This window comes from Dermacentor silvarum, chromosome 9, assembly GCF_013339745.2.
Source record: "Dermacentor silvarum isolate Dsil-2018 chromosome 9, BIME_Dsil_1.4, whole genome shotgun sequence".
Classification (NCBI taxonomy): Eukaryota; Metazoa; Arthropoda; class Arachnida; order Ixodida; family Ixodidae; genus Dermacentor; species Dermacentor silvarum.
Window position 1 is genome coordinate 128143345 of NC_051162.1, and position 72089 is coordinate 128215433.

Sequence of the window (72089 nt, forward strand, 5' to 3'; positions counted from 1 at the left end):
CAGGGGCGAAATCGAATGCCGACGAAGGGAAGGGGAACGCCTAGTTTCTGACCGGCGATCAGTGTCAAGACCTCGCGGTGAGAATGGAGGCGTGGCGGCGTATTGTGGCGCCTAGCTGGGCGATTCAAAGGTGGTATGCGTAGTTGGAGCGCAGCGGCGACAGAAGCGCGCCACATGGCCAGCAATGCTGCAGGCGAAGCAGATAGGCCGGTTGTCTTGAGTGCGCCACGTCTCGGTTGGACGAAAAAACTGCCGTTACGGTCAGGCAGCTGGAAATGAAGCCGGATGCATGGGCGATGAAAAGGACGCTGTCGGCACAGGTGGCCGTGCAACCACGGCTGCGTAACTGAACGGCAGCGATGTAGGGTGAGTGGTAAAGTCGGTATAGGACAGCGGCGCACGAATTAAGGATGTTAGTTTTATCAGCCGTGTAAACTTGTAAACATTCGCCTACTAATCAAACGCACAAGCAAACGTGACCTGATCGCACTCGATGACTGCGCACACTCGCTGTCAAAACGCTAGTGATGAAGCATGGCAGCAGCACCGAGCGAATTGAGCTTCGTGCTCCCTCTCGCTACAACGCGAACTCAGCGGCGAGAACACAGCACACCGAAGCTATCAGCACTCAGCGTGCTCTGTCCCCATCGCAGGTCGCATTCGAGGTAGGGCACAAGCGGCTGCGCGCGGCCACGCCATACGTAGCCACCGCCAATATAGAAGTCCCCCCTCCCTTTGCGCACGACGGAAGACGGCGCGCTTCCTCCCCGCTTTCCTCTCTTGCTCGCGCAAGATTGAGCCACCATCGTCGGCTCACCCTCGCACGCTTTCACTCGCACATACAGCATACGGTGCGGGAGAAGACGATGTTACTCCCTTGGACATTACACGGAACATCACGGCGACGCCGATGGCGACTACGGCGGCAGAAATTTGCTTGGAGTGTCGGTATAATTTAATTGCCATCTTAATAAAAGCAATGCCTTCTGCACGGAGGAAACCTAGTTATGTTTTCAGAGGCCAGCACGATTTGCCTCCAGTACCCGCAAACTTATTGATAAAATAATTAGTAATGATTACCTTCCAAACTATATTAATTATTTACAAATAATTCCAAACTTATTACTTCCATGGTCATGATGTCAATGCAGGGATTGCAGATCACATTTTAAAATGTCACTTTCACTCCTTTGCGACGAATTACCGTTTCGTTGCTCCCTTTTCCGTGCCTAAAACAAAGCAAATGATGTCTTAAAAAAGCCACCGTGGGCTGACGCTTAATCGCCATGGCGGCTTTCCTTTAAGCTATTGCGAAATCTACGTAAGCGGTTACGCTTGACACCCACATTTAAAGACTATGTTTTTAGATTAGCTCTAGAAATATTATTTCACAGCTAGGCCATAAACTTAGCAATACGTACAAAAGTTGGTTAATTATTCTGTGCTAATCGCTATATTACTGATAACACAATACTGGAGACTTCTTTAGGAGGCTGCTAACATTATTCGGTTGGTATCATCTGCAGAGAATGGTTGAATTTTTTGTAATATTGTCCATGAATATTGTCCATGCTTTGTAATATTTTCCATTCGGACATCCTATGGATTCTATGCCTTCGAAACAACAAATTTCAGTAACCCCTGCTCTCTTCTCCTTTTTTGTCGTCTCCTCCCGTCTCCGCCAGTTCTTAATATATTTTATATGGATACACATTTCAAACAGCCCAATTTAACCGAGCTCTGTTTAGGAACAACGCACTGTCCACTTTTTTCACAGAGACCTGTTGTAAAAGTAATGCCCTAACTGAAGCGGCAACCGCTACACTCGCATCTGACAATTTTCTGATTATTTTTTGATGTACCAGGCTTCTCGAAAACTTGCAGCTATTTTACCTACAGGTAACCAGAAAAAGTACAGCAAGGAATTAGGCGAGTTTAGTTGTTCGCTTAGTTAGGTATAAGGCATACAAGCGCCAGCCGCTGGGAGAACGTTGCAAATGCAGCTTGCAAAGCGCTTAGCTGGAAATTAAATTGAGACGCATCCTGCGATCTGTGCAGTCGAATAGATGCTACATTTTCACGGTGAAAATGTCAAACCCACGAGGCGGCGCAGTTCCTTTTTCTTTTTTAGTATCCTTTTCTGTTAATGTTCACTCAGCTAATTGCATCTAATATGTTTTTTTACCTATGTGTGAAATTTCTCAGCCTCATGCAACGTGCTGTAAAGCATCCCTGACACAACCGAGTGGACACTCTTCCTCCGTCTTCATGCATAAGTGCACGTCATAGTTACCTTATGGAGACCACATGTCTGTAGCTAAGTTTAAATGTTCAGTTGCATCAACGCCGCCTCTATGGGGCTTCATTCCCCACTGAAAGAGTTGACGGACGGGTAAAGCAACGTGTTTTCTAGACATTCAACACCAACAGCTGAAACTCATCTTTCTCCTTGACAGGAGGGAGATGGGTTAGATGATTTTCACATCTAGCCCTGCTTTGTTAAAAGGTCTCAAGACATACAAGCCTATTGATTTATCTAGCCCTACTCGTGTACATAACGGTACCACAGTTTCTCGTGAAATACAAGGAGACTCAAACTAAGCATTCTTTTTTGAAGTGCACCATGTATATAATGAGGTTTACAGAGGCGCACACGCACAGTGCTTCAGCTTGCCGTAGTGTGCATAGCGAGCGAGGACCCATGCAGAATGCTAGCCCTCATCGTGTTCCTGCGATTGGCGACATGTTCTTACGCCGGTAGGTGTAAAGTTGCGTAGTTCAATTATCTCACTTATAATTCTGGGGTTCTACGTGCCGAAATCAGGATATGATTATGCAGCACGCGATAGTGGAAGACTCGAATAATTTAGACCACCAGAATTTCTTTAACGTGCGCCAAACGTTAAGTAAAGGAGCATCTTTGCACTTCGTACTCCTAGAAATGCGGCCGTGGCTGCCGGAAATCCAACTGTTGCTGTTCTAGCCCTATTTAATGAAACGACTTGTACTACTCCGTTCTCTAAAACTTTGCAAATAAACAAGCGCTTGTTTTTCTCTGTTTGATCTCAAAGAGTTTACGGAGCCAACACTAGTCATGTAAGAGTGCACTTGGATAGCACTGAAGTTTCTCGATGACAGCTAGTGGCATTGTAGGGTGACAATAACACATGTGACAGGCGTTTGTTCATGAAAGTGTTCCTTATTTACCTTTCTCATTGTATATTGAGGGACGCTGTGGTTCTTGTTCCTACCGTTGCTTTATCGCTTTTAATTCGATTAGATAACTCTAGGCACTTTCGGGTCCGTCCGTCCGTCCGTCCGTCCGTCCGTCCGTCCGTCCGTCCGTCCGTCCGTCCGTCCGTCCGTCCGTCCGTCTGTTCTGTCTGTTCTGTCTGTTCTGTTCTGTCTCCAGCGGGGAAAGAAAAAAAGAGAACCAGAAAGCTCGCCTTCTCGCACAACATTCGCCGCAAACGTTTCCCAGTAAAGATTACGGTTGCGTAGGCTGCAGTTGCTGGGGAAGCGGCAACTGTGTGGCCGGTCTATATTGTATAGCACCGCGTTTAGCGGCTCTGCCAGTCGGTACGGTGATACGTGCGATGCCTCAACATATCGGGACGTGACAACACACATAGAGCTGTGCTCATATTTTGCATGACGGAGTAGCGTAAACGCCGGTGATTTTTTTTTTTTTTTTCATGGCAATTTCGGTCAATGGGTAGGTATCACTTGTTATTTGCCGCTCGTCGATGAACTTTTTTGACGCCAACGTGCGCCACTGCATATTTGCCACTTGGTATGTTACAAACTTCAATGACAAAAAAATCTTTAAAATGTATCATGTGCTCGGCGCAATCAATTAAACCCCTCACTGCAACTGCGACCTCCATTCGGGCTTCCTCGGCGTGAAGCTTCGCTTCTCTGTCGCCTTTGGTTAGGAGTTGCCTTCACAAAGACATTAATGGAGTGACCCACACTGCAGCACGCGAGGTCTGCGGCACCGAACAAACTATCGACCAGCTGCTGTGCCACTGTCCACGATATGCCTCAAAATGACACAAAGTTGCTAACGCGCTACAAAAACTGAACAATCGGCCGCTTTCCGTGCAGGTGCTGCTGGAACACCGACCCCATCGCTCGTAGGCCCATAAAGCGGTGAAGGCACTGTTGTGCTTCTGAAGGCCGATGAGCTTGTGTGAACGTGTTTCACTAATAGTGCAATACCGCGCGCGTCAGCGAATTCACCGCTGATTTCCTTCTTTCCTTCTCTCCTCTCTCTCCCTGTTATATTTGTGTTCCCCTTTCCCATTGCCCCGGTGTAGGGTAGCCAAGAGGACATTATCCTGGTTAACCTCCGTGCTTTCTGTCTTTTTCTTCCTCCTCGTCCTATATATTCAGATGAACTTATTTGAGTATTTATTCGTCGGGTGCCACGCGTCGACTTTCACTCGTTTACTTGCTATACAAAAAATGGTGAATCAACCAAGGGCCTACAATAAAAGAACACAAGATCGGTGTATAACATGGCGATTCAAATGATTTTACGAATAAATGTCAATAACATATCTCTATTGTGTCGCTTTCTGCCTATTTCTCGTGTTCATTCCTTACTCCTTTCGTGCGATATTCATACCGTATTTCAGCTCAATTACGCCCACCTTGTCGCCTTTAGCATCTACACTTACTTGACGCTTTCTCTCTTGATTCAAAAGGCCAGGTAGGCTGATCCCGGCGATAGCTCCATCTATGTTACCACATGGCTAATTTTGGGCTATATTGGTGCTTATGACGCCCGTACTTTTATTTCTACGAACTCTGCAACTAATTCTCAATGTGTGGGCGCCGCCGAAGCTGCCTTCCAGATACCATTGCCTCACACAAGCTCTGCTTATTCCTAGCAATCTTGCTCCATTTTATAAGAGCCTTGCCGTACGGCGGCTTTGCCTCAACATGTCTATATCTTATCTACGATGGCGCAACCTCACAGAGCTATGACGCAGTGTGGTAAATTTTCAACTATATTGGCACTAATTACGCCCGTACCGTTAATTTTTATATTCTGCGAATCGCTTTTTGTCTTGTTGATGCCACTCTGAAGGCGTGAAAGAGCGTTTTTCATTTTTCGAGAATGGTTACTACATACCCATATTTCAGACACGTCAAACCCGGGCGAAGTCCGCCCAGAAGACTGTGCATGCGCTGCGGCAACAGCTGATTGCGGCGCTGCTGAGGGCCACGTTCAACGCGCCCAACTATACAGGGGGAAAACCTTCGGCAATTCTGGCGCCGCTGGCCGAACGTATCCGAATTCGCTGGCCACTCTCTGCCTGGCACTCTGAAAATGCCAGACTATAAATTGCCGCTGAGGGATTTGTAACGGCAACATGCCACTTCGCCAAAAGGCATCTGTTCACACTGAAGACAGGAAACGCAATCGCGCCGATGGCGACGCACGTTGAGCACGCGCCAACCCCGCCCAAGCTTGCGAGGCCCGTTTCGCCCAAATGCATGATTCGTAAAGTGCTCGCCAGGAGCCGCACGATGTCGAGCTGCGTTTGGGGGCCCAAGCCGAAAAGAGTCGCCCAACACAGATGCGTGACTGCTCGAGATCTCTGAAGAATTGAACGAGTGACTTCGACGGTCGCAGGACAGAGACTCGATGCGCATCGTCGTAATTGTGCGTGGCATAAAATACGAGTAAGATACCAACTAACACACAGGAAAAAGAGTCAGAAGAGAGAAATGTACTCAACACTTACCTCCGTATTCATAAATGCATCGTAACTTGAAGCCTCGAATCGTTTGAACAAAAATGCGGGACCTTGCCTTCTATAGCGCCAACACTTGGTGGAGGCTTTCTTTTTGCTTATGAATTTTTTATTGTTCATGCGAAGATATCCGCAAATTACATACAGCGAAAAATAACTATCAGATTTGAAGTACTTAAAATTCATTCTCAGTTTTATTTTGTATTACGCAGTATGTTTCAGTGACAAATCCTTAGTTTTGTATCTAGATATTTCTTTAGTTGTATTTCGTTGCCTTACACCTAGGCGTTTTGTATGTTTTTCTATTTTGCAGGGCTGTGATTCAGATATATTGTATTTAATTGTGTCTTTTTAGTATTCAAGGTGTTTTAAGTTTCAAAGTAATATTTTGTTTCATTTTCATTACAGATAGTTATCCAAAGTATTTGTAACTCTGTATTATCTGTACGCTCTCATTTAACAGTGTGTATACGTTATTGTGTTACTGTTATCGTAATAGTCTTCTGTCAAGTGTTACTTTTCTTTTTTTTAACGATGTGCCGTTAGCGCTCAGAAATTTGTCACTCGGCTGCGAAATTGTACAATTGTTATAAAACAGCTTTTTCGCTCTCCTTACATCTGTATCTCAACAAAATAAAAGTAAAGTTTGATTTGATTTGATTTAATTGCCATTGTTGAGCAGTGTACACCCTGGAGGCGGTGCCCTACCTTCAAATTATTCTGTATCCTACATGTTTATTTTCCTGTTTCACATTGTGTACGCTGGCATTCCCTTGCTCAGAACACTATGAGCACTGAAGAAAACAGTAACACCGGAGATAATATTGTTAGTGTACTCTAAGGTGCCCAAATATGCAAAATGTGTTTTTCATACTTAAATCAAATCAACTTTATTCCAACATTCTGGATGCTGAGGGCCGTGGTCAAAAAGCCGCTGCACGGGCTTGACTAGGACCACGACCCAGTAAAAATGGCAGGGACAGGAAAGTAAGAAATTCCGCATAAAAACCAAACAATATTCTCAGATATATTGTGAGTACAGACCCACAACTGTGAGTACAACTGTGAGTACAGACCCACAATTGGGAGTGCAACTTACACATGTGTCACACATTATAAGCGTAAATCTTTATCTATTCTTGCGACAGATTCATCTAAACATTTGGTGCTGTCGAAAAGCCGGCAAGAACTGTTGCCAGCGTGTCATTACGTCCAACCTAACAACCGATAGATTCGTTTTACAGGCAGCATATTCGCGTACTTGCTACGTTAGCTTAGTGGCATTGGCGTTGCACTGCTAAACTCAAGGTCGCCGGTTTGATTCCGGCTTCGTCGATCGAATTTCGAAGGAGCGCTCTTTGTACTTAGATTTATGTGCATGTTAAGAACCCCAGGTGGTCAAAATTATTCTGGAGTCCCTCGCTACGGCGTGCCTCACAATCAGATTGTCGTTTCAGCACGCAAAAGCCTCCGAATTATTAAACGTATTCAATTTTTGTTCTAATCATCAAACTACAACTTGTTAGAAGACTCACTGGTGCTTGCATGACTTTATTCAAACAGACAAGGAATTATTTGTCTACCCTGCTATACTGCAAGAGCGGACGACTACGAAAAATTTGGTAATGCGGCTCACTGAAGAGATCACACTTAATCTCAAGAAAAGCTCCATTCTCGCGGAGACACTCTTGTTTGTTATCAGCGACAAAGACAGCACCCGTCTGGAGGCAGTAAGTGCGAAGTGTTTTTACTGGATGTGTTTAATATTAGGATGACACCTTTATGACGTATACGATGCAATGAGATAAAAACGTTTTAGTGAATACTGCAACATAATCGAAGGATATATTTATTAGGTGATTAACTGACACGATCCAATGAGGATGTAAATCAGTTCTACAAATATTGAGTGCATGCTTCAGCATATGAGCATTCATGGCCATCTATTAGCTTTTATTCCCCTTACCGCCTTTCCCCAGCACAGGGTAGCCAGCCGGTATGGGAACCTATTCCTACAATGGTTCATTGGTGTCGCTCCTATATGGACAAATCAATGGTCCCCCTTTGGTTTGGTTGTGCCGAAAAGCAGTGAGCTGGCGATAGCATTAGCTTTTAGTATTAACGCACTTCAAATTGTTTCAAACAAGGGGGTTGTTTTCTTTAGCACCTGAGCACTTCGCAAAAGGGGAAGGGGTTAATTTCTTCTGATAGCGTCATAGATTATTAACGAATTACTTCATATAAACTTAGAAAAAGGTATTTCGTCTAAATACATTGTTCTTAGCCTACGCTCAACTACAGATAGAGGAAGTCCGCACAGCTTTTCTGATGAGCGCGCGATCATGTGCAGCTTAATAGCATACCAAATCAGCAGAAACATTTTAAGGCTCAGGAACACAATAAGTTCAAATGAATAAGTATGTCAGTAGAGGGACAGTGTTTACGTACCTGATTCCGAAATATACTATAGGATTGAAACTAAAATTATTATATTGAACGGTTGTTAGTTTTTATCGGTGGATTGCATAGAGAGCATGGATACCTGATTGATCATTGAATATTTAAGCTATTAGTATGCATGCACAATTTTACCCTGCTAATCTGTAGCACTGCTGCGTGCTTTCAGCATGTTGGTATGATAAACTAGGATATAATTTTAGCGCTAGCAGACAACGACAAAAGGGAGACGTGAGCACCACGATACGCATCGTGATGAGCACCGTGGTGTATACGTCTCCCTTTTGTCTTTTCTGCTAACGCCTAAAATGTTATCCATGTGATAATTTGCAGAAATCATTCGTCTTAATTTTGTTTCATTTTTTTGTGCGTGTGTGCTTGTTTCGATATACATGTCAATCTTTTCTAAATAAGCAGCAGCTGTCAAATAAAGCTTCGTTTGTCGTTCTGATCATGGCTTTCGTGCTCGAAAAGTACACACTCTTGGTATTAGTATAGCGTAAGTAAATATCGAATAAATCTTTTGAAAGTCAGCATGCAACCCTGCAAAGGGATTGTTTCTGTACTTATTAACAATGGTGAACTCACGATGAGAAAAACATGTTTTTCTAGGTAAACACAATCAAGTATTGAGGAGCGTTTATACCAGGACACTAACCACCAATCCTCTGTGATGGTACACCACAGAGATGGCACAGTGCAAGTCGTAAGTTTTCTCTGTAAGTCTATTCGTCCGCAGAGAGCAGAGTAGCGAAAGGCAGCGCTGTATATTCAACGCAAGCACTGGGCATTCTTATGCAGCAGGCGATCCCTGCACGTAATCAGCACTGCTGCTTTCATGCAAGAGTTTTAGGGGACAACATGAAAGCAGAAATTCCGCTTCATATTTCCCTTTATTGCAGCCCTCTTCCGCCATTCACTGCTTTCATAAAGTTATCGCTGCTATTTTTTTACAGCTCTCGCAAAAGATGCGCTTGCAGTACTTGGACCCTTGTTATTTAGCGTGATGGGATGAAATCAAAATCAGGTTATACGCTTGTCGCTAAAGCTGGAATGGCTACTACATTCTCGAAAGTCAGGATGGCTGAAAGTTGATGAAGTTGATGAGGATTCATGTTATTAAAAGTCTGGCGTGCAAACAGGGGCACAAATTTGTGACTGCGTTTGAGTAACATGATTCTCGAACCAACTCGAGCGCAGCTGACTTCTCTTGATTCACGATGACAAATTTTCACAGTATGTGAAGCAGTGGGTTGTACTTCGACGATTACTGACCGTACCCCACTCTATCGCAACATTACTTTTCACTCCCCACAAGTGCTCCCAATAAACCGCTCGATTCTCGTTAATCACCGCTGCTCCCTATCATTACCACCCAGTAGAAATATCGCACTCAAACTGTGGAATCAATCACACTTAATAAAAGAAAGTGGCATTTCTGCCTTCGAATCTGCATTAAAGGTTCAAAGTTTGCCATAGGTCTTGTTTTGCAGAGCGCAGACCTCTGTGTTATTTATATACAAGAATGTCTTTAAAAGAATGTTGCTGGCCTAATTCATTTAGACTTGGAGATTCGAACGAACACACTTTGCACGAGGACCATAGATATGGTGCCTGTTCTGTGTGTATATTTGTTTCGTATTTGTGCAAAGTGTGCGCGTATTTATATTCGCGAATATATTGCTCCTAACATGCAGGCGTCACTCTCAACAAGGCAGGTTTTCTTTTTTTCTACCAGACAGCTTTTGGCTAAATTATTTGTTCCTTTCTTTTGGTACATTGCTTAAAGGTCCGCGGGTGGCCTTTCAAAGCATCACTCTCTGAAAATAAGCAACCAAGCTCACACATTTTCTATGTTTTGCTGAGGACTATCACCTACTTTTTTGTCATAGGAAGGGATCCTCAACAGCCACCTGAGAATTAAGCCTCTACCAGAAGGTGAACGTTCCCTGGAAGGTCAAATACTGCATAAAATATATGAAGTACAAGAGACAAAAGAGAATTTCAAAGATTCAGGTAAGCAATTTTTTAACTTTTCTGGGTGAATAATACTAAGTAGGTCAAAAAAAGAAAATTTTCCCACCCAAACAAAAACATTTAAGTGTCCACACCCTTTCCATTCGTTTCACCACACTCCACTATAATGGCTCGTTTATCTTTTACACAAATGCGTGTGCAAAACACAGTAGAATGTAAAAGCTTCGCCGGGAGATCGCAGTACAACTACAGCCTTAAATGTAACCTTCTCCAAGCAGCGTTGAATAATACCATAAAACCACCGCCACGACAAGCCTATGCGGTGGCGGTGGTGGATTGTAGCAGACCACGGTTACAGATAATAGAACGCTGTAATGTGTCTTAATTGCAAAGACTCTCAATCGCATATTGTGATCCAAGTAATAGAGATAAGGACCCATTTCATGCTTTGAAGACAAGGAAATACGCGTACAACTGGGCCATCGTATGTGTGGTGATCGTTATATTGCATTCGTTGGAAATGTACAAAAAGAAAATGAGATCCGTGTCGCCTGTGTGCTTTCCTTACATATATATATTGCCCACTTGCTTTCAACCAAAAAGTTCACGTAGACGTGACGCCTGCGCCAGAAAGGATGTTCCACATCCGCTGCCATCGCTGTGAGTTGTGGCCCTGGCTAATACTCCCAGGGTTAGTTCTAGTAGATAAACATAAATACCCTTGAAAGTTTATAGGAAAGTTCAGTATATATAGATGTGTGTGTGTGCGTGTGCGTGCGTGCGTGGGCTTGCGTGGGCGTGCGTGGGTGTGCGTGGGTGTGCGTGGGCATGCATGGGCGTGCGTGGGCGTGCGTGGGCGTGCGTGGGCGTGCGTGGGCGTGCGTGGGCGTGCGTGGGCGTGCGTGGGCGTGCGTGGGCGTGCGTGGGCGTGCGTGGGCGTGCGTGGGCGTGCGCGTGCGAGCGCGCCCTCCGACTGTTGAAACGTTGTTCTCTAACCTAGACTTAATGTTTGTGTTACCCTCTAATACATAGTTTCTATGTTTTTTTTTCCTCTTGTGCTGTACAATTGTTAGTGGTGATGTTTTCAACTTTTCTATCCAACAGTGTTCTGCTCTTGCTGCGTACTTTCGCTCATTCAATGCTTCTCTTGACTAATGAAGTATAATACAGTAAATAATTCAACAGATAAACGCCAATTCTGTAGATGTCGCCCTTTTGAGTACGGTCATTTTCATCCAAATCTACTACGCCCCTCTTGACCCAAAGCTAGGACACCCAATACCTTAGGATCTAATATTATAGGAAACGTACTTCCAAACAGTTTGTATGTGGCTAATTCTTGCAACGAACGAGAAGAAGGGGAACCGAGGGGCCCGAATTTTATTAATCATATCATAAGAAGCCAACAAACAATGACACCAAGGACAACATAGGGGAAATTACTTGACCTTACTAAATGAATTAAAGAAATGGATAATTAATGGAAGTAAAAATGGATGAAAAAACACTGTCCGCAGGTGGGGAACGACCCCAAGTCTTCGCATTACGCGTGCGATGCTCTTGCCATTGAGCTACCGCGGAGCCGTTTTCCCATCCATTTTCTGGGGTATTGATTTTCTAGGCTTTGTTGGCTTCTTATGATTTGATTAATAAAAATCGGGCATTTTCTGGGGTATGCATTTTGTGGGGTTTGTTGGATTCTTATGATACGATTAATAAAAATCGGACCCCTCGATCCCCTTTCTTCTCGTTCATTACATAACGAGGGCTCGTTTCCGGCAACATTGATGCCTTCAGGTAGCATATGTGGGTTTATTGACCGGTTGCCATCACTCAAAAAGATCACGTGCTCGTGACGCTTGCGGCAGAAAGGATGTTCCACATCCGCCGCCTAGGTTTGTGAGTGGTGGCGCGGGCTAACACTCTCAGGGTTAGTTCTAGTTGTAAAACATAAATGCCCCAGAAAGTGGATGGGAAAACTGCTCCGCGTAGCTCAATCGTAAGAGCATCGCACGCGTAATTCGAAGACGTGGGATCGTTCCCCACCTGCGGACAGTTGTTTTTTCATCCATTTTCATTTCCATTATTTCATTATTTTTTAAATTCATTTAGTAAGTACAAGTAATTTTCCCTATGTTGTCCTTGGTGTCATGTAGGGTAGCAAACCGGTTGCGCTAAACTGGTTAACCTCCCTGCCTTTCCTTCTCCACTCTTGCTTTCCATCCTTTGTTTGTCGGCCTTCTTATGATATAATTCTTGCAATGTTATTCAGCAACAAGAAGGCAGCACCAGGCCAACTGTTACTGCTGTTCCTTTGATGATGCCAATTACTCATATTTCAATTACACTTTCAGCTACACAGCCATTTCTCTGGCGCAATAATAATTCGATTGAGAGAAGGCGGATGAAAGCCATCACCAACCTAAACTATAAAGCGACACTTGTTCAACGCGTTGTCCAACGACAACGGCTTTGTCGCTTTTATTTTTTGTAGCCTTATCCTACTAGGCCACAAATGACTCATTAATGACTCACTAAGATGCAACTTACTCACCGACTTCTCACTAATTTCGCAGCAGTAATCAACGTGTGAGTTCACAGCGCGCCCTGATCAGAGCACTCCGCTCTGGTTTCAGACGGCGCTTTGCTGTAGATTCCAGAGACAGCTACACGTCGAGGAGAACATTTGCCAATGTTTAATTAGCGCACTCTCGCGTCTCACTGAATCAGCCTGTAAGCCAGACTATATGGCTGACAATACGTAATATGTCATGGCGGGCAATTTATGTTCATTGCTATGACAGAGAAACAGACCTTTTACACATGTGAAATGAAGGAGTTACTTGTTTTGTCATGTGGTTGGTCCTTTTCTTTATTACGTATGTGTACGAATTTCTAAGGCGAAACGGTATAGCTATTAACGATAAATTTGGCCTTTTACTGCTAGCTCCATCTCAGTTACCTCAATTTGTTTTTCAGAGAAGCACAGACGCCAGTACCAGCGGTAAAGAGTATGAAGGTCAGTATACCTGCTTACCATATGGCGGCAATTACAGCGCTTCCTCAATAAAGTATAAATAAGTAGCAAGTGCAGTGTAAATTTCGTTTTCAAATAATGAACAATCATGCATTCACTCAGTCACATGTAATTGGCAAGTGTGAGCACCTAAAAGAAACATAAGGTGACTCTTACACACAGAAGGTTGTCACAAAGTATGCTGAGTAAGATTACACGTTTTAACTACTAGATGTTGCAGACAACGTTCTTTCGAGCACTACTAATGCTATCCAACAATACCGCAATGACTTTTATACCCCTGAATCGAGCGTATTTCCGGCCGACTGTTCGTATCTTTTTCGCTGATATAATAATTAGATACGCAATAATTGGTTAATATGTGCTTTGTGATATAAAGAGAAGAAATTAGAGGCGCGCTCAGGTAAACTTGAAATTGTTCAGTTATTTACCCTACACGCTATGATCTATGTGCGTTAAATAAACAAATCACATGACAACTCTGCAAAAATTATTATTACATTGCTTGCGTCCAATCGTTTTTTTGTTTTTTTTAGCTTACATGAACAAAAAGAAAAGAACCCCCTTTGACAAGTTTGTTTTAGAGGTTCACGTACTGTCCGACCAGGCTCATAATAAAGATTTCAACAACAACGAAGAGCTAATCTCTTACTTGGCAATCATGGGCAACGCTGTGAGTATTCTGTTTCAAACTGTGCGGCCTAATAATTGTCACCATTCACTGGTTAGCACCCTATCCATGATTCTCGGTGCATGCGAAGTGCCACATATAACTCTAATCAACACGTTCTGCTGCAATCGCAATGATACGTATTTCGCAGCTGTCAATCTTAATCGAGGGAGGGCTGCAGTGACCACGTATGTCACCGTGTCAACAACAAAGGGACCGTATACTCAACTGGGCCGGTATTTTGTAGCGATGCCTTTAATGTCATAATGCCTTTTCGCGCTTATCGCGCTTTATCACTGGTCAGAGCGACGGTCCGCTCGCGTTATCACTTTAGTGCGTGCCGGTAGCACTTAGAAGATCATCTAAGACAGCAATTCGACTGTAGGGCGATAATAACCGCGCTTGGTGATAAGGAAGCCATATTATCACTATGAGACCAGCTTATTCTTGCGATACAATTTTAAAACTCTCAAGCATGGCTTTAGTAGAAATGCCACATCACTCTCGAGCACACGTCAGTCAGATATGCCACAGCATGTTTAGAAGGGCATATAACAGCGCTATAGGCGGGACGAAGCAGAGACACAGCGCTGTGTCGGTCGTCTTCACATTGCCCTTTCTATGTTCGATTCTCTGCTGAACACGCACCAACCAGCGCAGTTCAACCCACTCACGCAGGCCATAAAATGTTCTGAGCAGGGAGATGCCATAGAACAGAATTGGAAAACAGGAAAAGAGGCCAAGAGGAAGGCTGAGACTAAGGGAAGGCATCCTTTGCTGGCATCCCCTATGTACTCAGAACCATGTACCAACTCGCCCAACAAGCTACCCTTATAAGGCATAAAATTTGTGCTCTTCTGAGACCAAACAAAATCCTGTTTACATAACACTTCTTGAAGTCAGTTCTTATTGTCAACCAGTCTATTACGATTAAAAGCACTTGCTGGGTCATATTGACAGGGGTACATGCAGGCGTAAGAACCTTCATATATATGGATAGAGAGTTCACTTCTCCAGTTCATTCAAATTAACACATCTCTTCTTTTTATAAACCCATATGTACAGGTTAATTGTCACGTGGCGTTTCTTCGGCTTCACTATTTATCCTGGATTGTCGCGTCGTTTGGGGGGCATTTGAAATGTACGACACGTTTTATTTTTTTTGTCATTGGTTACAATACAGTTGCAGGTCTAAAAATTCTAATTTTCTCGAAAACAAGTGGTATCAAAACATCACATGCTTCACATTTGGTGTTGCCTTCAAGTATCTTTGTTTCATCAGCTTATTTGAGAGTATCATTCCTGCATTGCCGTTGAAAATGATGAAAGCTATTATCCAGAGGTTTCGACACAACTCCTGAAAAGGGTATAAGATATGCGAGAAATAGTATGCACCAAAGCTGGTATATCTTAAATGCACGAAATGAAAGGGAACTGCGGCAACAACTTTCTTCACATCGCAGGCTGCATAAACAAAGATACCCTTACGAACTAGCGCAAAATCAAAGGCCTGGTAAACTGATACAAGAGTCTAGTAGAGGAAGTATCGCTGCAATTAAAAGGAGGAGCTCCAACTATGCATCGACGAAACGGGAGGAAGAAAGAGGGTATTGCCTCACACGGGCAGTTCTACTGATGCCTATACTACAGAGAAAAGAAGCAGTGATAAACCGGAACCAAGGCAATGGATTTTGACCAAGAAAGAGAATGGAAAAGCATGCTCATTTAAATCAGACTGTTACTTGCGACTACATCCGTGCCCCCCCCCCCCCCCCAAAAAAAAAAAGAAAAAATGTTAGCATCTTAAGTTTCTCAAATATTGTTTGGATCATGTTCAGTCGCAAAATATGTTATTTCATATAAAATCCCTTTAATTTTTTTAGAATAAGTTCTTGTGTAAACCGTACTTTTCTTTACTAATATCACTCTATCTTTGTATTTGGCGTCTTCTATGCTAAGGAGATAAAAATAAAAAATTCTCGAATGGCAGCCCCATCACGGGCCGTATTCACAAGAACTTCTTACGCTAAAATTGTTCGTAAGAGAAAATTCTAGCCAATCCTGGTGGTGTACATATTAGCAAAGGCGGCCGACCAATGGCAAGCAGCAACTAGGAATGAAAAGCTTTGTGAATTCGGCCACACATTCTTCAGCGCATAGGTAAAGCCAGCGCTTCCCCTTACTTCACTGCAATCAAATAGTTGTGTCAGCTAGAGTTCGCTCACAGATTAACTTTGCGCTGGTAATGTAAAAGCTAGACTACTCAGTAAATGAAAGCTGGTTATTTCGGGCTAAAATATTACCTTTGGCTGGGCAGTTATATATAATCTTCAGATACGTTCAGGTTTTACACCAAAACAGTGACACAACGATACGCGTCGAGCAGCAGTATCTTCACGGCATAATCAGCCATCCTAAATCCACAGAAAAGTGAGAAGAAAACGCTTCCGATTCTCCACTACTTGGTGGCGTCCTCGAAATCCTATAGGAAGATGGCGAGGGTCCGGCTTCGTTTCCACAATATCACCTTCACTCCAGAAAGTTTTGAATCCGAAGCATTTTTCCCCTAGTCAGAGCTAGAGTCATACGCGAGGCCATCCAAAGTCAAACAGTTTGGCGTGTACCCAAACTATGCGCCCGCTCGCTTGTCGATATTGGCTCGCAGCCTTCTTTCTTCGCGCGCACGCACGCCCACCCTCACGCGCCCGCTAGCACACCGCTACTGGCTTGGCGTCTCCTCGCTCCGATCGCCGGTACGGGTGCGCACGCCACAAATAGACGTGGCTTGGTTGCGCTAGATGCGCTATGTTTCGAGTAGGCCTCTACTCGGAGATACAGCAATGGGTTCTCTAAAGCGTCAAGCGGAAGAGTGCAAAGGCTCTTCAGAGGCTATAGAGGTATGCGACGCGTACCGTAGCGGCGAAACAGGAGGCAAAGCGACGGTCGAAGAGGTACACCCGGTCGTGGAGAGCGAGCAAGAAGGAAAGGAACGCGCGGCCCAAGAACAGCGGCACATCAAGTGAACTGCCGCTGAACAGGCCGCCAAAAACAAGCGGCGCCATTTGGGGGACGTGTAATTGCAGGGCGCAGACGCGCACTTTCAAGAGCACTTTGTCGAAGACGAACATGGTGCGGCGTGTAGCGCCTGCGACCGCCTCTGGTTCCGATCGTACGCAGTCAGGCTGTCGCGGCCCCCGCATGTGGCGGTCCTCGAGCGTTTCCCCAGGAGGGCGTTAAGTTCGTTCGGGCTTTGCGCCACATGCAGCGGGAAAATGCTTCGCAGTGACATAATATAATCATCGAGGGTGGTTTCTGCCGTATGTTAGGACTTACGGCGAGCGTCGGCGTTGTCCCTCGTAACCAAGCGAACGAGCACACTGAAGGATGAAAGCGAACGCTGAGCGCATCGGGAGATGAATGCGACGATAGCGAAGGTAGCGCGAGGAGGAAATTGGAGGAGGACGGTAAAGCGGAACCACGAGGCGGAGGCCGCCGGAAGAGGGTATGGCGATAGCGTGAGAAGAAGCGCCTAGTGCCGCACTAGACGAGCTTCGCGGCAACGATGGCGACGAGAAAGCATCAGAGTAGCGTGCGTCAGACATGTGGAAAGAAAGCGCTGTATGAGCGGAGGTCTGCCTACGGCGGTTCCTGTGAATCGCGCCCACGGGTCACTCATGCCCTGCCTCTCGCGATCTTCCAATTACCGAGGCATTAGCGCCACACTTCGCTCCATGTGCAACTTGCCGCACGCGACCGATTGCCCGCGCCAGCCAATATATCACGAAATGAGAACACGTGTAGAGTTGCGCTCAAATTTCGCATTAGGGAGTCGTAATCATCGGTGATCTTTTATTGCGATAGCAATTATATGGACCCTTCAAGCGGATTTCTGCCGTCGCCGTCGCCGTCACCGTGATGTTCCGTATTAAGTCCAAGGGCGATAAAATCGTCGCCTCGCCCCGTATGCGCAAGTGAAAGCGCGCGGTGGACGCGCGCTATCACGGAGAGCGAACGCACGGCGGAAAAAAACGCGACTTCTGTCGCGCGAAAGGCCGTGGGGGTATGGGAGCGAGGGAGGCGGGGCGACGCTGTTCTTCGGCACCATATGCGTATCTTGCAACCGGGCGCAAGGGGAACTCGCCACTCATTCTCCCACGCGAAAGGAGGAAAGCGGGAAGGCAGCGCGGGAGGGAGCGGGGCAGCTTCTACTCTGCCAACAACTGCGCTTGTACTTTGCCTGGCTGCGGCGGTCGCTCGCACAGTCTCTTAAAAGCGATCTCCACACGGCTCTGACCTCTGTATGCGCTGTGCACTCCCCGCTCAGTTTCCGTTGATGCGGCAGACCGCACGAACCTTCGCTCGCTGCGGCGGCTGCGCTTGCTACGAGCGTTTTGACAGTGGTTGTCTGCGGTTATTGAGTGTGATCTATTCATGTTTGCTTGTGCACACTGACACCACGCTTGTTAATTCAGTTAGTAAGCTAATGTGTCCAAGTTTATGCAGTCGATAAAACTACTATCCCTACTTCGAATAGCTCTCTACTAATTTGCTATCGCAATTGATGCCTTCGCTTTTCGGGCGAAACTGCGATATTTTTAGTGGTAATCTTTTTGCTGAGTCATTGTTATTTTTGCTGAGTCATGCTCATGACTATGACTTCTACCACCATCCTTTAGTGTTTCCTTCACGTAGTACCCACGTCAGAACCCATTTCAGTGATTTCTGAGTGTTAATGTTTTTTTGAAATATATGTTGTACTATTTCAACTTCATCTACTAAATTTCTTTTTTTAGCCTTTCAGTCCCCCCTTCCCCCCTATTAGCGCTGGCTTTAGTGCCAACCACCAGCACTCGAGACGTATCATTATTTAGCTAGCAAGCAAGAAACATTACCACCCTCCCGATGCGAATTATTTCATGTGGAGTGTCATTTAAGTTTGTGTCTTTAATATTGTGCACCTTCACTGTTTCGTAGTTTGGATGAAACTGCACCTTCTTTTAACTGATGACTGTGTGACCATCTGACTGATCAAGCTCAACGTTGAAAAGCAGCACAGTGGCTATGAGAAAAGCTGTAGCAGATAACTTTGAAATAATTATTACCATCTAAGTTATCGAACTGTGCTAAATGAATGTGTTTTTCTTAACTACAAAGTTCTATCCTTACCCGCATTGTGGAGAACGGGAATTTCGCCTCAAAGGAACGCTTTATTTCCGGTCAGGAATCGAGCCCTCGATCGCGTGCTCAGCACCGTAATGCATATCCGATAAGGCGCGGCAACGAGCCTTCTAACATTTAGACCACGTGCAAAAGCTACATCCTTTAGAACGCACATCTGCTATACATTTCCATACTATTTGTTGCAGTACTAATGAGCTGGTATTTAATTCTAGGTGAACCTAAGGTACCTAGATATGAAGGATCCAGCAATAAGAATGAGGCTTGTCGGAATAACCAGAAGTAAGGTAAGTACATTCGGACAATTTTTGCTCGTTTAAGGAAGCAAGTGGCGGAGAAGAAAAATATTAGTGCGAGTTGCCATAGTTTGAGTCCAGCTGCCTCTATGGTGGCGGTACTGTATGAGGAGACTGGACGCGCTAACAGGATTTGCATGCTGATTTGCATGCATTACCAAGGTCAGTATCACACGATTAGTACGCTTGTCAGCTTAGAAGGGACACCAACACTTGCGACATACTTGACAAGTGTAACTTTGCATGTATATCATCAGATATTTGGCCCCTGTGTTCCATTGAGAGAGGAACAGAATGATTTCGGCAAGTGTGCGGTGATACAGATGGCTGGAACAAATGCAGTATTTCTCGCAATAGCTGCCAACCTCTGGAAACCTGCAGCCGGTAAGGCTGACAACTTATATGTTCTGCTTCGATAGATTTCTTTGTACGAGGGCAATTTGTCGTACTTAAATTCGCGCGAACCGTAAAGCGTTGTACCTATAGTAGTCGAATAGATTCTCGAAAGAAATTTGATTTGGGGGCAATTTTCGATTGCAGTTGAAGCTTTCCTTTCAGGTTAAGGACATATCTGAACAAATTTGTTAGCTGATTCAATGGAAACATTGCATTGATGGAGGCTCTAGGGCACTATAACTGAAAACTAACCAAGCAAGGAAAAGCGTGCTTGGGCAGAGTAAGGCCAGCTACTCTCTCGCTCGGCCTGCAACAAGCAAGCTAATCCAGAATCAAGAATCACTGTTTCTCAAGCCGCCAAAATAAACATCCCATACTGACAAACTAAAGTAAATTATTTGTTTACCTCGCTCATGCGAGACTACAAAGGAGCTCACTGAACTCAACCAGAACGACGCTACAGGCGCTTGAGAGAAATAGACAGTGACAGGACTTTTCACCTCCCCGCAAAAGCCAAGTGAAGTCAAGCAAGTATGCTAAACCAAAATCGTGTGGACGACCGTCTTTATTCGACGCTACGCGCAGATCATCGAGCGAATAAAAAACCTGAATTGTGAACGCTACCAAGTGTCTGAGACACTACTACATTACTTTTGCAACTGCCCTTAGTTCGCAGCGGAAGACGATGTGTTCTATTCTGGCAGCCATAAAAAAAAGTTGTAGTTTCGCCCAATAGGTGAAGCATCCATTGCGATAGCAAATTAGTGGACAGCTATACAAAGTAAGGACAGTAGTTTTATCAACCGTATAAACTTGTAAGCATAAGCATACTAACTAAATTAACAAGCATGCTGTCACGCGCACACAAGCAAACGTGAACGCATCTCACCCGATGATTGCGGAAACCTGGCGTCAAAACGCTGGAGTTCGTCAGCGCAGCAGCAAGCGAATTGAGCTTCGTACCGGCGCTCGCATCAGCGTGATCTTAGCCGCGAAAATACAGGGAGGGCGGACTGTGCCCCACCGCAAATATCTTTCAAGATACAGCCGCGCGGGCGGAGGACACGTAATCCTGGAAGGACACGTAATCTGTAAGACACGTAATCTCCCCCTCCCCCAGCATCAAGGTTCACGGGATGTACTTTCAGCAAAACAGAACCAACACCATCGTTATAAACAGACTAAAGTCGACGGTCGAGCAGGCCACGCACATGCTCCGAAGAATAATATCAAAAACAAGTGGCATGGGGGAGGAGGACGCGCTGCGCCTCGTTGTCTCTAGAGTCACTTACTCCGTAGAGTACGCACTCTTGGCTTCCACCGACATCATGAAAATCGACACCTTCTTGCGCAAAGCCTAGAAGCGGGCTCTGGGCTTACCAATCAGTAAATCTACTGACAAGCTGCTGAAGCTAGGGCTCCTCAGTACCACCGAAGAACTCATAGAGGCTCACCTGACCAATCAACGGGTACGACTTTCCACCACGACGACGGGACGAACTATTCTCAGTAGACTGGTCACTAATGCGCCGCTGCAGCATCAATCCCCTAACGACGGCCTTGCTACCCAAGTGCGTACGGAGCCAGATCCTGGTTCAGCCACTACCAAGAAACATGCACCCTATCCATAACGCAGGAAGAAGGGCTGCAAGGGCTAAAGCCATCACCAAACATTACGGCAACCATCCACTAGTCGCTTACACCGACGCGGCCCTGTATTGCGGCAGGAGAACCTCCACATCCACCGTAATCGTAAGTCAAGAGCCACTGACAAGCGTTTCCATCCGCAATGACAACCCCGTCGTCGCCGAGGAAGTGGCCATCGCCTTGGCGATCGCACAGACGACTGCGGACACCGTCATAACAGACTCCCAACAAGCGTGCCGCAATTTCTCTTACGGCAGAATTCACCGAACCTCCTGGCAAATACTCCAGAGGGACCCCCCCAAGAGACGTGGAAAGATTGTGTGGGCGCCAGCGCATCATGACATCCCAGGCAACGAGATGGCGCATCTCATGGCTCGAGGTTTCACAAACCGAGCCCCTGGCACAACGGAGGAGCCCTGGCGACCACACCCTCTATTCTCTTATCAGGAAATTACTACGCACTATAGGTTGCAACGAAGAATATTTCCGACCCCGCATAAAAAACTAACCAAAGGTAATGACCGAATTCTTAGACCACTGCAAACCAACACCTTCCCCCACCCATCTAGATACTACCACTTCACCCTCTACACGTCCTCTCCAGTTTGCCACTTTTGTGGAGCACAGGGCACCCTCTACCACATGGTAGGGGGCTGTACAGAATCACCCATTAGAGAATCACCCAATTCATGCCACAACACCTGAGCTTTGGGTGAGTGTCCTAGCCAACTCCACCCTCGCAAGCCAGCGCCAGCTGGTTGCAAGGGCCTTGGACGTGGCAAAAGCCTTTGATTTCCTGGAAAGGGGAGACCACCCCAAAGACAACTCTTAAAATAATCTCTTAATAAATATATTTATTCTCTCTCTCTCTCGCAATGGCACACGGTAACAATTACCTCCCAGGCAAAATGTCTGCGTGTAACACCGTACGTAGCGCATGCAAGAAAGTGAAGTAAAAAGCTTGCCGCCACAGGTTGGGATGATGCATCGACATCATACGAAAGCCAACCACCTGCGGGAGAAAGGAAGGGGCGAAAATGAGGAGCAGGTAAAGCAGGGAAAGGGTGAGAAGAAGCGGAGGAGGAAATGCGGGGGAAGAGAGAGGCGTGCAATGCGTTTGGCTGAACAAACGATGAGGCCAAGTGGACGCACCGTCCTGCTCCACACAATCACCTCCGCAGCGGATCTAGGGCAGCATTCCACTGTCCGTTGCTGCCTCGACCGTTGTGCACACCGTGGATTTTCATACATTCAAACTAGAGGCAACATCTAGCTCTAGTGTCTATGGGAGCTGAAAGCGAGGCCGTTCATGGGAATCATGATTAGTGCATGGATTTGCCTAAACCTCGTCCTCCTGGCTTTAAACGGCTCCGCAACTTTGTAAACTTATCATTTACAACAAAGTACTGTGATGTAATTCATTAAGCGGATGTTATTAATATTGTTGAACGGCAGGATTAGAACATAAGACCTCTAGTTAAGAAGCCCGATAATGAAACCATTACACCATGAACCCATGCACCACCAAGTGTCATACTAGAACACCCTTATAAATTTCTGGCGGGCAAGCCAGGGCGTTGAGACGCTTGGCGCGTTTTCGATTCGGTCACCTTGACAGGCTGAACCGTTGCACTTAGTAGCAATCATGCGAGTCCGCAGAGTCTTCTGCATTTGGAAAAGTATAGTTTGCTTTGAAATTCAAGACAATGAAGGCAGATAAAACATCATACACCAAGCCACAAGAACGTCTGTGTCCACAAGCACGAACACCAGACCGATCCATGTGTACTAACCGTCATTCCCATGGTGGCGGAACTATCGCAGCGCCAGAGTTCTCTCTAGTAATTATCGTGGGAAGCTCTACTGTTGCGCACAAACACTAGCGTTCCTGCCCGTGCACCTGTGCGCATGCAGGGGTCTGAGCGCATTGAGCAGTCAGCTTCAAGCAACCAACGCCGGCGGTTTTTTCATGCGGTCTCATCTCCTGTACCGTCGATGACCGACGCCTGCAACACCACTGGCGGCTCTTGTCAACCCGCCCAAGAATCAACACACCCTATACTGAATAAAGCTGACGGAAGAATGGCGACGCGGTAGATTATAGTTTGCAAAGCACTGCACGCGTTATGCGAATGATGTGGGTTCGGTTATGACTTGCGGCAAGTTATCGTTTGGTCTGCTTTCATTTTCCTTTTCTTTACTATTTTTGCATTTAATATGAACATAACTATTTGCATCCCCTATGCTTTATGTGGTCTCACGGTCTGCTTTTTTGTGTGGTTGTAACGGACAGACAATTGAGCCCCTTGTATTCAAGTTACAAAATGTGGAAAGTTTTCGCAAGCTGGCTACGAGGCCGCTTTTTCGCTATTAGCGTCGCGTAGAAGATGATACGCAACAGCTGTTATATGCGGGTGTTTTATGTCCTAGTTGATCGAAACCTCCCACCAAAAAAAAAAAAATCATGAGACATATCATCTCTGCCAGGAAGCTAATACGTTTTCCTTCTAAACCTCCAATCCTGTGCGTTTTATGCAGCATGAATCTTTCGCTGTACACAATCAAAAAACTCTGGACGCTGACAAGACATTGGATTCACTCGTGGAGTACTACAGGAAAGGAAACATACCTGGAAATCCTGACGTCTTGTACTATATAACAGGGTAAGTGAATAGGAAGGAATATTTTTTGCATTCGCGTAAAGAAAATGCCAGATTATGTTGAGCTTGAGCTGAGTTTTGCATTTTATGTGACCACGATCATTAGTTTGGGATTGTCCTACCGGCCACTGAACTAAGATGAACAGTTGGGCAAGTTAGTCTGCAGCTATTTTGGAAAGGCACAGCACGAAACTGACATACGAAAGCGGTGAAACACTGAGACACAGGTGCTAACTGTCAGCAAAGGCTTGTTCGAAAAAGAATAAATACATATGCTACATAAAAATACATTGGAAATAAAAACAAAAATAAGCACTACTCGTTGATTGCGCATACAAGGACACATCCAGAGCAGGCACGGCTCATTAGGAATGAAATCTACCAATGAAGGCCACACCTGAAACGATGCCTTGCTTATATGCACAGGCGTCACCATTTCTATTCGGGTATACGGCTTTCACTAAATCCTAAATGTGCCATATGACGTAAGAGCACCATCGTCTACTGAAACTGCAGCACTTCCCGGTTATCCACCATTAACACGTCAACGCCTCCTAAGGTTTCAAAGTTGTGATAAGATTGGATCCAACCGTAAAGGCGACCGCATTAAAGGAACATTGCGATGGTTTTTGCTCCATCTTATACGCTGTCTGCATTATTCAGTAACTATTAGATTTAATCATTATTTTCCCATAACAATCGCTCCTTGTATAATTCCGCTTATTCACTCCGCAGGTTCTGTTACAATTATCTGTAGGCCCTGCATTTACCAAGGCCAAGATAGTCGTTCTCCAGATTTTCCTTTTTTTTTTTTTTTTTTTGGGGGGGGGGGGGGGTGGAGGGGTAAGAACATGCATACTTGTTGACGTCATGCATACACTCATCGCCACAAAATGAGCAACGCAAGTCACTGCTTGCAATGAACACTGCTCTCTAACAACTAACTGTTTAGGAGCGCACCTCGTTCATGGTTCTCAATAATACAAATCACTCGCAGCCAAGACCTCTCCGGCGTTGAAGACGGAAAGCTGGACACAACTTTCACAGGTCAGTGTGGACAATCATGCGAGATTGGGTGCGGGGCATCTCTTGAAATATATTTGTCATTACTTTCACTGGCCGACACTGGCAGATCGGGCTACACATACCTATACTTACTGAAGTCTGCGTGAATAAGGCACCCTAATAAATGTGACACTTTCGGACTAAGAACTCGTTCGTTCAAACGCAAAGTTTGCTAGATGCATACCAATTCACAGTGGGCAGCACGTTACTTCGCTTTGTTGACTCGAACGTCCATTGGCTTTCTACTTGAATACAAACTTACATTACATTATGCGGTTTTACGTGCTAAAACCACGATATGATTATGAGGCACGCCGTAGTGGGGGACTCCGGAATAATTTGGACCACCTGCGGTTCTTTAACATACACCTAAATCTAAGTACACGGGTGTTTTCGCATTTCGCCCCCATCTAAATGCGGCCGCCGTGGCCAGAATTTGATCCCGCGACCTTGTGCTTAGCATCCCAACAACATAGCCACTAAGCAACCACGGTGGGTTTCAATGAAAACTAACAACTCTGATTATACACCTGAGCGATAGAGAGATAGACATAGAGTTGCCCTTGTTTAGGCAAGCTGTATTTATTCTGGTAACAAGAATTCAGGATCGCCAATCAGCGCCTAGAGTCTGTGAAGCACTACGTTTGTTTATTTAGGTCAATTGCTCACAGGGGACCCTGATCATGAGTAAGAAGTTTACAGAAGAATAAAATTGGGTTGGAGTGCATACAGCAGACATTACCAAATCCTGACTGGGAGCTTACCATGGTCATTGAAAAGAAAAGTGTACAATCATTGCATTCTACCGATGCTGAATTATTGGGCAGAAACTTGGAGGTTAGCAAACAAGCTCGAGAACAAGTTAGAGACCGCACAAAGAGCGATGGAACGAAAAATGCTAGGCGTAATGTTAATGGACAGGAAGAGAGCGGTGTGGATCAGAGAGCAAACGGGATAGGCGATATTGTAATTGACATTAAGAGGAAAAATGGAGCTCGGTAGGTCATATAGTGCGTAGGAAGGATAACCGGTGAACCATTAGAGTTACAGAATGGATGCCAAGATAGGGAAGCGCAGTCGAGGACGACAGAAAACTACGTGGGGTGATGAAGTTAGGAAAATTTGCGGGCGCAAGTTGGAATCAGCTAGCTCAAGACAGGGGTAATTGGAGATTGCAGGGAGAGGCCTTCGTCCTGCAGTGAACATAAATATGGGCTGATGATGATGATAATTTTTTGTGTTGGTACAATTGAGTATACATTGTATAGTCTTGCGTATTTATTATTCCGCAACACGCCATTGCCTGCTGACTACTGTACTTGTCCCCAGATAACTTCTTTGTTAGGCGGTCCCTCTAACAGTGTTTACTATGGGACCTCAGATTGCACGCTTCTCTTCTACTAACGCTATGTTATGATATAATAAACGCAGCATACAAGTCTTCTCTTATGCATTCTTCTCTCTTACCTGTCTCTCTTTCCTTCTGCCTCTGCTTTTAGTGTGCGTGAAACTCCATACTTACCCAAAGTGTGGCATGGTTTAGAAGCAATGTCATTCCTTCACCAGTAAACAAACACCGCGGCGGCAATGCAGCATAAAGCAACAGGTCACTGGCGCATTAGTACCGACCCGCTACTGCTGCTGCTCCTAGTGTCACATGACCTTTGGCGCTACAACACTGCAGAGTTCCTTTTAAGAAATCCTTACAGAAAATATGCCGCTAGTTTCAACGAGATTTTATTTCATGATTACTTATCTATTCGCCAATATAATTCTTCTTTCTCGCTATAAACAATTTCGTGCCTTTCCAAATTGATCATTTGTCGCAGTATATTGCGCTAAAAATGCAAGAATTTGCACTGATTATACATGTGCATGCAGAGATTTATTGCCTTGCTCTGCTTTGATTACTACGTCTGAAAATTAAAAAAAAAGGTTAAAGCATAGTAAATAACGCAAAAACCTATAATACCTAAAGCCCGAAAGTTGGACAAATCGATGTACTGCTGATAATTACCATGTTGCCTGAATTATTGCGGCAGCAGAGTCCGCCCTCGTAATTTTTTGTATGAAACTCTATGCTACCACTATCTGAACTTCAGACTCCTCCCCGCTGGCAGTATTGCGTCGACATGTAAAACTAAAACCGATAAATATTCCATACGACTGAATCGTAATAATTGATCACGTCCCTGCGTTTGCCTTTCTATGAGTCTTCTTGTTATGATCAAGTTATGTTGCAGCGTAATTTACACAATGCAACATACAATCTATAAAAAGTCCCACACTTCCCTTTGCTGTGGAGTGTCTCACATGCCGAATTCAGTGAACTTTTTTTTGCCTTCATTTTTCGATGAGGCTGCATGAAACAAAGAAGCTATTTGCTTGCTTGGTACAACAATCTTCCCTTCAGGACTGGCATACACTGGCAGACTGTGCACAACGCAGGGTGTTCGCCGAAGGCGAAGATATCGCTACGTCTTACTCTGGAACCCGCACAATGGCTCACGAGCTAGCTCACACGTAAGTGCATGCGATTCGAACACAACAGAAGACACGAGGTAGACGTAAGAGAGTGAGTCCGCTTTCAATAATGCAGGATGGGAGCATCGCACGACAAGACTCCACGATGCCCGTGGGAAGAGGGCTATCTGATGAGTTATGCGGATGGAGGAACGAAAAAATACACTCTGTCTCCATGCAGTCGAGACAGTATAAGAAATACCTTGCGGTAAGTTCCAGCACTTGAACTCCCTTCTTAATGATAGCTAGCGAGGTTGTGAAAGTGGCAGTTAAATTAGTGATACCTAACAGCGCGAAGACAGAAGATATGAGGACCGCACTGATTTCTATCTCGTTTATTCCTTCTGAAGAAAAGCAGAAGTGTGCACGTGTACAAAAAAGAAACATAATTATAACATTTATAACGCGTACTGAATGTTCTCACGGGAGGATGACGGGAACTGGTGGGCAGGCAGTCAAACAACCGTGGTAGAAAGCCATTTTTTGGACGAACGTTCGCCCTCTAGACCGTGGAAAGACAAGATGGCGGTGATGGAAACAGGCCCCAGTTGTCGCTAGTCGAAACAAACCATGTGGCTGTCGTGTGTCCTATATTTACAGGGGTGCCTTCGTGCATTCTAGAATACATTCAGATAACCGCTCAACCGTGAGAATGTGCTGTAGTAATGGTCCTCACGAGTACACTTTCATAGCTCGGGTCCGCCTTCGTACATGTAGCAGTCGCATTTAGGATGCACGAACAACCTCACATTCTCATATGGATTATCCTCATGTAGCAGTTTGATACATGGGGTGTTACGTTAAAGCAATGAGCACTGCCTAGTGTTCTCAATGAACGTGTGCACACTTGTCATCGAAGCGGGTGCTCCTCAAAAATCTGCATGTGGCATTTCACAAGGGCGTCTTTAAATATTGCTCTCACATTGTCAGAAGCATCCTAGCTGTTGCTTAGCGAGTTCGATATTGTATAAATTTATTGCTGATTCATTTGCTTCTAGAGTCAGCAGTTTACATGCGTTCTTCGTTTCTCTTCACTGCAGAAACATTCCTCGTAGATGCCAAATCATACTCTCGAGAATGAACTACATGGCTCAATACAGGAGATATCCAGGACAAAAAATTGATGACAGCTATTACTGCCGGACGATAATGGGACAACGCAACAAGGACGCAAAAATCATAGCTAAGAAGGTATGATTAGTAATATCCTTGTATTATTATGCACAAGACAAAGATAATGTTCAATAACCTGGCAAGGGAGCAAGAATTCAGGTTCGCCAGTCAGCCTTTAGAGTGTGTAAAGCAGTACGCTTATCTAGGTCAATTACTCACACCGAACCCTGATCATGAGAAGAAAATTTGCAGAAAAACTAAATTGGGTCGGAGTGCATACGGCAGGCATTGTCAAATCATGACTGGGAGCTTAACACTGTCGTTGAAAAGAAAAATATACAATCATTGCATTCTACCGGTGCTAACATATGGGGCAGAAACTTGGAGGTTAACAAAGAATCTCAAGAACAAGTTAAGAACCGCACAAAGAGCGATCGAACGAAAAATGTTAGGCCTCACGTTAAGAGACAGGAAGAGAGCCGTGAGGAACAGAGAGCAAAGGGGGTTAGCCGATATTCTAATGGACTATTAACAGAAAAAAATGGAGCTGCGCAGGCCATTAATGCGTAGGATGGACAACCAGTGGACCATTAAAGTTTCAGAATGGGTACCAAGAGAAGGGACGCGCCGTCGAAGACGGCAGAAAGCTAGGTGGGGTGATGAAGTTAGGAAATTTGCAGGACCAAGTTGTAGTCAGCTACCGCAAGACAAAGGCAATTGGAGATCGCAGGGAGAGGCATTCGTCCTGCAGGGGACATAAAAATAGGCTGATGATGATGATGACCCTATCAATGTCTTTCATTCGCTATCTTAGTTGTCCCAATAGGACGCGGTTGGTGTTAATTCACTGTTTTATCTATAGTGAGTTGTTATTGCAGGCGAATCCCAAGACATGTTGCAGATTGCAACCCCAATTGCTAAGCCAACCCTTATGCTAAAGAGCCAAAAGACCAGCTTGTGCTAGTTGTGACTACATGGATACACTACGCATATCCCATAGCGTTGCAGAAAACGTCTGAAAAGACTGAAAAAATATTCGTTGAAATTTTCATCTCTCGCCAACAAATATATTGGGACGCTCACTAACCATCCCTCTTTTTATTTTTTCTCCCTCTATTTCTCTAAAACGTGCTTTAAAGAGGCCCTGAAACGCTTTTTGAACATAGTATGAAACCTTGCCGATCTGTCGCAGAGGCTGCTGCGAACATGTGAGCCTAACATTGCTACGCTGCAAGCTGCGGGGAATTTAGTCTCGTGACAAAAGCTGCAAGAAATCGCTTGCTCTCGCTTCCGCAATGGCGTCGTGCAGCGTCATCGAAACAGCCGGCCCACTAACACTCTCGGCTGATTTCGTGATCGCAAGAGCGTTCTCAGTAATAGAAAATTCCTAATTTTGAGTTAAATAAAATATATATATGTCAGGGATCTCAACAAGACAAAAAAAAATCATTTTTATCTTTGCACTGCGTGTAGCTGCGTCAGCTGCGCGTGGCCTCTGAAATGCAGAAGTTGATTAACATCAATTGCAGGGCCAGTTGATTAAACATGATCGGAAAAGGTGCAAACAGCGCAACAACGACGATACGCAGGCGAAGAAACACACACCACAGGCGGTAGCGGCGTAGCGTAGTCTACCGCGGCCGCCACTGCATGCCGCGATGAACCCTTTCGCCGCCGCGACACTCAACATTTGGTCAGGGTCGCTTCTGCGTTGTGTAGCTTCCAACGCGCTAGCAGAGACAAAAAGAGAAAGACAGCCGGGTATTGGTGCTGTAACTCCACTTATAGTTGAAGGATTCGAAAACTTCCTGCGGCATGAGATTCGTGAGACGACGTCCTGTAATAGCCAGGCTTCTATGATTAGCCAGGATTCTATGATTAGTTTAAGTTAGCGTAGCTTGCACTAGTGGCGCAAGGCTAAAGAAACAGCGGAGCTGATCGGCACTAGCTGGTCCTGGCCTTACGGGTCATGCATTTCCGGAATTTATTGATAATTGATCGATTATCGATTAGCTATTGATTGGCTATCGATTGGCTATGGCAAGGTAAAGTGAGGCGCAGTTGTGTACAGTGACGTCATTGCTAGCGCGGCGGCGGAGGAGCTAGGCGAAGCGAGGCGCAACTGTGCGCAGTGACGTCACCGCGAACCAGTTAAACGCCGCTGAGCGGTCCTTCGAGTGATGAACTCCTCGCGGGCAAGCGAGCGCTTTCAGACGTTTGGCGCGTTTTCATTTGGCCTAACCGAGGTGCAGTTAGAACGCAGGCGAGAGTTTGCACGGGCAAGGAACGCGCATATACTACAGGCTTTCGACAGCGAGGACGTGGGTGCGTGGCATCGTGGCGATGCCCTCTCCACTCAGGCAACACTTGGTGCGCTATCGCATCGCCTGCTCTGCTGCGTCGAGGCGTGCTCGTGATGTGGCGGCGCAGCCAATGGGAATTTAGGTACCGTTTTTCGTTTGTCCAGACGGCAGACGCCGGCTTTTTTGCTCTATGCGCCATTTGACGCTTTTGCATCAAGTGCTTCAGGGTCCCTTTAATGAGTGCGATTTGATCAGGGATATGAACACAGCTTGGACGAAGTTGTTGCATTGCCTCAACAGTCCCATTACTATATCACGGACGTCACTAAATTTCCGGATTTCGCAAACCCTCGCCAAACACCTTTAGTCGCCGATCACTAAGTAGTAGCAAGGTTAAAGAAGTATTGTGAATGAAAGTAGGTTACACAGCTGAGATGGAGGCAAAAGTAAACCTAATATTTTGATTTGTTTGCCGTAGCAAACTACCAACTGGCGTAAAATGCCAGATGAACGTTTTTTTTTTATTCTTCCAATAGACCGCAAGGTTAATGCATTTTATGGCATAACTTTCAACTACCATCTATTTTGAGCCAAAATAAAACATTATTTCCGATTCTAGCAAGAGTTCACTCCCTAAGATTGCAACCTGTCTTGTGATTCGCCTGCAATGACAATTCACTATAGATAAAACAATGAAAGAACACCAACCGCGTCCTGTTGGGACAATTAAGATAGCGAACGAAAGACATTGGTAGGGCCATCATCATCATCAGCCTATATTTATGTTCATTGCAGGACGAATGCCTCTCCCTATGATCTCCAATTACTCCTGTCTTGCGCTAGCTGATTCCAATTTGCTCCTGCAAATTTCCTAACTTCACCACCCCACCTAGCTTTCTGCCGTCATCGACTGCGCTTCCCTTCTCTTCGTACCCATTCTGTGACTCTAATGGTCCACCGGTTATCCGTTCTACGCATTACATGGCCTGCCCAGCTCCATTTTTCCTCTTAATGTCTATTAGAATTTCGGCTATCCCCGTTTGCTCTCTGATCCATACCGCTCTCTTCCTATCTTTTAACGTTAGGCCTAACATTTTTCGTTCGATCGCTCTTTGTGCGGTTCTTAACTTGTTCTCGATCTTCTTTGTTAACTTCCAAATTTCTGCCCCTTATGTTAGCGCCGGTAGAATGCAATGATTGTACACTTTTCTTTTCAACGACAGTGGTAAGCTCCCCGTCAGGATTTGGTAATGCCTACCGTATGCAGTCCAAGCCAATTTTATTTTTCTGTAAATTTTCTTCTCATAATCAGGGTCCCCTGTGAGTAATTGACCTAGATAAACGTACTCCTTTACAGACTCTAGAGGATGACTGGCGATCCCTAATTCTTGTTGCCTTGCCAGGCTATTGAACATTTTCTTTGTCTTCTGCATATTATTCTTCAATCCCACTCTTACACTTTCTCAGTTAAGGTCCTCATTCATTGATGTTGTGGCGTGGAGCAGAGGTAAAACACCCGACTTCTAGTCTGAAGGTGGTAAGCTCGAATCCTCCTCCAATCCACTACATTTTCAGGCATGGAGTGCGCCTGACACCGGCAAAAAAAAATCGCCGAGAGCTAGTGGGGCTGTACTAGTCCAAGTGCGACCAAATTAGGAAGGCCCACTAAGCTTCAACAGAGTCACTTCCTCACTAAAATAGGAATTCGCCTCCCTGGTGCAATATTCGGCCACTACCTTCCTCATGACTCCTACAATTGGTATGGTAACATACGCATATTTTTGTACGTTTCAGAGCCCTGAATTAAGTATGAAATGTAAAATGGAATGCTGCACCAAAATTAACGGAAAAGTAAACTGCATGGTCGTAGATATTCTGGAAGGCATGCCGTGTTCCTCTGGAAAGGTTCGTATTTCGATACTCATAAATTATTTTTCTAGTCGCTAAGCCCAAACAACAGGCAATATAATGCAGAGTTCCCTTTTTTTTCGAGAAGGACGCTCTTTTCAGACAGTGCTCTGCACATGCGCATATAGTAGAAAGTACTCGGAGAACTCACATTTTGCAAAGGAAAGCTATGTTATATAAAATTGCACAAATATTATGTAAAGCACTGATGCGCTTTCCTAAATGTCCTAAACACAGAACCTGTCTACTTCAAATATGTACGTAATATTAGGGTAGTGTACGTGGGACCCTTGCCCTTTGACACTAAAGCCATTTCCTTAGAAATTGCATCCTTCAGTAGGAAAACAAGTAGACCGAATCGTTTGAAGAAGTCAGACTGTCACACAAACGATGCAAAAGTTCGATAACAGGAAAGTTCAAAGTTTACAATGATGGAAGCCTGAGCAAGTTGGAGATTCGGGGCATAGAATAAGCAAGCATAGCATTAAAGCATAGTGTGTGTGTGTGTGTGTGGGGGGGGGGGGGGGGGGGGACTCCCCTTTTCTTACATACATGAAACTAAAAGAAACTAATGCCAACGTGAACACATGGAAAGTTAGGGTAAAGGAAAATGAACGTGCAAAAAGAAACACCTGGCTGCATGAGGGGTCCAAGCACACATGTTTCTCAGGATGTTGGTGCATGTGCGTTCGGAATGTTACCGAGTACCACCCCTCAAAGCCAAGGCGGCGGATGATCCTTTCAAACGAAGCCGTAACGTAATAGGTGAAATTATCAGAAAGCAGCTGGCCAATAGCCCATCGTATCCTATGTCATCGCTTCAAAGCTGCCAAAATCAAGATCCTCGTTATACATTGATCGGGAAGGATAAAGGGAGTCGAGGTCGCCGATTTTATGGGCAATGAGTGGTGGCACTAGCTAACACTCTCAATACTAGATCTAGTAGGCATACGCAAATACCCAAGATGGAGTTGAGAAGGACTACCATGGTAGCTCTATCGTTAAAGCATTGCATGCGTAAGGCAAATGTGTGCGTTCGGTCCTCTCCTGTAACTAATTGTTTATTAGGTCCATATTCATTTCCCTTTAGCTTATTATTTGTACCTTGGAATAAAATCACCGTGTAGTTTCCTCACTTCTTTCTTTGGTTTCAGTTTCTGTTCGGTGCATGTAGTTGTAACTGATTAAAGCAGTCACAAGCTCCGAGCAGTGTTTTTTTTTCTTTCTCCGTCTCGATGGCACCGTCTTCGTGCCTATGTCTCTGTAGGTCATCGACTAACAAATCGTCTGAGTCAATGCAGCTTTTTAAACAACCGATTCTTCTCTTCTTGATAAAATATTTTAACGCAAATAGATTGTGTATAGGTTGTTCATCCAGACCGCATTAAGAATAAAACTCGTCTTCAAGCTCAAAGCCATTTCTGTCGTTACGTGCTGAAGACGAGAAAATAACGTGTCATTTTTCTCCTCTTGTAGACATGTAGAAGAGGAGTGTGTGCGAACCACAAATGGCTGTATTAAAGAAAAATCTCTAAGTTTATATATTTCCTTAAGCATGGAGTCAAAATTTTGGCCAAATTGACCTTGAACACGGCAATAACAATGAAAGTACAAGAGCTTACATTTATTTTACTATGAAATAAAGAATTTATTGTCTTAAACCTTATGTTGCATTACCCTTTCAAAAGCTCCTTTAAATGTAGTCCAATCATTACTTCAGTGGCTTCTTGCCTTCTCTGCAGGCTACTGCACTACTGGTGGGGCTAATAAAGCAGACAAAAATTCTCATGCACAATTGATCTTCGTACTTAAAGTAGTGTCAGTAAGGGTGCTCAGCACAAATGGCCCTTCCACCTATTCCGCTGCTTACTTTAGCTCACCCAACATACCTGTGACATACTGCCAGTAGCATGCACCGGTGCAGTACTTGTCTGCCTATTACAGCTTGCATGAGAAGTACAAGGTGTCTGCGCTGATTGTGGGCAAAAGAAATACAACATATATGTGCGTGTGGTACTGCTTATACACAGAAACGCAATAGGTAGCCAGGAAGTCCGACATAAAGAGAAGTTTGAGGAAACGACATAGACAAAAAAAAACATATAGAGAAAAGAAATTGGGCAGAACCCATGTCACGATGACTGTCGACGGTAATGCGCTTAGCATTGAATCGATATGGCGACACAACGTATTGCCAACGTCGAAAATCGTCATGTATCATTCTGCAGCACGGTTCCGCTTTCGCGCTTCTCTAAGAACAGTCAGCGTCATCTAACGGCGCCGCCACGAAGCTTGCATGTGGCCATTGAAATGCATGGTGCGTCGGTGCGTGCGAACGCTGAGAATTGTTCCCTCGCTTGCTGCACACCCAGAGGCACGTTACTCAGTGACCCAAGTCGAGGCGGGGCATGGCCCAGTGCATTCATGGCGCAGCTCGCTAAAGCGTTGTCGGGAAAGACGTTCATTGAAAAGCGGCACGCACGCAGTGCATTTGTGGCGCAGCCTGCCAAAGCGTCGAGTTGTGGTCCTGGAGGAACCCGTGTGACCTGGGCTCGATTCCAACCAGCATCGGATAAATTTAAAGGATGACGCTCACGCCCACCGGAAGATCAGTGCTCCATCGGCTAAGCTACGTCGAAACCTTCATTGCCGCCACGGACCGAAAGGAAAGAATTCCCCAAACATCCGCGAATCCCTGTGCATAGCACCAATCCCACGCACCATGCGCCCTACATACCATAAGGAAAGAAGACAAGCCCGAGTGCGTACCCTCCGGCGAAGGCAGAGGCAAGATCCGGACGCCAGATACACCGACGCAGCCAAATACCCGCAAAGAAACGCTAACGCCCTTAGCACAGTAGACTCCCAGGGCAGAGCGCTAACATGGGTTCGGAACGAAGCGGCACACGCCGCAGTCCACGATCACGCGTGCCGGGCCAACCCTTCCTACTCTCGAGACGCCAGGCCAGCGTCAGCAGGGGCAGAGACCGTACCCAGCACCTACTCAGCGATCTTCCAACATCACAGGCTGGAACGCAGGGTGTACGCACCACCTCACTGAAGATTAAACAAAGAAGAAAGCACCCGCACTCAGAAGAGTACAAAGTAACACTTACACACACGGAATACTCATGCATAGAATCTACCCAACGCTACAAGGATATCTCTGTCCAAACTGCGGCGTACCGGACACATTGGCGCACCTGATCCTTGAGTGTTCATGGCACCTTAACACAGACGCATCGCCTTCGCCAAAAGATTGTAGCGCCACACAAGAAATCAAAGGCCTCATCGAAACGTGGGAGGCCAAGCTCGTCTCCGAGGACCTGGAACAACAACGACGCCTCGTCGCCAGGGCCAAGGAGGCAGTGAAGGCCATAAGGCTCCTGGAATGAGGAAGACCTCCCACCTAGAGTATCCAACTCGGGATACTGTTTCGAAAATAAACGTTCATTCTTCCTCCCCTTTTTTGTCATTCTAGCGCGGCACATTGCCAGTGGCACATAACTAGTTTCCCAAGTTTACGTGAACGACGTTCATTAAAGAGCGGTACTCCCACATCTACAGTGACCCATGTACGCGTGAAAGAGGCTCCTTCTAGAGCGGCAAGTGTGTAGGTGCCGGCACATAATGAGTGACCCAAGTAAGTCCGATTTTTTTTTTTTCAAACTCTGTTACCTCAGCCCAGCAGCCCGATTCGCTCCCCCTTCTACCACGGACTATCCAGTCACGCAGGTAGGCGGGAAAACGGTTAGAGGCATTCATAGGTACTATCGACCAAACAAGTTTACGAACCAGGGGATCGGACAAAAAGCTGAATACCTCCGCAGCCTCAAAACGCAGCCTGGTGTTCCCATTTCCAGCCTCTACTGGTATATGCGAACATTATGATGTACGGTTTTACTGGCTACTTTTAAAGACTGCCCTGATATTTAGTGTTATCTGAGATCCCGTGGTTCGTAAACATTTTTGCTCAATAGTACATAGACAATTAACCCTCGGAAAGAGCGTTAAGTACCCTAAGAGTGCTAACGCATTATAAAGGTGGAGATTTCTGCCGGAAGAGCTTGTCGCTGGCCCACTACTTGACAAGTGGGATAAATGAATAGGGAGACACAGGGAAAAGAAAAGGGGGCAAATGAGATGTCCATGCAACACCAAACTGAATGATAGCGATGAGTCCAATGTGCACCGTATAATTGCAGTTAATAGTTCTTAGATATTAATGACATTCCGTATCATCAACCTAATAAAGGCTGCTACCAAACCATACAAAGTTCATGCAATGTACATTGATCGAGTGCATGAACACATTGAACGTATACTAAACGCCACGATAAGGTACACGAGCGCTTTACATTTCTCCACGTGCCAGACAGGCTATGAATGAAATCGTACTTTTGTCCATAATGCCAAGCAGTGATACAGTAGCTATCACAATATACTGGGTGTTCAAAATTAAGCTTTACGGAATTTTTTTTAATCGCCTTCGGCAGGTAGCATAATTCTTAGCGTTGAGCTGGGTTATTCAAAGAGGCGGACGTTAGTAGCAGGAGAAATCGAAACACATGTTCAACTAATTCACAAATATTGACTAACAAACTTCTTAGTTCATTGCTTTACGACACATATGGCAATTTACGAATTGTAGCCGGTGAGTTTGCAGGACGCATCCACTTCAAATAAATTTCCAGGTACACCAGTTTCGAGATATTATTTCCCAATGTGTGGGACGAAATACATGGGCATTCCAGTTAATTTTGTGCTTCAATGATAGAACAGCGTTTCGGTAAAAAAAAGCAAGTGGAACAACAATGCATTTTTCCAGCGAGTTTGATTGAGCATCTCTCTAAACTGGTGTAATTCTAGAAATTCATTCTGAGTGGATACGCCTGACAAGCTCAACGACTAAAATTCGTCAATTGAAATATGGGTCATTAAGTAATTAACTAAGAAGTTATCAGTGATTTTATTATTTGTTGAATATGTGTTTCAATTTCTCGTGCTACTAATGTCCGCCTGTTCGAATAACCCAGTTGAAGGATAAGAATTATGCTACCTGCCACAAGCGATTTTAAAAAAAATGTCACAGTTTCGCCCTAAGGGCGAAGCAATGAATGCGATAGCAACACAGCAATGTCATACGAAGTAAGGTGAGCGGCTTTGGTAGCAACAACACGCAGAACTGTTGTCGACGCCATCGGCGTTTTGCCCGCGTTAGCTCAAAATGCGTGCGGCGTTGGTGACTGTTGCTGGAGCCTCTGATATAAATAGGCACTTGGTGCCGCAGCTAAACGTCGCCTCCCTTCCCTCCCCCTCCCCCACGGCCTCTCGCGTGTCCGAAGAAGGCGCGTTTGCTCTACATATATGGTGATTGTAAAGGAGAAAAGAGACGCCTACTTCTGCAGCCCTTAAGCGAGCACGGCGCAGAACGCGCGTTTGTTCTCCGCCGTGCGTTCACTCCCCGTGAAAGACGCGCCCCTCGCGCCCTTTCACTCGCACATACAGCGTTCGGCGCGCGGCGACGATTTCATCTCCAAATGACGTCATACGGAACCTCACGGCGACGGCGACGGCGACGGCGACGGCGACGCCGACGGCAGAAATCTGCTTTTGAGTGTCCATATAATTGCTATCGCAATAAAAAATTCCGTAAAGCTAAATTTTGAACACCCGGTATGTGGCTCAACAATTCATGGATCAGCATCTCACTATGAAATGCACTTAATAAGTTCAACTTAAAGCAGAAAACAGCTTAACTCACATAAGGAATCCAGACCACTTTCATATGCTTGATGTTCGCGGACAATTCATCTTTGATTCCATATTAAAAATGTATTATCTAACCAAATAAAACGGCTAAGGTAAAAACGCACTGTAAGAAATAGAGACAAGTATGCAGTACATCCAATATACATCAACTTTTGGAAATAAACTCGCGCCTTGATCATCTATTCTCTAATAAAATATGTGGCTAATTTTGGCATGCTTCCATGCTCTGAAATTAAACACGATTCTCAGGTCATGGCCATAAGATTAACGAAATTATTGCCCAAACCATGTCAGCATGCAAGACGTGTTGTCTTCAAAGAGCCGTTAAATGGATGCTAAAGGCAAATACAAAGTCGACCTGAGCTGTTTAAATACCATTCCAGAAACCTCGCAGCGCATCTTTCGTGCCAAGAAAAGACTTAGTGTACAAGAATATTGCAACTGAAGGGTACGAATACCTTTATGGCAATTCAAATTGCCCGCCAAGCAACCGGGGAGTGGTGACGTTACGTACGCTATCCACGCCCTTTGCTGCCATCGGTGAGTAAAACGGCACCCGATAGACGGCGCTACGGTTTTTTGCGCCAAAACGCAAGCGCGCGGCCATGGAGAAACCGAGCCAAAACGGGGTGGTGGATTCGCTGCTGCAGCTGCTTTTGGACAAGTGGCGTGGACCGTTCGGGAATCCCACGACAGCACATGGAAGTGCAATACTCTTCTACTTGCCGTTTGTGCGAGTTTCGCGAGCCAGGAAAACCGCAGCGCAGCACTACGCAATAACGAAACTACAGAAACTCGAAAGCCCGGGCGGTGCGGAGTCGAGCGAAAACGACACCTTTCAACCACCTGAAAGGGTAATGCCAATGAATTCTTTATTATAAAAATGAAATAGAACTGGACAAGTAGCATTTTCGTGCCACTTATAATGCAATACAACGTTGTTTTTTTATAACGAGTGGTTGAGTACTAGTGACAGAATTTAAATGAGTGCCTTCGTCATCCGGCAAGTACTTGAATGTCCCGGGGGAGTCTCCTAATCGTGTCCCGCATTCACCAGAATTTCTAAAATTAAATTATGAGGTTTTACGGGCCAAAATTACGATCTGATTACGAGGCATGAGGTAGTGGGGGACTCCGGAATAAGGTGGACCACCTGTGGTTATTTAACGTGCACTTAAATCTAAATCTTCGCATTTCACCGCCATCGAAATGTGGTCGCCGTGGCTGACCTCATTTTCTAGATTACTGAGAATCTGTTCGCGATAATATTGACGCCTTAGAGATTCTCGAGCACTAATAAATCACTTTATCTTGACTTAATGTTTGCTTTTAGTGTCCCTTTGGGTTTTCCGGGCCGCGTATGAACATATATTATTTTGTCTGTATAGTGTCATATGTCCCGTTTATATTGCGTGGCATATTTCAAATGTGGCTTTGTTCCACTGAAACAAGGGGATTGCACTCCATCGAAGCATTTGCGGTTCTCAAAATGGACAGTCTAAATCCTAGTTCCTCGGCGGCAGAAGCCATCGAAACGGAAAAGCCTAAACTGGCCGAGATATTTCCAGCGAAACAAAACTAGTTCAAGCTTACATGACACTGCGCGAAGTAACCGTTACTTGTTGCGTAGTTCTACAGCCGTATGATCTGAAAATGCTAAACAAATCATGACGTCACGTAAGAGATTGATGCCACTAAGCTTTTGGCCACCAAGAGTCAGCAGAAGCTAAACTCCTTTATTAAAGAGATGTGGCGCAGTATCTAAAAAAAAAGAATTTTTATGAACAGCAGCGTGTTTAGTTTATGCGTGATACTATGTTAAGAAGTAGTCTTCATTACCTCGAACAATATTTTCCACTGAAATTTTGCACAGACGTGCTCGCCCATAACTTGAATTGTAATAGCGCAGATGGCGGTCGCCTCTGTTTTGACATAAGAGAGGTTAGTAGCTCCAATGCATGCGCTTCAGGCTGGAACGAAATTATTTTTCCCGACCTCTGTTTCAACCATTGTATCTTGAGAGTCTACGGGGCCTGACAATATTAAGAACAGAAAAGAGGACGCGCCAGGTTATTTTTGTGGATACTTTACTAGACCCACTTAACGTGAAAATTTCAGATACCCTTCCAACCTGTGGGCTAACGGCAACATTGGACCACGTGTTGTGGGAGTGTGAAGCCGTCGGCTCCGTCTTCAGCGCGGATAGGTGGGCTGCGCTCTTGGGCAGCCCCGAACTCAACGACCAAACCCTGGCCGTCCAGAGTGCCCGCGATCGGGCTGTCAATCTCGGCTTGGTGGTCCCTACGTGGGACTATCCGGGTGGCGTGGGGTCCCCCTTGCGTCTTCTCTGGACCGAAATAAAGTTATTTCACTCACTCACCCTTCCACTAATGATAATTCAGGTTTTATAGAAATTCATTCGATAATAATTTTCCGAACTATGCTAAGCTACAGCCACATTGTGTTCTAAATGGACTTCAAGATATTTGATGACAACTTCGAATAGCGTAGTCATTGCAACTGACGATTCACAGTGTGTGGGAACATCTGGCGTAGGAATTTTTCGTCCCGAACTCGATTGAAATGTTTCATCTCGCTTGCCAGATATTCTACCTATTTTTAACACGAAGGTGTTTTATCCCGGCTTCTCACGGCTGATTTCCGGCAACGGATGTAACGGATGCGATAGTCGCCATCTAGGAGCGGTGAAGCGAAGCACTACATTGTGACACTAACAAGCGCCGACAGGGAGCGCTTCGGTAGTCAGGACAGTGGAGGGTCCAACGCGGTGTAGCCATAAAATATGCAACCAAGTATAGCCTCGTGCATAGTTTCATACAACAATTATACAATAAATAATCATACAATAAAAAAGATTAATGATATTGTCTGACGACAGGACTCCAACAGAGGAACTCTGGAAAAGAAGCCCGATGTTGAAACCATTACTCCACAGACGAATTCTTTTTCTTTAATGCAGGAAAAACAAAACTGAAGATATATTACAGTGCGGACATGTGTTTGTGGACATTTGGACATGGACATGTGCCCGAGTTTTAAGTGCTACACACTTAAAGCTCGGGCTCCAACAAGTGCGTCGAACAAGTGCCTCCACGCCACGGACGAACGCCTCGACACGCGACATAAAACGTCCTTATGAATTTATCACGGGCAAGGCAGTGCATCGAGTCACTTAGCGCGTTTCGATTTGACACCTCGCCAAGCTGAACCGTTGTAATTAGTTGCAATTGTGCGTATTCGCAGCGTCTTCTGAACTTCGAAAAGTATACATTGCTCGGAAATTTATGACAGTGAAGGCATATGAAGCGCAATAAACAGTCACAAGAACGTCTAAATCCAGACAAATCTATGTACTTCCCATCATTCCCATGGTGTCTGAACGATTGCAACGCCAGAGTATGTGGCCCCGTGTATGCAGTTACCGCACATGGTTTGGCCAAATAGGTGTCCTGTGGTTTGGCTTTCGCGTCAGATTAGCCTATGGCGCCTCGTCGCCTACGAATTGCGGCTTAAACGTGGATCAGCAGTGCATCGCCTACTGCTTCGCTTGTGATGGCACCACCTAAGACAACTGCTGCGCTAAGCGGCGCAGAAAGGCAACGACGTCGCCGGGCGAATCTCGCTTTGCTCCGGCGAGAGACACTGCAGCGTGAAGCAGGACACAAAAGCGTTCGCGGCACACGGTGCCACTCGCATTCCTGTCGCTGAGTGCGTCTGTGACGAACTCAGCGACAGTAATGCGAGAGTACATTGTTTTCTGCCTCTGCGCATTGTCAATTTAGTGACTGGGTCATTTCCATCACAACTAAAAAAAAAGGCTAAATTTATCTCTTTATTTAAAAAAGGCGACAGAACATGCATATCAAATTATCGCCCTAATGCTATTCTGTCATATTTAGTAAAATAATTGAGAAGTGAATCGAGAAACGCCTAACTAAATACTTATCTAAATTCTCCATTTTAACTCCCCATCAGTTCGTCTTTCGACCAACTTTTTCCACTGATCTTGCTTTGCTCACTTTTACTGATAAGACTAAAAAACTATTGATGCTGATAAATTTGCCGGAGCCTTATATACTGATCTAACAAAAGCTTTTGATTCTCTTAATCACAACATCTTGAGACCTAAACTTCAAGCTATTGAAATTGTTGAATCTGCTTTGACACTAATTAATAGCTACCAATTTCTAATCAGCAACAGGCTGTATACATTCGTCCAACACTATCCAATTTTATGACTACTCATAAATGCGTTCCTCAAGGATCAATACTAGGCCCACTTTTATTTTAGATTTATGTAAACGACCTTCCTCAGATTGTTAATAACTCTGAACCTATTCTTTATGCAGATGATACATCTATACTTGCTCTGACGGATCCATCCACCCTTTGGCTCTAAAACTAACCACAGACCTAAAGAACATTTTAACCTGGTGCAGATGTAACTCTCTCAGTATTAATCCTTCAAAACAAAGTTCTAGATTATTCATTCAAATCACCCTGTTCCTTTACATTAACCTACGATCAAACTTAATAACATGCTCATTGCTCCCGGTGACGAATGCTCCTTCCTGGGTGTTATTCTTCATGTAACTTTAAAACATGCTAATCACGTTGCGCACTTACGAAGAAAACTAGCTTATGGAATTAGAATCTTAATCAGATCACGTCACCATTTTAACACTTCGACCTTAATTACCCAATACTATGCCCTTATTCGCAGTCACGTTAACTATTGTATCACGACATGGGGCAATACTTACCTAACTCGTTTATTCCCTATACAGCACAAACAAAACCAAGCAATTAAAATAACTTTCCGTTCATATCGCAACAGTGTCTCTTCGTTGCTTCATAGTTTTGACATGCTCTCAATTTCTAGTCTCTTTAAGTATCATCTCGCCATTATCCTATTCAAGTCATTGAGTCATCTTATGTCATCAAGTGTATTAGGTACTGTTGATCTTCTTAACACTAATCCTATTAAATTTGCGTCAGATGAAAATGTTTTACTACTTGTAATACGGACTAATTATGCTCCGACATACCGCATATTTTTCTGCTTTATCTACTTGGAACGCTCTACCAACCTATCTCAAACACTGTTCATCACTTGGTACTTTTAAAAAAGAATTGTTTACTTACTTACTGAATTCTTAAGGTTTATGTTCATCTCTTCAGTGATGAACATAAACCTAATCACTCGTATTTCTTATATTTATCTGCATTTACTCTGCTTTTCTGATTTATCGACGTTTACTACTCTTATAATGCTGTTTTACTTTAGCCACTACACTTGTTTGTAACCTTGGACAGGAGATCATCCTGCAACCTAGTGCTCTCGAACCTCCTTCTGTATATTTATCTGTGCGTTGTTTTTTGCTATGAACTTAATAAACTTGATTCTGATTCTGATTCTAAAGTCACAATGCTTTCGCATTCATACCACGTAAGGAAACTTAAGTGGCTCTTTTTTTTTTAATTCCAAGTGATTACGAAGTTAAATCTTTTTTTATCATTATTAGTTTTAGTATATTTAAACCAAGAATATGGCATTCATTGTGTTACATCTATTACACTGAATTTACCAGTTTGGTAATATTGCAAGCAGAATAAAATTTGTATATTAATTATTCCTTATCCACCCGAGTCTTGGTCAATCGCCCACGCGGCAAATTGTGCACGGATCCCCAACGCAGCCAGATAGTACAGCCACTGTTAACACACGGCTCCTTGAAAAGCCTCTGTGTTTGTTCTGGTTCATCGGCTAATTTGTTCTTCACTTCTAATTAGCATTACGGTCAACTTTAACGTAAAGATGCACGTACAACACTTCTCAAGATTGATTCAATTCATTTAAGATTGGTCAATCCTGCCTGAAACGGTATATGCTGTTGAAAGGTTTGTTATTGATTGATATTGAAATAAGGTGGTAGGGAATTTAGAGATGCAGGTGTTATAAATGGAGACGCCACCGAGCCATACTGTTTAACACCATTTATTTTAGTTCGTAGGTTCAATCTAAGCACGCGCCAGCAGAACTCGTCGATCTGTTCTACGTTTTGATAACTTCTCCTTTTAGTGGGTTCAACAGCTTCCCGGCCGGTCTTTAGTTGCATGGATGGAAGGATCTCGATAACAAGAATACTCACGGGTCCTCCTGGCCAGCGCTAGCCAGAGATCTTTTATTGTCACTGGATTTTCACAAAGCCATGGATGTATTCATATAAAAAAAGAAAGAATGATCGTAGGCGTATTCAGTGGTGTGGAAAACGAGCAACGGATGGAACGTTATGCTGAACTTCCAAAGCTTGAACTAATCAAGTTTAACAGAGACACACTCTTGTAGCAACAATTTTGGAGCCAGTTCGAAAGTTCTGTGCACATGAAACGGGATTTGCCAGAAATGTAGACGCTTGACTACTTGATTTCGAGATTGTCCGGCAAAGCAGCAGCAGTAATAGAAAGATTGCAGTATTCTGGCAACAAGTATAGACCAACTAAGCACACAGAAAGTTCTTCTAAGTTCTTCTAAGATCGTAAGATCTTCTGGAGATGTGACCGGACTAAGACAGCTATTTCAAGCATTTCAAGTGCAAAAGCCAGCGCTGGGTGCACTCAGTGTCAATTTAAAATTTTATGCGACGGTGTTAGCACCTATCATAAGAAGATATCTACCAGAGGAAATGTTCCTAACGCACCAGCTACATGACGAGCAGATAGACACTAGTATCAAAAACGCGTCTCAACCTGGAGATGACGAAGACGTAACAAAGCTTACAGCGAAAACTTGCAGACAAGTTCAGTCCACATGAGAACAAATCAAATGCAGAGTCATTTTCAGTCATTTTTTTTATATGAATACATCCATGGCTTTGTGAAAATCCAGTGACAATAAAAGATCTCTGGATAGCGCTGGCCAGGAGGACCCGTGAGTATTCTTGTTTTCGAGATCCTTCCATCCATGCAACTAAGGGCCGGCCGGGAAGCTGTTGAACCCACTAAAAGGAGAAGTTATCAAAACGTAGAACAGATAGAAGAGTTCTGCTCGCGCGTGCTTAGATTGAACCTGCGAACTAAAATGAACGGTGTTAAAACGTATGGCTCGGTGGCGTCTCCATTTATAACACCTGCATCTCTAAATTCCATACCACCTTCTTTCAATATCAATCAATAACAAACCTTTCAGCAGCCTATATCGTTTCAGGCAGGATTGACCAATCTTAAATGAATTGAATCAATCTTGAGAAGTGCTGTACGTGCATGTTTACGTTAAAGTTGATTGTATTGCTAATTAGATGTGAAGAACAAATTAGCAGATGAACCAGAACAAGCACAGAGGCTTTTCAAGGAGCCGTGTGTTAACAGTGGCTGTACTATCTGGCTGATAGAACGTGATAGAACGTGAATGTGAAAGTAAAACAAAGAAAATAAATAACTAGTGAACGCAAGACTAATAACAAAAAACATCTGCGTTCCAGAACTCCGCATATAAATATTGCTGTTTTTGCAAACAGAATAACTATTTGACAGAATAACTATATGACATATGAGGTCATATTGTGAAAAGAAGGAAAAGGTTAAAGATGAAATGCGCTGTTTCAGGTGCATCCGAGGAAACCGTACAGCTAAGATCGGCAAGTCAAATAGCACTTCGAGCGCTGCAAGAGCCGACGTGCATCTACGATGAGCAGGACAATTATGGGAAAACGAAAACAATCCCAGATGGCACGCGTAACAAGATTCGGGCCTTTCAGATGCAGAACACCGAGTTACGAACAGCGATTCAAAAGCACGTTTCCAACGAGCGTTCATTTACGAGCGCCGGACAGCAACGCGCCGCCCTGTCGTTCCTCCCCACGCTCGAACCGGACTTTCACGGTCCTGCTCGTATTTACCAGGCCGCTTAATCAAGCATAGAGACCTTCTCTTTCGTGCTGCACATACAGTCTCAGTGCGACAAAGCAGCGCCGAACTCCAGCATGGCAGCGCCATTACAGCGACTCGGATCGACAACACCGGCATTTGACGCTAAGAAAGAAGCTCTTACAGAGCCGCAGCTGCGTCAAATCAGGCGTTTACTTCAGCAACTCGAGGATGACGCACTACTTTGGTACTACTGGGCGTAAAGCAAGAGGAACGTGTTCGCCGAGATCGAGCAGTGAGGCAAGCCCACGCTCTTTCTCACCCTCAGCATATCAGTGGTTCATAATTAACGCCTGCTCGAACTCATAGCGAGAACTCACCATTGCATGGTTGACGGCATAGCCAGCTACCTGCGAAATTCTTCGCATAACTTCGATTCCCACAGTACGTGGGATCTGCATAATCTTTTTTTTTTTTATGTTTGAATATGTGTTTGTGCGCCATGATTGTTGCAATTTCTTTCTTTCTGCCCTCGGAGGCGTCTCTGACTAACAATCAAGCCTTGTCCCCGAGCCAAATATTTTACAATGGCGTCTGCGACAGGACTGTCTCTCTGGTTTATGAGGAAGATCGGAGGCAGCGCAATCAGAGACTGTAGGTGGGGGCTGCACAGAAGACAGAAATGGAAATGGTGACGTTCGTATAGGTCGTCGGTGGTGGTGGTGGTGAAAAACTTTTATTTGTACGACAAAACGTACGAGGAGGTATGCTCGGGACGACCCTGAAGAGGTCGCCCTTTACAAACACTAGGTGGAGTCCCTAGTACGGGTCCCCAGTGGCAGTAGCCGCCGCCTGGGCGCTCTTAACCAGGGCCTTTTGGGCCCGTAGGTCTGAGCAGCCAAGCAGGGCAGCCTCCCAGTCCTCCCGGGTAGGGTTGGGTAAGGGGGAAAAGGCAGGGTTGGATGGGCAACGTCGAGAAACATGGCGAGAAACAAGGGCAGACGGAAAAGCAAAGAACGCGCGTGAGGATAAGAGCGTAAGCACGTGAAGTGGAACGCAAGGCGCTTGCGGCCCACCGCAACGCGCGTGAGGCTACAACACGGAGGCTCGAGTTAAAGATCGTTACCTGAATGGAACCGCGAAGTGCGTTAACGAATCGCGACTATACAACGCACGCAAGGTCTCATTCATTTTAAGAATTTGAGTGTGCAACGATTGATGACTGTGTTCATCGCGATCGCGCTGCTGATCGACAAAATAGACGGACAGATGCAGAGGACCACCAGTCTTCATATAGTGCGTCTCCTCACGTTTTGCGTACTTGTGAGCAGCACGCTGATCTTGACTTCATTGTTCAAAATACTCAGCACGTGGTTTCACATCATAGCTTGGCCGAGGCTATGGAGCACATTCCAATATTAGTGTGATCGACCGATTACGCCGACAGAAGTTTCGGTGATTGTACAAAAAGTTGCATGAAGTATTGCAAGGTGATTCCCCTGTTGAAGAAGCAGGCAAAGAGCTCGAAAAGATTGTATGTGAGGACTGATACCTGCATAAAGACACTAGTAACAACATGCGCAGAAAATTGCCTATTTTTTTAGCAATCCACATCGCTCCTGTGATTCAGAAGCACTTTATATATATATATATATATATATATATATATATATATATATTAAATAGAAGCACGTAGGAAAAACATAACAAGACTTTACTGACGTTTCGGCCGGGGTCCGGGCTTCATCAAGAGTCTTGATGAAGGCCGGACCCCGGCCGAAACGTCAGTAAAGTCTTGTTATGTTTTTCCTACGTGCTTCTATTTTTTGAACTACTTCTGTGCCGGCTCCGGTTACTCTTTACTTCACTGATATATATATATATATATATATATATATATATATATATATATATATATATATATATATACTGCAGCAGTGTCACACGCACGCATCCTGGCTCTTTACTCGGGCTTTTATTGTGAATTTCCTTGGGTACCATAATTCACTGAAGCCATGGATGCAGCTTTGAATACACTGCCACGCGTTGTGTACTTGAAAGGTGGACCAACGTGCAAGTTTCTGTGGAGCGCTAGGGTGGTGAAAAGTAATTATTCGCCTAGAATTAGAACTTCTGCCTGGCTACGGCCACCATGGCTGTGGCTTGCTTGCTGATCTCGCTCGCAGCTTGCCAAGCGGTGGCGATAAATACCGTCACCTAGATTTGTGATTACCTTTCTCTCGATTTGCTGATACTCTGCCCTACAGGCGTGCTATGTCTTTGAAGGCAGCTCAAAATTTTCGCCAGGCACTCTCTATTCAAACTCCCTATAGCCGAGCAGAGTGGTCAGTGTTGTTCTGGGCACATCTGTGAGTCCCTGACGTCTGTGTCAGGGACTTTGTGTCAGGGAATGGAACATTTAAAGATGAAAGATGTTAAAGATGAACTACAAAAGCAGAGGGAAGCCTTCGATTAGCTTGACAACATCGATTGAAGGCGTTTCGCGTGGGGTGCATATATAGCAAAGCAAATGCCGAGAACTCTGACTTTAGCCACTCAGCAGCCTCTCGGTGGCTTGCGCTATGAATGATACCCGCGGTGCCGTTGCTCGAAGTCGAAATGTCTGCAGACATTTTGGCTTCCAGCCATGGCCCTTCGGATAAGAAACAGAGAATGGTAAAGTGCTTGCCATTGTCTCTCCTCTCTAAAAAAAGCGTTCTTACACAAAAACAATAGGTCAGAGCCAGCATATAGCCTAAACAGTGGTTTTACTAAATGTACGGAACGTTTATAATGTGGAAACCAGCGCTCAGTGCGCTCGAAGCTTGATTTCACCAAAAGTATGAAACGGAATAAATGGCGGGCAAACGTTGCAGATTCGTCAATCGCACAAAACAAACGGCAAGAAAAAAGAATCCAGACAAACAAGACCATACTTGTTTGGTCCGCACCTCACGATAATGCAATAAAGCCCGAGTGCCATGGCGTGTTGCAGTGACATTGGTTCCTTTATGTCGAAGACGATTTTAGGACTAGTTTAGCTATTCAATCATGAATGGAATGCCGCAAATATATTACGAATATAAAGGAGAGAATGCAACATGCATGGTTATATTGTTGCTCTTGTTTCTCGTGTTTGTTGGTTTCTTTGTTCTTTGTTTTGTTTTTTACCGGCTCATAAGTCAACATATACGAAGTAACTCACCAGAGTACACATTACTCACTTTTTCACTCCAAAGGCTCAAATTTCTCAACCGTTTCAGAAGAGCAGGAGTTCACTAATGATGGTGTAATTGTTTACTGAAATCGGTTATGACATAATTGTGTGCCCCGGTGTCATCGCTAATAACATGGTGCAGAAGGCATACACGTTTCGTGCGCCAGATCACGTTCCAAAAGCTGCTGCACCTTGGTGTAGCACCATTATGTCAATAGCACGTGCCCAGGGAGTGTATGTGGCATGAGCCAGATTGTCAAAAGTCAAAATATATCGCATTGCTGCTTAGTGTATAGGCCGATGGGTCCATCATGTTTGCCGGAGAGCAGCGGGTGACGAGGAGTTGGCAGATGTAGCACAAAAAATAGCTATCCTTGACTTTAACAATCATGTACGATGGCTTTATTTCTTGTTGGCAAGTGAATTAATGTGTCCTCCGATGCCGAATGCGACGGTTGATACTGAATGCCACGACATGCTCAGGTGGGACAAGTCAAGAAACGCCTCTTTAGGCTTCGCACTTCAATTTCGGCATACACGAACTATATCATTCGCATTTTATTGCTTCAAATTACACTTAAGCCTGTGGTACCATCGACTTATCCTATGTGCGACGGCTGCAGCTCAGAACACTAAATAGGCAGTAAACTTGACTGCTTAATCAAAAAAGAAAGCACAGAAGAAACAGAGCGGCTCGCCACGGTCCCGTCTGCTTTCCTTGTTACGTTATACTGCTCTTAGAAGTGATAGTGCTCCTGCTTGTGCAATAATACTCTTCATTTTTTCTGCTATTCTCCTTATAATATTCCACAAACAACAATGGTGCCACTTTTCTGAAGGTTGGCCTTTTTCTATGATCGCGCCAAAAAAAAGGCGCACAACAGAAGCTCGAAATAAAAAATGAGCAGCGTGTGACGAAATTCATCCTTCTCTGAGAATTGTTTCCTAAGCACGACCCCACTCTTTATCTATGTATTCTGTATAATCTAAAAATTCTTTATTTCTCACGGGACGACTATTGTGCAATATATTTGGAGCGAAAGCTCTACTACTCCATGTCTCGCAAGGCCATTCATCGCGTTGCTGTGACCTTGAGCCGCCGGAGCGCAAGTGTGGCAGGTGTGACGTCACGCCACGTGATCCGCTGCGGATAGAAATCGCAGCTGTGCTCGCTCGGAGCCTAGCATCTGCGGTACCACGTGACTAGGCGGGGCTTTAACGGCTGCTTCGCCGGCCCTTGGTCGCTCAGTCTCGCCAGGGATGGCGCACCGGCAGGACCGTCTGTGCGTGCACTTCAGCGCAATCGGCATGCTGAATCCAATCATCCAGTAGATATAGATAGACGGCAAGCTGCGAAATCTCCAGCAAAGGCAGAGTTAGCTGCTGAAGCACCGGCGCAAACGGAGGCTAGATTAGCAAAACCAAGTCAAACAGACATTTCGCTCGTGATAACTAAGTTTACAAGAGTTAAACCTCATCCATTTTTTTTACAGTGACGCTGTTTATGGCTAGGTCCTGCTCAATTTACATATGCACGCTCAAAAACTCCGGTCTCATGGACCGATCCCTGAGATATTGCATAAAAGGTCCAAGCGTAATGTCTCGTACCCTTGTGGACTCCATGTGCTGGGCTCCAAGACCTGTAACGCGCCTTTGAACTACCCTTGTCACACCCGGGACTCAAAGAGGTCCCTGGCACAAGGGTCCCAGGCACAGCCGACCCGCGTCGGCGTTGTCTACGTTCGCACCCCCCTCTCTTTGTCGGCGTTCCAAGCGCTTGCGTTTCTAGTGTCCTTCCCTTCCACTCCCCGTGGTGGCGGTGCCGTCGAAACGTCACGTGTACCTAGTTTCCTTCGGCTCCTCGGAGCGGCGGTCCCGTCGTCCATGTGAATGTACTTAAACAATCATAAATACAAGTTGCCGTTCGCTTGGCGTTTTGTGCACGATCTTCATCGGTGGTGTTTGCCGCCCGCTGGCAACGATTGCATTCTCGTCTCTGTTCCTTCCGTCGCTATTCGTGCGTGCGTTGTTCCTCGGAAGTCGCGGACTATAAGCGAATATAAGGGAATTATTATAATAATAACACAGGGGATTCGAGAATGTCTGTGCGTACCTATCGCCGCGATGACAACCGATCAAGACAGTAAATGTGTTCGTACCTTTGTTGAAAATTCTGTGCCATTTCGGTGTCGTGTGCAAAACAGCTTCGCTGGTTATCCACCTTCACAGAGTGGAATGCCTCATGACTTTTTTTCAATTGTGAAATCAGAGTTTTTGCGTTCGAATAGGTGAATTATTGCGATTTCTTTAGCTCGGCTTGCCTCCTTGTTTGAAAAATTCGTTGTACTAGGCACTTTTTTTATTCTCGATTAGCCTATTGCTTATTAAATTGGAGCACTACTTCTCAAAAATTATATAAATTGACAGTAGTGCAAAGAAGAGTCGTTACGTGCATTCGAGGGCCTCGTAGAAAAGTTTAGAACCAAACCATTTTATATAAAACATTCCATGCGGAACGCAAACCAGGTCTATTACTACATGTTGATGCAATACATTAAACAATACAAATCACAGTATATCCAGAATGTACCCACCAGTCTGCACTATAGAATATTTGGCAATATAATATGAGAACACCAAAAATAAGAACCAATTACGGAAAACAACTAATTAGCTATACCAGGCATCTTCACTACTTAATCGTGTAAGTGATTTTAATGACAAAATATTGGAAATTTCGAAAACATCATACAAAGCTTTTCTCATGGCAAACAATATTGACTTTGTCTGATTGGAACCGCACTATAAATTAAGTCTCTTGCTTCGTTTGTCTTCGGGTTATAATTGTATTGTGAAAAGAATTCTACCTCAAATGTATTCTGTCGGATTTTTATATTTCTTGTAGATATGTTCTTTTTTTTTACAAAAATAACGTTCTGTGTCGCAGCCCCCCAGTTGATTTCGGTATGTCTGTATTGTGAGGGAAGACGCAGATGTTGAAAAGACGTTTATTCTATCTAACGGAAGTACAACACAAGACACGACACAGCTTGGTCGCCGTGCTTTTAAAGGCAACAGCACGAACAAAGGATGCGCGCGCATTCTCCGCGCACTGAACGGAAAGGGACAAATAATCAGCACAGGCACGTTTTATGTGATTACAACAGTCTGTATGATTTGTATGCTGCGTACGGCCTCCGTGCCGCATTGTTGTAGAAGCAAAAGCCTTTGTCAGGCCACCCCCCCCCCCCCCCATTTAGCTTTTGCTTCTTTTCTGCTGTACACATTCATTCATTCATTTGGTAAAGCAGGCTCCTTTCACCCCATGAACCATGCGCTGCATCATCTGGAAATACTTCTCAAGGTGCAGCAGCATACGTCATTATTGCTTCCGACACGGCCTCTCGGAATGTACTTATGCAGGCCGAAGGCACTGATTGAACAGCAATGGTAGCCGATAGCCTCTACTAATAAGGAGCACATGTTTCGTTATCTCGGCGCGTGGCGGTGGCCACTGGAGTCTTGGACTAAGGACCCACCTTCCGGGCCCCTTAACCCTATTTTACTTGAATAAAGTTATTTCTCTCTCTCTCTCTCTCTCTCTCTCTCTCTCTCTCTCTCTCTCTCTCTCTCGCTCTCAGCGGAGTTTTCCGCCCTTAACAGATATAGAATTTCTCGATATTATCAGGTCTTCCTTGGTTTGCAAAAGGTCTTCCATCGTCCGGTAAACTTGTTTGCAACTGCATGGGACCTTCTCAAGTATGCTACCCTAAAGGTCATTACTTGCATGAAAGTGCACGAAGCCCTCTTGCCAGAAGTGGCATGCGAATGAACTTTAACTCCTCTGGACATCTGGACTTACACAAGTAAATAGCGATTTCCTAATGGCAGCATCTGAATATCTTATAATAAATACCGAACAGAGCCTGCGCTCGCCTAGCAAAGGTGCACAAGTTGCCAAGTAAACAGAGCGATATGATAGCTCTAACTATACTTTTAAGTCTTCCGCTGTGTTACGGTGCCCGTAAGTCATTACTGGACTACAAAGGTACGTTCATATCAGCTAGCGCGGTCTCCTTTTTGATTGGTAGTAACAGTGTTTTCGTTATAAAAATTCGAGTGCAGGAAAAGAACAACTGGTCTACCCTGTTATCGTGGAAGAGCGGTCGACTGCAAGCAAGCTCGTTCTTCGAATTAACGATGACATTACTCTGAACCTTGAAAAAAGTGAGGTACTATCGGAAATTCTGATATTAGTTACTGCCACCCGGGAAGGGCATGAAGTCGAAACAGTAAGTATAAGCACAGAGTCATTGTTGCCATCACTTTTGTGAAAGCTATCGTTCAAGTGGCAGAGTTAGTTTTATGGGATTGAAGATTAATGTGCGGAAAACTAAAACAATGTACTTACAACAGCCTCGCGAGAGAACAGAAGTTCGCGAGTTCGCGACTGGTAGCCACCCTCCCGAAACTTGGAAACAGTATGCTTTTGAGGAACCCTGATCATGAGAAAACATGAAGGCAAATAATGATATATTCGAGCCCGTATGACAGCTAAGTACTCTCGTTTCATCAGCGGCAGTGCACATGACACCTTTCAAACGACACAATAACTGTGTTCTGGCCGCAACGCTACTAAACTATGGCATAGAATTGCATGATCCGAAGGAACTATTAAAGTAAGCTAAAGGACCGTGCAACGAACGAGAGCGAGGATATGACATTCTTAACGTAATACGTAAGCATGTCATAATTTACGAAGTAAGTTATGACAAAGTAATTACAAAGTAATTTAAAATCGTAATTTTACAAAGAAATACGTAAAAAACTTAAAAAGCAAATACATGGATACATTTTACTCAAGCTTAAGAAAAGAAGTGGAACAACAATAATAAAAGCCGAGAGATTATCAGCGTGTGTTAGGTTAAACGGAATGAGCGTTAAGGGAAGAAAAGCGCAGTATGCGATGAGACAGAATAAGATGACGTAATTTGTCGTGCTGTTTTCATACGTCGAAGCATTTCAAACCTGTTTATATGAATGTTTACTTTTGCAATTGTTATTTCTACTCAGTGCAATCTTGTATGAATTTACTATGGTACTACTTTGATTGCTGAATCGTTTTTTGCTGCTCTGCCATGTATTTATTTATGCTAGGCCTACTTTGGCACTCTAGCTACACTTTTGTAGCCTTTAGTGCACGGCGCTTTCCCCCAATTACCTGTATAAAAAACTATTGTAAATTACATAGGGAAATTTTGCGGCATACGATCTGCCTAGCAGACACAATATAGGGAAAACTGGAGACCTGCAGACGAGGTTGTCTTTTTGCAGGGGGGTTGGGTGATGACCATGATTACGCATATGTCAAATAGCTCAAGGATATCGTCTGTTAAGTATGTATCACCCCAGTTGCTACAATGTCAAATTATTGATGCCCTAGGAGGCGGAAGCTGTCAGTTACTCGTGAGTGACGTGCGTTACCCTTTACAAAAATACCTGTATGAACCTACAGCTCCATCAGATATTGATCTAAGTACTTTTTCTACTTTGTCTTATGTACTCTGTATTCAGAGTATATAACTTCCCAGTAGACAAATAAATACTGGTTTATTTGCTACTAATGTGTTCCTCAAGCCGTCATGCCCAGCCCTGAGATCGGGAATATAGCCCTGGCGTTTTAAAAGCAGCGGCTTTCTTGACAGCAATTTCTTAATGTGACACTTATCGTGCAAGAAGTTTAGAACATGACAGGTTATTAATCACTTGAATGCTATTTATGAACGTCTTTGTAGTTATTTTTATTGTTCTAGAAATATGTCTTCTACAAGTATCGTACTGTCATAGTTGTTTCTAACAGAAACTAGGCACGTACAGACCATAAATGCTGCCCTAAAAAAAAGCTTGGAACTCTTCTGCCAAGCAAAAAGCAATCTTTGTCATCACGTATTCTAAACAAATTTTCCACAGCTACAAGTACTGCTCATATATCTGCGCTGTACCATTTGCATTTCAATACGTTTATGTGAGTCAAAGGTTACCTTCCATGCGACTTCTGACTCTGAAGTATCAATAAATTTCTGCAGGTGAACACATCTTCTATTCAAGAGAAGCTCTATTGCGACAGCAATGAGCGATCATCCCTCATGGTACAACAATCAGATGGATCTACTCTTGTTGTAAGTTTTCCACCATAAAAGTTTAGTTGTCTCCTTTCACATGAAAATTACGAATGATGTGGTCGCGGCAGTGAAGGCATTTACGCGTTATGTAGAATTCGCTTTCTACCAACCGTTATGCCGTTTTGTCTATTATCAATAGTTGCTAACCTCTAGTCGTCGGGAGTAAACATTAAGCACAAAAAGTGCCCGCTTCATTTAGTGAGCTTCTGGAGTGAAACAAAAGACATGGGTACTGAGTGCAAACTGTCTCCTAGAAGTGTCTTAGGTGTTACTGCTACAGGGTAGTGCGTGTAGTGCATAGAACTTATGTAATCCTAAAATTCACGGGAATATTTTATATTGCTTAGATGCATTAAAAATGCCTGAAGACCATCAGAATTATCACTTAGTTTTACCCTTCAGGAACAAAGCTGTTTCCGAATTTTAGTTCAAGTTCTACCGGTGTCAATGGATCCCTTTCTGGAATGTAATTGCTGTCTGCTGCCACCGCGAGTAAAGTTGATCTGAGGCAAATCACTAATTTGTTCTCGATGTGGTTTTGTTCACTTGTTTATGGTAGGAAGGCGTTGTGAATAGAAAACTAAGAATCAAGCCCGTACCCGAAGGAGAGCGTTCAGCACAAGGCCACGTGCTTCATAGCTTATATGAAGTACGAGAAAGGGGCGAAGATCTGGCGAAGATGGCTGCATATACGCGGCATTATCCGCGAACACACGGTAAGGCTGCAATCAGTAGTTCCAAGCAATCTTTTTACAACTACACAACTACTTTCAAGACAACGCACTTCCAAATTCTCTAGGAGCCATTGTCACGTCCTGTGCATGGGCAGTCGCAAGCGAAAGATTTGGGACCACGGCATCAAACGAAAATTAATTTCTTCTAGGCACAGCTTCTTAACGTCGAATTGCTTCAATGCATTGGATTGGGTAAAGACACACATGTAGGCTGTATTTCTTGATTTCACCCAGCGCGTGCAGTCTGAGAATAAAGAAAAAAAAACATTTTTTTTCTGACGTGAGATCGTTGGTCTCTTTTGCTGGTGAGTGTACGTTTGTCGTTTAAAAAGCAGAAAATGTTGCAAAATACGGCAAAAATATTCCGCTAGCCTGACTTCCTCTTACTGCGGCAATAATTTTCTTCGGTTTGACAGAAATGGCCTTGCTAGTACAAGCCAGGATGCTCACGACAGATTCCGTTGTCGCTTTGACAGTATAATGTTTTTTTTTTTTTGTGTGTGATGGCACGACGACAGATAGGGCTACCAAAACTCCTCTCATTACGACAGATGCGCTTCCAAGAGTACGACATTTCCGGTTCTAATAACATTATAGCATCTGTGGTATTATTCGAATGGGCTCTGTCGACCTTTTTCGAGGTGGCAGAAAACATTTGACCGACCGAGACTTATTAACATGCGGAAATTCCTTGTACCCACAAGTGCTGCCGCCAAGCTGTAAGCCTACATCGTGACTATTAAAACTTTGTCTTATTGCAGTACACAGCATATAACGACGTTGAACAGCATTGCAAGTTCCCGTGGAAGCGTCACGACTGCGGTATTAGTGGCCAGTAAAGAACTGAGATTCCTGGTCTGACACCAGACTCGCTCGTTTGTCGAGCTGAAACCTGTAACAGACTGTCGGTACTTCGCGAATCCAGACAAACTCGCAGGTCCTTGAGCTACCATAGTACCTAGGCACTTGGATGGGGTGCAATGTACAATAACAGTGTCTCACAATATCCTCCGGTAGTGAACTCACACATAATTAACGAACTGAGCCATATCAGGCTTATTGTAAAGCAAGCGAGAAAAAGCTGTGCTGTCGTGTCGTCGACAAAACATCAACGTTCTAAAATGACGCAGTCGCCTGCAGTCGAGTCGGACGTTTCTTTCTGGGGAATCTCGAACTTGTCACACATAATCCCTTGCGCTACGTTATGGGACTTGGTAGCATACGCTGTGGTTTACTGTGGTTCACATAGCCTCCGTTTCTCGCGTGTGCACTTGGGTTATGCCGGTATATTAGTTCTATTAATAGGTGACCTACTTAAGCCCGTGTAGATGCATACTGACGTAATTTCACGCATGGACCTTCAAGCACCACCACCATACGTTGAAAGGTGCCGCATGATCCGCGGGACCCACCTAGAGAACTCAAGAAAGAGTAGAACCAGCTGGCGGCATTGCTGACGACGGGCCCATATTACCCTGCGCTACGAAGTAAAGTTTACTATTTAGCGTATATATCACTTCGTGACCTTTAAGAAAAAAAAAACAAGGTAATCAAGTGAAGACTAAGCCAGACATGAGTGAGGTTTTAGCAGACATGGAAGTATAGTAAGAAGGTTACGTAACGGTGTAACGCTCTAACTGTTCCGTAGAGGAGAGGATAAGGTGGAGGTATTGTCAATATTTTCCGAACCCACATTCTTGTCATCGCATAGACTGGAGTTTATAAGAAAGCAACAATTTTCAAAGCGCCAGAAGTGGCGGATTGAGGTGTCGCATAAACATTTCCCCGCTTCATTTGTATTACTTCACAGCTACAAGGAAAAAACACGCATACGAGTTCTTCTGCATGTTCTTTCTTGCTTTTGTCATCTTTGATTTTGAAAGTAGTGAAACATGAAAATATACCATCTGGCTTGTGTCTCTATCCTTCTTCTCGCGCTTATATTTGCGATCATGTTTTTCAGGGAGGGAGCAATCACCATATCGGAGAACCCATGTGGTCCGTCCCGGAAGACATCACGGTTAGTTCCAAGCCTGCAGTGCTTTCCTAATAGAAATTGCGTGTTTGCAAGAGCATAGCTTCCGTATCATAGCTAGTTGTGTCACTCTTTACAATCTTTGCTGTTGTCGAGTTTGTTATGCCCGCTATCACGTAACAGTGAGGATGTAGGGTGGTTCTTGAGCTACATTTGTAGGTTTCTTCTCGGCCTACTCCAGCCCTTTTAGAAATAAAGAAATAAAACTTCACACCAGGAGACCAGTCACTGCATGTGTGTATAATCTCCGCCTGCCAACTCCACGCAATAGGCATAGTGAGGCGTTATCTTTGACTTTTAGACGCATAATATAAACTACCAAATCTATTACCCCAATAACAAAAACAGCAAACAAGAAATGAGTGGAGGATCCTCGAATATGTGCTCACATTTGCCTGTACGTGACGCATAATTGACATCGGTTTGCGCGCCGTGATAGGGATTTCAAATATTCAGTGAAAAAGCACTCGATTAATCTGCATAACGACTTCGTCGTTATGCAGATTAATCATAATAACATAATAGCTCCTAATTATGAATTCTTTTAGTCCCCCAGACTGCAACCACAGTATCTACAATTATCGCCAGACGGCCGGTAGAAAAATTTGTGGTTGAGCTTTCTATAATTTCTGACGAAGAGCACAACCAGAATTTCAAACACGAAGCGGACTTGATAACATATTTGGCAATCATGGTCAATGCGGTGAGAACACATGATTGATTTTTTTTCTGTGCTTCTTTGTATGTCTTATGTCATTCATCCTAAATTTGATGCAGAAAACCATGCACGAATAGTGAAAATTACTGTAGTGGTAAACTAGGTTCCGACTGTTTTTCTTACGTCCTTGTTTTTTTTTATTCGTCTTTGCGAACATGCGTGTTGCTTATTGTCATGTACATTCTGTTCATACACGGGACCTCCTATGCCGGCACAAGTATTACTGTACAAATTTTCTTTAACCTTCCAATTGGCCTCGTACTCTGAACTATGCCTACGCGCACCTACTTGTGGGTGGGTGGGTGCGTGCGTGCATATACAAATAAATTACAGTAAAACTCAGCTATCATAATTTGTGAAACTAGCGGGCGTATCTGACACCTCCAACTTTTAGTTCTTCGGGAAAAACTGTGGCGACATTTTGCTTCATCTTTGGGCTGCGAGGCACGCGTACCAGATATAATAGTAGCTAATGTCATCATATTTTTCTTCACTTCGTCACATATGTTTGTATATTTGGCATTAAGCACAGGCTTCAATTGTGCTGTGCCCGTGGTCCGGAGAAGTTACACGCATTAGCTTAGTGTGCATGAGCAAATATAGTTTCGGTGCCTCAGTTGCAGTTTTTCTTCCTGCAGACGTCTTCCTGCTGCGCTTAGAACTTTTGTGCGCATTTTTGCAGATGAATCTAAGATATCTTGAGATGAGGATGCCTAGCATTACATTCAAGCTTATTGGAGTAACTATGAGCAAGGTAAGTAAAAGGCAACACAAAGATGTCGCAAAGATCCAAACCTTCTAAAAAATATTCAATCAGTAAGCTTAGTTATTATCGTAATTTATTTATAAATCCTCTTTAGAGCACCAAGTCAATACAATTAGGCAGCGTTTTTCTATTGTTCCGCCATTATCTATCCTTCGTTCTTGTATAACGTCATATTAACTGGAAAAATTAACGCAGCAAGCTCTAAACGTGCTTGACTCCTTAAATTCAGATGCATGTTCCAGCATATTTTCTGTCAGGTACGACAGGTGTTTAATATAAAATGAATAAGATGCTTGAAGTGCGCCTTTTCAACATACGTCCCCTGCTCAACGGCAGGCCGATGTGTTTGCCAGTCACATTCTAGGTACCATAGAAGCGCATGAAACGCTAAAAAAATTGGAAAAATACTACCAAGAAGGCAAGGTTCCTGGAAACCCTGACGTAGTGTACCTCATAACCAAGTAAGTACAACGAATAACATTTTCTTTGTATCTTAAATCCATAGATGCACACATTCCAGGTTTTTAAACAAATTCCGCATAGTTTTTATGTCAATAAGATCTGTGAATCGCATGGCGTTTACTGAGCTATTGCGCGGATGCTCCAATCCCATTTCTGAGTCATTATCGCTGTTCTTTGCAGTCGGGACATGTCCTCAATTAAGAGCGGACGTCTTGATAAGGGTATAGCAGGTAAGAGGAGTCGGTTTGTTTTCAGAATTGTGTCTCAAAGGACAGGGATTTGAGCGAGTGGGAATGGGCCAAGTCTTGAACAATATCCGCGAAAATTTGTTCAACATCAAGTAGGCTTGACGACAGGCTCTTCCTACAAAGTACTTGTTTTGTGGACACAATTTTTTTATTCATGCAACTACTCACTGCGAATAGCAAAACAAATCGTAGTGATGTGTACGTGCAGCTTCACGATAGTCATGCAAATTCACAAGAATACAAAAACAAGCATATCTAAACACACGACTAAATATTTTCTCTATTTTTGCTAGAAAATATCATTTCGTGTCATTCTGTTACGATATACGTGGTAGTAAAGATGCGTTCAATTGAACAACGTCTTGAAAAAGTTAAGTTGCAGGTACGGCCGATGTTATTGTTTCAGTGGCAAACGAGCCTGGTGTGTGCGACATGATTTAACACGGCGAAAAAGGCCTATTAGGTTGCGTGAAAAAGCTTTTGTGCACATGAGCAAACTCACACAGCATGAACTTATGGTTGTATGAACATTAACATTTCGTAAAAGACTCTCTCCCACCTGACTCATTGCTACATGTTACTGCCGATATGTTGGTGGAAACTTTTACTTTCTATTACCAATATACTGCACAAGTGCTGTGCTTCCTGTGTTTTTGAAAACCTATCACGCTGAAAGTATGAAAGCGTATACATCACTCTGGTTTTGGTCACGCTTACAAGGATGAGATGGCATCGTGGCACACCTCGAGAAAGCTTTTTTTTTCTTCATAATAGAATGGTTATTTCTGGTTACGTATTGGGTGACGCTTCTTGCTGTACTGCTGCTGTCATTTTTATTTATTTGGTTAACGATACCTCATTATGAAAAAATAGAGCTGGGCAGGTCATGTAATGCGTAGGATGGATAACCAGTGGACCATTAGAGTTACAGAATGGATACCAAGAGAAAGGAAGCGCAGTCGAGGACGGCAGAAATCTAGGTGGGGTGATAAAGTTAGGAAATTTGCAGGCGCAAATTGGAATCAGCTAGCGCAAGACAGGGGTAATTGGACATCAGAGAGAGAGAGAGAGAGACCTTCATCCTGCATTGGACCTAAATATAGACTGATGATAATGATGACCTAACTATCATTATGATTGGGGCAAAAAGTGACAATAGACAGTCACCTGACTAGGACATATACCACCATATTAGCCTGCATTGCACAAGACATTCACATAAAATTTACATAATACTAACACACAGGACGAACCATCGACCAAAAAAGTTTACGGACCACGGGTTCTCAGAAAACGATAAATACCCGAGCAGCCTTTAAAAGTAGCCAGTAAAACCATACATCACAATGTTGTTCGCATATACCAGTAGAGGCTGTAAATGGGAATACCAGGCTGCGTTTTGAGGCTGCGGAGATATTCAGCTTTTTGTCAGATCCCTTGGTCGGTAAACTTTTTTGGTCGATAGTGCATGCACAACAGAAAATAACACGCGGATTTTTCCTACGACAGTGGGCATAGGAAAGTAGCAGTAACAGAATACTCGTATACAACCAGCGATCCAACTACAATACAGTAAACAACCAGTAATCAACTAAGAGCAGTATACCCCCACAATAAACAACCAATAATTGAAACTATAATAATTCAGACACAACGTCAAACAGAGTCATGAAGGTATACCTGCGATTGCTTGCTAAATGGTGGTAATTAAGAAGAACGTGTAATTAAAGGCAGTAATTGGGAGTAGGTATTTATGATATAAAGAATTCGTCAATTTAATAACTTAAGTCCATAATTAGTCCCTGTTTTTGGTTGGGTAAATATAAAATGTCTGAAATCGTATTTTGGGGAAGTGTTATTGTATGTGGATGGAAATAATTTGCAATCAGCTGATTGTCAATAACTGATTTGACAAAGAATTGTCAAATAATTGACAATCAGCTAACAGCCTCCCGTTAGGGGGTCCTGACAGTAGCTCCTCAGATCAAATAAAGTTCGTTGTCTGTCAGCTCACTCGTTTATTTATTTATTTATTTATTTATTTATTTATTTATTTATTTATTTATTTATTTATTTATTTATTTATTTATTTATTTATTTGGGTTATCCCTTACGTTGACACTCACCTTCGATGGTTTCTGCTCAATTTCGTTCACCTTCATTTATATCTAGGCAAGCAGGAATTTCTCTATAGTCCGCCCCTAAATGAATGTGGTGGCAGCGACAAGGAACCTCGTGGTTTTCAGCAGAGCATCATATTTACTATGCCACGTTGGGGCAACAATACGTAAGATCGGGCTAGTTAGTAATCCAATGCTGAACGTTTAGTGCACAAGTATAACAAAGAAAGAGGCCCAGGAAGGGTGACACATCCGCGCGTAGAAATATATGTTACAAAGAGTGTAACTGTCATCATCTTAACGCTTCAAATCTATACTGCAGGACGAATGTATCTCTCGAAGACTCAGATATTTCCAATTAACGCTCTCCTGTCCAAGCCAAAACCATTATGTGCCTGCAGATGTCTTACCCTCCAATATACCCTCTAATCTTATGTTTTAGAGTCTTCCTTCCCTTCGCCCTCATGCCTTTACTGTACCCTCCACTTGAAACGCGCAAGAGAAACTGAATTTGCCACATCTGCCGCAGGACTTGCAAATGTCGCTGGGGTCTGTACTAATGAGAGAGTGGCTATGGGTGAAGACACCGCTCCGTCCTACGACGGCGTCTTCGCAATGGCTCACGAGCTCGGCCATTCGTGAGTATTTGGCTTCTACTATCGCCAGAGAATGTGTGCAAGCCACGGACAAGCGTGCTTTTGCAACGCAGGCTAGGAGCACGGCATGACCCCCGGGGATCATCAGAGTGCTCGTGGAGACATGGCTTCCTGATGAGTTACGAAGAAGGTGGCACGAACAAGTACCGGCTTTCCACGTGCAGTATGGATCAGATAAAGACAACCACAGAGTAAGGACAGGAACTAACTTTATTTGCGCAAAACATACTCGTTAATATCGGGGACTTTCAGGCTCTGCACATTCCGGAGAGCAGACAGCTGAACAGCCGGAGCTGCAGTGATGACGAATAAGCTATTCAAATATTGCATACATTCGGTGATTTACTAACGATTATGTGTTTAGGTCGTTTAGGCGGCTGTACTGATGACTCCGACGATCTCAACACTGGAATGAGCTTGGCGCAATTCTGGCAAATTTTATTGTGGAGCAGTAAGCCCACGCCTTACACTTCTATCAGAGTGACGCTAAAGTCACTGAAATCAAATTCCAATGTCTGCACGAACAGACTAGTGTAGTGTCGTCTGGTGAAGTGCACTAAAGCGGTGGGTTTGTTACCGCGGTCCAATGCGCAATACCATGCAAGCGCAAGTTGCATAATTGCGGACTTAATTGCGTCATTACCAGCCGTGCGCTGATAATCAGCACACTGTTCAAAACATTAGGCACCCTGAGATACTGTTCCCAGGGGTTCGTTAAGAAAACTTTCTGAAGAGATTTAGTGAACTCTTAGCACTTTCACTACCATACCATCTTTAAGGCCCGGATTTCTGCGTTTCGTGAACCACCGGTGCGTCACCGTTCAGTCATGCTCCTCTGGTACTTTCTCAAGCTTCTTAGTGAGGGTGCCTCAACACGTTCGATCATATCGGGGAGGGGGGGCATCAACAAGACATACCCCCTACGCTGATTTCTATGAAAGATGTCACTTGCACACTGTAGGAAAGCCCCGCAAAGCTACACAGGGGGAATAACCTGTTAGATCTGTGCCCATGACCCATCTCGCAGCGAACATGCAACGTAACTTCATGCTCATGTTCGGATATAGTACATGCAAATCTTAAAAAGTGCTGAAGGTGTTTTTGTTAATATTTATTACTATGGTAATTTTTTTTCATAAAGACAAAATATTATATATATGTGTTTCCACTCCCATCGTTGTTTAATCATTGCTGATTACAATGAGGTCGTTTCTAAGACTACAGACGCATGCCACAAGTTAAGTTTTAGTGCGGCGGTCACTTGTTCAATGGCCATGGTGTAACCTATGCGAGAACGTGTATGCCATGCATGCTCTAGAAGATGCCAAATTATGGTTTTGCTTATTTGGTCGTAAATGAATTGAAGAAAGGTGATGTTCTGTTGCTCCCATTCAGTTTTACCCACCATAGACGCAGCTTTGTTTTGTGACGTCATGCAGGGATTCCTGTGGAGATAAGGTAAAGAGTACTTCGGCTACTCCATTTCTTTATGTTATACAGCAAGAAATAAAGTAATAAATGATTCTGCTAAAATAAATGAGTGAGAGAAGGACAATTAAATTAATAAAGATAACGCCGCAGAGGAAAGTTCACTTAATGTCTCTTCATGCCGCTAACCAAATAATACATAAACTTCTGGGTCCTCATTCACTGGTGCAAGGCTCCTCCACGTGCTAAACACTTATCTATGTGTCCCCTAAAAGTAGATTGAACATATGTTTGCCTTTTTCTGGAGATCACTTACTGACCACGGTTCAAGATATTTTTGCATCGCAATGAAACGCTTGTCCAAACCTCCTAGTTTTTTTCGCTAACGTTCTTCTTTCTTTGGCGTTATTTAAGCGCTCAAGAAGATCGTGGGAAACGTTCTCAGTTTGATAACCCCGGCAGTAGTCTGCACAAATGTATCGGCGTAACCTGTGCAGCAAAGTATTTCTACATGTCACTTCCAGTCGAAGCCTGTAAATAATTGTATGTATGTATCGCGGGAAATTTGCTGTTATGCTAAATTCTCTTTGTGGGTAAATTTCATACAACAATCCTTGTTTCGCTTTATTACTGTAGAACCACTTCTCTGCAGAACAGTGGGCCGAGAGTTCGTTTGTAATATTCCGGATGTCTAGTTGTATAAACAAATTCTGTCATAAGTTAGCCTAGACATGGCACATACTTCACAAGTAAACAGGAGGCACATAACAAGTATAATAATAAACATTGCTGTTGATAAATTTACACTGCCTAGTGTAGGCCATTGAAACGCCGCATTTACTGAACGACGTGTGCTAAAATATAAGCAAGACACCACACTTTACGAAAGTACTTATTGAATGTCTACGCGCCTTCTAGATCACGGTGCAAAGAGTAGTGCAGACTATTGCTTCCTATACTTATCAGTCTTAAGTACAAGGACAAGACCTTTTGATCATTATTTGCAGGAAGCTACCGGATGTCTGCATAAAGGAATCTGCAGCCATAACGCGCTATATGGAGAAACCTTATGTCATGCCGGGCCAGAAAATATCTGCACATGAACACTGCAGATTGATCATGATAAGAAGTTTGAAGCAGAAGAGGATCAGAAGCGAAGTGTACGTAGAAATGGTGAGATGTCTTCATGGCCTAATATTAAGGCTGCCCACATACACTAGACAACGCGTCGGCCGAATTGGCCAATAAAGGCGCCAGTGAGGAAGCGAAAGCGCCACTGACCGACTGGATTAATTTCTGCTTTGTATTTCAAGCTAAAACGTGTATTTAAATGACTCCACAATATGTGTCCGACCGCAGTAGAAGTAATGTAGAAATATAAAAAATGTATAAATAATTAGGCAGCACGCACAGTGTTCATCTGCCGTTGAACACATTTCGAACATTTCTTTTTTCAAGTTTTTCTGCCATATCTAAAAGACCACCGCACAAAGGTTGACATACCTTGTCATATATTTTTGCAATGTAACTCGGAATTCGATAAACAAATTTCCTCACTATAGCACGCTTCAAAATAACAATGACTCTAAATTGATAGTGCGGAAAACGTGACCATTTTGGTCACGTTGTGACATAATGGGTCAAATGGACCTTAACTGCAAAAATAATGAAATTATGTAATGACTGCTTATTAAATTGAATTCTTTTTTGAAGTAGACATAATCTTGTTGCTTTTTCAATACCAGTAATGAAATAGTAAACTAATAGAAGCACAGGACAGAACCCTAAATAAGTTATCGTTACATCTTATCAGAAACAACATACTGAACAAAAATAAACTCAACAGTGAAAAGCTAGGGATTCTGTGTTTATTAACTCTTGAAATGGGGAGCAAGTCGAACGAGTCAACGCTGATATAATCTCGTACAATAGAGTTTCATTGGCCGCACTAGATTGGTCTAAACTTACTCATGCTATGTTTAACATTCCGCCATTCTGCAACTCTGCTCTAAATTGAGTAGAACCGTTCTCGCGTGAAGCAGTTCTGCTTCGTCTTGTTCTTATCTTTTATTGAGATCCCTTTCATTCTCGAAGTTAAACCTGTTCACAAACTGAGCCCATTTTACAACCGGGATAAATGTCGGCAGGGACATTTCGCGTCTTTTATTAACGCTGCTTTCTATTTTCGCGTAGTCATTAAGACAATTGTCAAGAAAATAATAAACTACGTTTCTAATGTGTTAGTTTTGCTTATAAATAGTTGAGAACTGGCTACTTATAAAATCTATATCATAATTCACGCCAAATCGAAGTAAAAAATATTGCGCATTGCGATTTAGCATTTACATCATTTGTAAAGTTTCTGCGCTTACGTTTTTATATTTCGAGAGCACGAACACAAAGTTCCGCAACAATGCTTTGATGTTTATTTTGGTCCTGCTCCTCTGTCTATGAAGTGCCAGTTAAACCGCATAGGTTCAAGTTGCTATTTTCGTAAGCATTCACTTGCCGAGGGCTTGTATAGCCCCCGGCAAGCAGCATGTATTTATTTACCGGGTGTCACGTGTAACTTGCGTAAAAATTTTACAATATGCGAGTGCCACGCAGCTGGACAGTACTAAAATAATGTCGTTTGCCATATTTTTTTTTAATTTGCCTGATCACATAATTAGTTATTTGAATAATTATCTTCTCAAATAATATTGGCTGCATGTTGAAAAGCCCTAGTTTTGGCAAACCTTGTGAAACGCCTTGCTTTTCATATAATCAGAGCTAAATTGCCAATCAGAAAATTTTAGGCCATTATAAAAAATTCCCCATTCTTCTTTCACAAATGCTACTTGACGGGTTTTTTTTTTTTTTTTTTTTTTTTTCAAGCGTTAAAGGAAGTCTGCCACACAGGAAAATGCCCCGCGCGACTGGTCGCGCAGCACTTTTGTGTGCGTTCGCGGACTTCTTTCAGCCTTGGAGAGAGAGAGAAACCTTTATTTAGTGTCCAACGGTTGAGGGAGACAATTCCCCGACTAAACGGCGAGCAGTAGCACTTGGGCCCTGGCGGCGTCCTCACCCAAGTGGACGGCCCAGAGTTGGTCTTCAGTGGCCGAGCTCCCACTGCTCGTCATTGGTTATTATGCGGCCCTATCGGGTCGCCTGAGGGCAAGCCCATAAAATGTGTGGCAGGTCCGCCCGTTCCCTACATATTTCACATTTGTCCGAATGCGGGCCTGAGTAGTAGTGGCTATAAGCCACCGGGTTCGGGTACGTATTGGTTTGAAGGAAGCGCTAGGCCACCGCTTGTTGCTTAGTAAGTGTTGCGTGCGCAGGGGATAGAAAAACATTTTTCACGTAGCACGTATAGAGCAACAGACAGGTGGATCAGGAATTTTTCATGACGGCCTACAATTTATGATTGACAGTTTTGCTGCGATTATATTATGTGAGAAGTTATTTTATCAATGAAAACTAGTTATGTGATTAGGCTAAATACAAAAATAATCCGACTTGCTCCAAGCGACGGCAAGCAACATTACCTTGGTTCTATCCAACCACGAGGCAATCGCAAATTTTTACATTATGCACAAGTTACCTGGGACACCCTGTATATAGTTTCGCAAGCTTTTCTTTGGATTGCTATTGATAAACTATCTTGACACGCTCTCGTTCTGGCTCTGCACATTTGCGTCAGCAGGCAGTGATCTAAGTTCACAACAGCTTTGGAATGTCAACGACGAATTGAGAAAAAGAGATACAAATCGATCTTTCGCCAACCTGCCTACATCCCATTCTAGCTGCAGGTGATAGCACTGTTGCATAATCAAAACCAGTAGGGTGAGCCTTGTTGCGCTCATTTCCAATTACCAGCACGCTGATACGACCTGAACAATGTCTGTATGCCGTTTTCGAATGAGATTTGCAGCATGACGCATTATGTTATGCATTTAGAGGTAGCTACCGTACAGCGGTGAAGATGATGATCGCAAATTTATTTTGCGTTTTTGGTTGCATACCTTGCACCAGTGTAAAAACGATTTCAGATGATAGCTTACGTAGAAAACGCAATGCACTTGTCGAAAACAAAACTGCTTGTACCTACCAGATGAGGTTTCCTCAGTCGATTAGTGATTTGTTTAATAAGTTCCGACTATTACCCTCGGTCACAGTAAGGTACTTTTGAAAAAAAAAGAGTAATCCTAGGAATTTTCGCGCACAGTTTTTCTATGACGCCACTGATATATTTATGTGTCAATATGCACCAATCTTTTGTCTCCAGCCTTAAATTCTTACAATTATTATTCTAACAGTGCGAATACTAATTTCGCAGATTGTTCAGCTTTATATCTCTTCGCTCTTCCTTCTTGTCTTTTCCATGTGTAATTTTTTTCACTGCTAGTGCTGTATTTTATGCTATATTGTGCGCTTCTTTCTCTTAGCTCCCCGATCTCGCACACGAGTGTAAGATGAAGTGCTGTTACAATGTAGGCCATCAAAAGTGGTGCCAAAAAGTAGATATTTTGGAAGGTATGGAATGCACAGATGGAAAAGTAAGTAACCCAGTGTTATTCTCCCGTGACAAATTTTAGCAATTTTCACAATTTTATTGCAACTGCAAAGAGCGAAATTAAAAGGCATGATGACTGCTTCGCATGAATCAATTCACTCCGCCTATATCATTGAGTTGCACTATGTTAGTGTCAAGGGAAGCTTTACCTTTAAAAAGCAGGGAATATTTCCACCTATACAACATTATGTGTAAGCTATATACGTGAACATATATGTGACTCCGGAGGCTACACAAAGCGACACAGCAGACTGCAGTGATTTCTTCGGCTTTGAACTCACTTACTGCGACAGCAGCACTATTCCACAGTGAAAATATAATAACAGCGCTATTGTCATTGCCTTAAGTTATCTTTATACAAAGCGGCAATCAAAATTTTCAACATAATAGAATAATTATTCACCCAATGTTGGAGAAACATATCTTTAGTTTTCCATGGGTTTCAACATCGTGAGGTGACCTTGGAGGTTAGTGCAATAAGTCGGTTTAAATCAGGTGAAAGCAGTGCCATTTTCTGATTCCATCATTTAGAAGAACAAAGTCCGGACACCCACCTGGCCGATGTGTCGCCAGCGTTGTATTTGAAACAAACTTCAAATGCAATGTTTCCAGACACCATGTTTTAAAATGAATGTGCTTCTTGAAATCAATGTTTAGGTTACCGCTGATCAGCAATTGTCTTCATGCGTGAATGTGCGTAAAAGAAATAGCTTGATGTGGTCGACGAATGTTTTTGGTTATTCGTACACTTTTGTGACCACCAATCTTCACGCTATGCGCACTGTGCATGCATTGATGTTATCACTTTCAGCGATGCTCTATCTCGGAAGTTAAAGCTTCTCCCACCTCAATGAAGTCGATGTCGTCTTCATCGTGTGTGTCATACGTTTTCACCTTTTCAGTAGTTGCTGCTTTAAAGAGTGCTGGCCTTTTAACCTCGGTGAGCTGTTTGGAAGGCCCTGGGTGTGAATTATCGACCTCGGAGACCATCACTTCTTCTTTGGTTGATGTCACAAACAAAATCATGCAGTGTCATCTACAAGATTTGTTCGAAATATTCCTTAAATTTCGCCCATCCTTAGGGGAATCAAACCCATGCCACAAAGGTTCCTTAGGGACAGCAACCCTACGCTTAACCCACAAATGCACTTGATATGTGCTGCTTTCCAATGAACGTCTCGCCAACTTGGGTCACTGAGACGCTTCTGGTCTCGGTGGCAACGCACGAACTTCTCGGCAGCGCCACCAGATGGTGCAGTGTGTCCAGAAAAAAGCGCCAGAGAGGATTCCGGTTGCCGCATTATGCGTTTCTCAGCTGGTCAGTACACCTAGTTGGGCGAGTTGATTTAGCGTGACGATGATGTAAATGCGCATAAAAGACGTGGACGATAGGTGAAGACGAAATCAAAAATTCGGTCGTCACTTATATACGCTTACACACGTGACACTTGACATGCGCACTGCACTAATTAGACATCCAAAAAAATCGAAGTTCCTTTTCTGACAACGTCAGGGTCGCTACACTGACACATTTTCCTATTTCATCACATATCGACTTCAGCTCGATAATAAGCCTCGCCGGGCTATAACCGTGCAGGTATCAAGCTTTGGAGTACAGGTGCACTTTTTGCAGTGCGTGGCCATATGCCCGTTGTCCGCGTTTTTGACAACATATCAGTGTTCCCTAAGCGGTCATTAAAGCAACAACCGGTTTGCCCGATATGTACTCTTCCACAGGGGAGCCGAATTCTATAAACCACGCCCGTTTGACACTCAACAAATTTGACTTCATGGTTCACAGTGCTACCGAGCGGCTTTCTGGAACATGGTTCCGTTAACTTGCACAGCCTGGCAAAATACTACCTTAGCACTTGACCTTAGTGCTACTTTCTTAAAAAGCTGTGATAGGCCGTGAATGTACGAAATTACCGCAACCTTTTCTGTTTTGTTTGTTTCATCGCTTCTAGGCTGAAAGATTACATTCTGATTATTTTAACCTGCGCCTCAGCTACTGAAACTAAAGCATGGTTAGGGTAGCCAGACGCCTTCAGGTGGCCTACTTGCTCCGAAAAACACTGCTGTACAAGGTTAGGTGAGGTACAAGACTTTTAATAGCGGAGCTGTTTAAGCCGGCCATAAGTCCGTGACGCGTTAACAGAAAATGTGGGCCGATCCTGGCGGTATTACAGAAAGGGCCAAAGCGCAATGGCTCATACCCCTGTGAACTAGTGAAGCTGAGCCTGGCCGAGTTTAGCTAAGCATGGTTGGGTCTACTTAAGCTTAGTCAGTCATCGATACCCGATTGATAACC

At 44.0% G+C, this 72089-nt stretch overlaps 2 protein-coding genes and 1 long non-coding RNA gene across 3 annotated transcripts in view; all 3 read left to right on the forward strand.

Annotated features, from left to right (window-relative positions):
* The first annotated feature begins 2581 nt into the window (after positions 1 to 2581).
* LOC125940072 (uncharacterized) lies at positions 2582 to 7419 on the forward strand. Its single transcript, XR_007463316.1, has 2 exons — positions 2582 to 2757; positions 7329 to 7419. It is a non-coding gene; the product is annotated as an uncharacterized LOC125940072 (long non-coding RNA).
* A 1419-nt stretch (positions 7420 to 8838) lies between these two features.
* On the forward strand, positions 8839 to 34656 carry LOC119464277 (venom metalloproteinase antarease-like TtrivMP_A; the record flags this gene model as incomplete). The annotated part of the gene is made up of 12 exons (XM_049655426.1): positions 8839 to 8928; positions 10115 to 10238; positions 13179 to 13203; positions 13714 to 13909; positions 19300 to 19371; positions 23962 to 24086; positions 25081 to 25130; positions 27562 to 27671; positions 27748 to 27879; positions 28712 to 28862; positions 32882 to 32992; positions 34472 to 34656. Coding segments are annotated over 10 exons (939 nt in total), but the record flags the coding sequence as incomplete, so codon positions are not given.
* A 19141-nt stretch (positions 34657 to 53797) lies between these two features.
* The window catches only part of LOC119464278 (venom metalloproteinase antarease-like TtrivMP_A), a 21445-nt gene continuing 3153 nt past the window's right edge, over positions 53798 to 72089 (forward strand). The window contains exons 1-13 of the mRNA XM_037725185.2: positions 53798 to 53919; positions 53997 to 54163; positions 55958 to 56050; positions 56613 to 56769; positions 58751 to 58807; positions 59371 to 59525; positions 60223 to 60294; positions 60643 to 60767; positions 60949 to 60998; positions 63666 to 63774; positions 63846 to 63983; positions 66228 to 66393; positions 69651 to 69761. Of these exons, the coding sequence (XP_037581113.1) occupies positions 53847 to 53919; positions 53997 to 54163; positions 55958 to 56050; positions 56613 to 56769; positions 58751 to 58807; positions 59371 to 59525; positions 60223 to 60294; positions 60643 to 60767; positions 60949 to 60998; positions 63666 to 63774; positions 63846 to 63983; positions 66228 to 66393; positions 69651 to 69761 (1473 nt within the window). The 5' untranslated portion in view covers positions 53798 to 53846. The remainder of the gene's footprint in view (positions 53920 to 53996; positions 54164 to 55957; positions 56051 to 56612; positions 56770 to 58750; positions 58808 to 59370; positions 59526 to 60222; positions 60295 to 60642; positions 60768 to 60948; positions 60999 to 63665; positions 63775 to 63845; positions 63984 to 66227; positions 66394 to 69650; positions 69762 to 72089) is intronic.